Source organism: Narcine bancroftii, chromosome 2 (assembly GCF_036971445.1).
Source record: "Narcine bancroftii isolate sNarBan1 chromosome 2, sNarBan1.hap1, whole genome shotgun sequence".
Taxonomy (NCBI): Eukaryota; Metazoa; Chordata; class Chondrichthyes; order Torpediniformes; family Narcinidae; genus Narcine; species Narcine bancroftii.
In genome coordinates, this window is record NC_091470.1 from 172,766,368 (window position 1) to 172,835,430 (window position 69,063).

The 69,063-nt window shown below is 42.5% G+C and overlaps 2 protein-coding genes across 8 annotated transcripts; one reads left to right on the top strand and one right to left on the bottom strand.

The window, feature by feature from the left end:
• The first annotated feature begins 2,470 nt into the window (after positions 1-2,470).
• Positions 2,471-31,214, top strand: c2h1orf50 (chromosome 2 C1orf50 homolog). Of its 2 annotated transcripts, XM_069919117.1 has the most exons (6): positions 2,471-2,704; positions 7,760-7,813; positions 9,462-9,577; positions 23,826-23,912; positions 27,107-27,238; positions 28,094-31,214. In XM_069919117.1, exons 1-6 carry the CDS (start codon positions 2,668-2,670, stop codon positions 28,310-28,312), a joined length of 645 nt encoding a protein of 214 aa, XP_069775218.1. In that variant the 5' UTR covers positions 2,471-2,667; the 3' UTR covers positions 28,313-31,214. The 2 variants fall into 2 exon arrangements, with proteins under 2 accessions (XP_069775218.1, XP_069775219.1); XM_069919118.1 differs by lacking the exon at positions 7,760-7,813.
• A 12,959-nt stretch (positions 31,215-44,173) lies between these two features.
• ap5b1 (adaptor related protein complex 5 subunit beta 1) lies at positions 44,174-58,185 on the bottom strand. Of its 6 annotated transcripts, none has more exons than XM_069919120.1 (4): positions 58,125-58,185; positions 52,707-52,962; positions 51,448-51,609; positions 44,174-47,286 (listed from the first exon to the last, which is right to left on the bottom strand). In XM_069919120.1, the coding sequence occupies exons 3-4, from the start codon at positions 51,595-51,597 to the stop codon at positions 44,665-44,667; spliced, it is 2,772 nt and encodes a 923-aa protein (XP_069775221.1). In that variant the 5' UTR covers positions 51,598-51,609; positions 52,707-52,962; positions 58,125-58,185; the 3' UTR covers positions 44,174-44,664. The 6 variants fall into 6 exon arrangements, with proteins under 6 accessions (XP_069775221.1, XP_069775224.1, XP_069775220.1 ...); XM_069919123.1 differs by lacking the exon at positions 58,125-58,185 and adding an exon at positions 57,503-58,116; XM_069919119.1 differs by lacking the exon at positions 58,125-58,185 and adding an exon at positions 56,604-56,911.
• Between the last annotated feature and the right edge of the window lie 10,878 nt (positions 58,186-69,063).

Sequence of the window (69,063 nt, forward strand, 5' to 3'; positions counted from 1 at the left end):
TATGCTATTTTGTTATTTTCAATTAAAAGTTTACCTAAGGGAGAAATTAGGATCTGACATGACTTTAAAGAATCTTTAAAATATGGAGTAAATTATAATGGATGGAATATTTTTTTAAATATTTCAATAGAATATATCTTGTTACAAGAACAAACACCTAAAGTAGGTTTGTTTAATTCAAAAGAAAGATGGGAACAAGACTTAGATATAATAATAGATCAACAGGTTTGGCAAGATTTATGTAAAGAAGTTATGTCTAATATTATCAATGTAAGATATAGATTACTTCACTCTAATTTTTTACATCAATTATATATTACAGCTCAGAAATGAGTAAATGGAGATTAAATTTATCAGATCAATGTTTTAGATGAGATCAAGTGGGAACTTTTCTTGATTCTACGTGGTCTTATTCGAAAGTTAATCCTATTTAGGTTTCTATTATTAAGTTTTTACAATGAGTTACTGGTGTGACTTTTCTGTTAAATATTTGGCAGGACTTCTATCAGATCACTCACCATTAATTTTAACTATTGTGATCATGGAAAAACAAGAAAATATGCATAGGTGGCATCTCAATGCCATACTGTTGAGAAGGAAAGATTTTTGTGAATTCATTAAGAGACAGATAGAACTGTTTTCTGAAACTAATCTCCCTTCCACCAATAATAGCTTTTTAATATGGGACACACTTAAAGGACGAGGACAAATTATTTCTTATACAAAAAAAATCTCAAAAGAGAATAAAATATAGAATGGGATGGTCTAGAGAAAGAATAACAAAACTGGAAAGAGAATATCAAAGAACAGGGTTACAAGAAAAATATAGACTATTGGAGAATAAAAAACAGATATAACATTACAATATTACATGGAGAATGGAAAAAATCTATATTTAAAACTAAAGAAAAACACAATGAATTAGGAGAATGGCCACACAAAGTCTTACCTCGGCAAGTAAAGGCAGAGGAGTCATCAAGGATGATAAATGGAATCAAAACAGAGGCAGACCGATTTAGATGCCCCTTTCATAAGAGAAGAAGGCTTTGGTCACTTTACAAGCTAACAAGTCCCCAGGGGAGGATGGATTCCCACCCAAGTTCTATAGACAATTTAAAGATTTGTTGATGCCTCTTATGATGGATGTATTGGACTGGGCAGTGGACATCCAGACTCTCCCATCCTTTATCCAAACATCTAAAATCCGGAAACCTCCAAAAACTGGCACTGGGAGAGAGGGAGAGAGAGAGAGGGAAGGAAAGAAAGAGAGAGAGAGAGAGAGAGAGAGAGAGAGAGAGAGAGAGAGAGAGAGAGAGAGAGAGAGAGAGAGAGCGAGCAGCACGACTAGGTTGGGTGGGTGGGGGAGAGGTGACAGCGCAACTAGGTTGGGTGGGGGGAAAGAAACGGCAGCACGATTTGGACAGGTGTGGTGAGAGAGACGGCAGCATGACTCAGGTGGGTGGGGGAGAGAGACAGCAGTGCGAGTCAGATGGGCGGGGGGAGAGAGATGGCAGCACAACCCGGGTGGGCGAGGGGGACAGAGACACCAGCACGTTAGGAAGGGGGTGGATACAGCAGCACAATTCAGGTGGGCTTAAAACTGTGGCAGCTGGGTTTCGTTCTGAAATCCAGAAAAATCCAAAATTCAGAACACACTGTCCCCCAAGGGTTCCGGATAAAGGATCGTGTACCTGTGCAATAATTACAGTGCTACTAAAGAAAAATAGAGACCCATTCAAAACCTCATCCTATAGACTGAGATCATGTTTGAATGCTAACTATAAGATATTGGCAAAGGTGCTAGCCAATAGATTGGGAGAGAATCTGCCAATATTAATACAGACAGACCAGATACATATAGCAAATTCAAAGCTGAATCCAAGTATAACGGTCTCCTTGAGCACAGAAAAAAAAGCATTCAATTGCTTAGAATTACCTTTCTTATTTAAAACAATGGAGAAATCTGGCATAGGTAGAATATTTATAAATTGGATAAAAACTCTTCACCATAAACCGCAAGCCGAAATTAACTAATAGATGTCAGCAGATTTCAGGTTAAACAGGTGTAAGTGGACAGGGTTGTCTCCTGTCCCCAGTGCTTTTTATCCTAGCGATTGTACTGCTGGCATGTGTGCGTGTCAGTGTGTGCGCGTGTGTGTATATGGGTGAGAGTGTGTGTGTGAGTGGGTCAGTGTGAGTGTGTGTGTATGGGTGAGTGTGTGGGGGGTGGGTGAGTGTGTTTGGGGGTGGGTGAGTGTGTCAGTGAGTGTGTTTGGGGGTGGGTGAGTGTGTCAGTGAGTGTGTGTGGGGGTGGGTGAGTGTATGTCGGTCTCGAGCAGCGGCAGCTCTCCCTCCCCCAGATGGTCCCCGCGTGCCACCCCCCCCCTTTCCCGCTGCCCAGTGACCGGGCTCCGAGCCACCGAAGCACGCTCCAGCTACCAGTGACGTGTTGCCCCGCCCCCCCGCTCGCCCCGCCCCCCCTCACTCATACGCGTGCATGCCTGTTCGCTGACCCGCGGTCACTGGAGCTGGACCCCCCTCCCCCTGGAAATTCTCCGGCAGCTGGCGGGGAGGCGGCTTTGCCGAGGACCGTTTCGCGGGCAGAGAGAAGGGAACTGCAGCCGGGAATCGGTGCGGAGCCGGGGGAAGGGAGGAAGCGCAGGCGCCATGAGTCGCGCCGAACGCGAGCCCGAGCGAGCGGCTGGTAAGAGTTCGCGGGACTGCGCCCTCCCTGCGACCCTCTGAGCCCTGGCTGGGACCCGGTTGCCCCCCCCCCCTTCCCCATACGAACCCTCCCGCATGTCAACACCAAGTTGCTGGGGCACAATGCACCCAATTGAAACAAAGAACTAAAAGCATTAGAATGCGCGGGAGGCCGTTCAGCCCCTTGTGTCTGCTACTATCCACTGAGATCAGCTACCTGGACCATTCCCCCTCCCCCATGTTCCTTCATTCCTTTAAATAGTATCAGCGTCTTGGAGGAATGACTGGGGAAGTTAAACCGAAGGCTGCAGGTGGCCCACAAATGGAGCAGAGTTGGGTCTCACTGATGCTAGAGGAATGCAGTAGGTCAGGTGGAACGAGGGGCATGGGAGGCTCTGTCTCTGTCCCTGGATGGAGTTGGGGGGGGAGAGGGGAGGGTGTTGCAGCAGGACATGCCTTAGAGCACACATGTCAAACTCTGGCCCGCAGGAAAAAATTTGGCCCGCAATATAATTATATTTGGCCCGCAAGATCATTTCAAAAATGTATTAGAGGTGGCCCGCTGGCCGCCGTGCCAGTATAGCGCATGCACAGTAATACAACAAATCCCAGAATGCATTGGCGTCAGCCCGCTAATCGCCCCCACCTCCTCTGTTTACGTTGCAGGGTCTCACCGTGGACTCTGGTTTTGGGGCCTGGCCGGTGTCAGGGGAAGCCAAGGCCGCTTCCCAGCGCCCGGAACCGGAGGCCTCAGGCCTGACTTCGCCAGGACCGTTGCCCACTCCCCCTCCCTGCCGCAGGCCGATCCGCGATTCACGGTGACGGGGTCGCTGATCCGCCGAGATGCCGCCCTGCAGCGAGAGCCGATGCCCCCGCACTGTCGTTGTCCAACCCGATCGCCCGCAAACCCCACCCTCCCGCACACAGGCCTGAGTAAGGATTATGAACTTTAATCTCAGGATAAAATGATCTTCCAATAGTTTCATGTCACAGTGATAAATATATTCCTGGTTAAAAATGGTCCTGCACCTGGATACAAGCTCATTAGGCATAAAACTTGAAAAGTGTGCAAATCAAAGGATATCTGTACCAATGGAAAAAGGGCATGGCAAATAACCCTGCTAGAGTTCATGCCCACAATCAGTCACCCATTTGATTGTTTCAGGAATCATGTTATTCTCCCACATTCTCAATAGCCCTCAGATTTTACTATTCGACAGCACACTAGCAACATTTGACAAATCCTCTGTAGAGAAATATTATTTATTGAATATTTTATTTCTCATTTGTTAATGCTTCTGGAAAGAGTTTATCCAAAACTATTATTAAACATTTATTTTAATAAGAAAAAGTTTAACATTACATATGTTGAAAGAAGAGAAAACATGCAGATGTTGTTGAAAATTTTCAATAAATATTTAGTTCGGCCCTCGATTTAGTCCAAGTTTTTAATTTTGGCCCTCTGTGAATTAGAGTTTGACACCCCTGCCTTAGAGGATGGGCCACCCTTTGCCCCCTGCCTGCCTCCGCATTCGACACAGGATCCACTGACACTTTCGCCAACTTCAGGGCGATCCCTCCCTGAAAAATATCTTCCCCTCTCAACCCTGATCTATTTGTTTCCTCGAGATTTCAGCATCTTGCAGTCTTTCCGTTTCTCTATTAAACCATCAGCAAACCTGCCTATAATAACTTGGTCCCCTTACCATTAATGTAGGTTGTGAATAACAAAGAATGCAGCATTCATTCCTGAGTCACCCATATTGACATTTTTTCGACATGAAAATGAGCTGTTTATTTCTGCTCTCTGTTTGTTGTCCAAGAATTAGACTTCGATCTCGACAAAGCTCCAAAGGTCAGACTCTGAACAACAGTTACACAGCCAACCTCACATAGGGCACTGTGCTTGTGTTAAATGGGCATATTTTCCCCACAGGATATGGTGATTATGTGTACCAGTTCAGACAAATATGGCAGTGACGTGAGGGGAACACGAAAGTCTGCCAACACTGTGATTGTCATAAAATCACACAGACATACTGGAGGAACTCGGCCAGTCTCGGAGTGTCCAGAGGTGGTAAAGATCCATGATTGAAAGTTCGGGTCTGAGCCCGTCTCCAAGATATCAGTGAAAATCAGGAAGTTGTCCCCCCTCTCATTCTTCAGTCTGACATGGCTGATTCAGTGTGCTTCATATAGCAAAGCTAAAGATTTGTTGAGGTGCTGCTTACATTTTGCTCATTCCTTGATGAAGGGCTCAAGCCCAAAGTGTTGGTTATGTACCTTTATTTTTGCTTTATAAAGGACACTGTTTGACTTGCTGAGTTTCTCCATCAGTGTGTTTTTATTTCAATCGTGGCATCTGCAGACTTTTATGTTTTCCTCAGAGCTGGTGGGGTGTGGGTTGGACGCCTTGATTAGGGCAGCTGGTCTTGTGCCTGAGGCCAAAACCTGATGAGAGAGAGAGAGCTGTTTGTAGAGTTTCAGGAAAGATGGGTAGCTACCCTGGGCCCCAGTCAGCAATGCCCTCTACTACTCCACAGATCCAAACAATATCCAGGTGAATTTTGCTTTCCAAATAGATCCTCCAACTGATGCCCCATGGGTTCCAGTCTTCAACTGTTGCCCTGACTGTTAATTTTCAAAGTGTGAATGCATCAAGTAATTCCCAGCAAGCGTGATGTCTGCAAGTGTACCATCCAGTCATAAGATTAACTTTGATGGTCAATGGAAGAAGGCAAGACTAATTGTAACTTGCGTTGCTACCCAGAAGAGATCAGCTAATTAACATTGGGCTGGTGCTGGATGAACTCCGGATCATTCCGGAGGCAGAGGCAGTGATAGACAGAAGCTAAAGCGGGACAGTCATGCCCAAAGGGCAGGAGGCAGGTAACTGGGTGACTGTCAGGAGAGGGAAGGGGAATAGGCAGACAGCGCAGAGCACCCCTGTGGCTGTTCCACTCAACAATAAATCTACTGTTTCGGAATCCTTTCAGGGTGGGAACAATTTACCAAGGACAAGTCGTAGTGGACAGGTCTCTGGCACAGAGTCTAGCCCTTCAGCTAAGAAGGGAAAGGGAAGAGAAAAGGAGAGCTATAGTGATTGGGAAATTGATGTGAAGAGATAGGCGGTTTGGTGAACAGGGTCGAGATACCCAGATCGTATATTACCTCCCAGGTGTGAGGATCAGGGATGTCTCTGATCGAGTCCACAACATTCTCAAGAGACAGAGTAAGTAGATGTCGTGGTCCATGTTACTACCAATCACATGGATAGCAGTAGGGATGAGGTTTTGAAGATGGAATATAGGGGGTTGGAAAGGAGGCTGAAAAGCAGGACCTCAAGGGTGGTTAATCTCAGGATTGCTGCCTGTGCCATGTGCCAGAGAGGGTAGGAATAGGAAGTTGTGGGAGATGAACGTGTGGCTAAAGGGTTGGGCCAGGGGCTCAGATTTGTGGAGCATTGGGATCACTTCTGGGCAAAAAAGGACCTGAACTGGAGAGGGGCCAATTTCCTGGAGGGCAGGATTAATAGAGCTGTTGTGAAGGGATTAAACTAATTTGAATGGGGAATGGAAACCAGAATGGGAGGGCAGAGAACAGAGCAGAAGGTGGAAAGGTGGATGCAATGTGTTGTGTGTTTGTCAGGAAGGACAGGCGGGAAGAAGTTGAAATGTAGTCAGCGGGAGGGTTTGTAATGTGTCATTTCAATTAGGAATTTAAAAAGTGAACTGCGATCACGGATCAGTACATGGAATTACAATGTTGTGGCCGCAATAGAGACATGGCTGATGCAAGCACAGGATTGGCTGATGCTGGTACTGGGGTTTAGATGTTTTAAAAAAGTTAGGAAAGAGGGGAGGGGAGTAGCATTACTGGTCAGGGATAGTATCACTGGTGCAGAAAGGGCAGACGTTGTGGAGGAAATGTCAATGAGTCAGTATGGGTGGAAGTCAGAAATAGGAAGGAGTAATCACTGTACTGGGAGTAGTCCATAGGCCTCAAAATAGCCCTCAGGTCAATGAGGAGTAGATTAGTCAGATTTTGTTACGGAGCAGAAATAACAGTTGTTGTTATGGGAGACTTCATTTTCCCAAATATTGTCTGACACCTCCTTACTGCAAGAGAGATAGATGGGGCAGAATTTGTTGCTAGGGTCCAAGAAGGATTGCTGACACAGTATGTGGACCAGCCGACTAGAGGAGAGGCCATACTGGATCTCGTACAGGATAATGAACCTGTTCAGGTGGCAGACCTCTTGGTGGGGGAGCGTTTCAATGAGAGTGACCACAACTCCCTGAGGTTTAGCATCACCATGGATAAGATTAAAAGTAGACAAAATGGTAAAATGTTCAATTGGGGAATGGAATTAGTTCCTGACTCATCCCGTCCCGTTACGATGGGATGAGGCAGAAACGAGGGAGAGTAAATTGGGAACAGATGTTCATGGGAGAAAGCACAGAAGTAATGAGGAGGATGTTTAAGGTCCAATTGCGTGGGATTCTGGACGGGTTTGTCCCACTGAGACAGGGAAAAGATGGTAGGAAAAGGTTGACAAAACAGGGAGGCAATTAGTTAAGAGGAAGAAGGAAGCTTACGTTAGATTTAGGAAGGCTCATGAAAATTATATGGTAGCCAGGAAGGAACTTAAGAAAAGACTTAAAGGAAGCTAGAAGGGGGCAAGAAAGATTAAGGAGAAACGCAAGGTATTCTATGGTTACATGAAGGATGATGAGAATGAAGGTTGGGCCACTTAAGGATAAAGGAGGCAACATGTGTCTGGAGGTGCAGGAGGTTGAGGATGTCCGAAATGAATACTTTACTTCAGTATTCACCAGATAAAAGGACCTTTGTCAAGGTGAGGTCACAATAGAACAAGCTTATGTGCCAGACCAGGTATAGGATACGAAAGAGGAAGTGTTGAATCTTTTTAAAACATTAGGATTGGTAAGTCCTCTGTACCAGATGAGATATACATACCCCAGGTCACTATGGGAAGGGAAAGAAGAAATTGCTGGGATGTTGTTGATTATCTTTGTATCCTCCTTGGCCTTAGGGAAGGTGCCGGAAGATTGGAGAATGGCAAATGTGGTCCCCTTGTTTATAAAAGGTAATAGAAAGAATCCAAGGAATTCTACACCCAGTGAGTCACACACCAGTGGCGGGCAAAATGTTAATGAGGATTCATAAGCACAGGATTTACGATCATTTGGAGAAGTAAAAACTTCTCGTGGAGAGTCAGCATGGCTTTGTGAAGGGATAGCTGTGCTTCCTGAACCTAATAGAGATTTTTGAGGAAGCAATAAAAGAAATTGATGAAGGTAGGGCAGTAGATGTGGTGTATGTGGATATTAGTAAGGCATTTGACAAGGTCCATCATTGGAGACTTGCTCACAAAGACATGAGGCATGGGATCCACGGAGCCTTGGTTGTGTGGTTACAGAATTGGCTTCCCTGTACAGTTCAAAGCAGATAGTAGATATCCTTGTAATTTTTTAAAAAATGACCTGGATGAAGATGCATAGGGATTGGTCAGTAAGTCTGTGGATGATACAAAGATTGGAGGTGTTGTGGATAGTGTTGAGTGTTATTGTAGGTTACAACAGGATATAAACAAGATGCAGAGTTGGGCAGAAAAGTGGCAGATGGAGTTCAACCCAGATAAGTGTGAGGTGATGCATTTTAGAAGATCAAACTTGAAGGATGAGTACAGGGTTGATGGTCAGATACAGTGTGGGTCCATGGGGTCCAAATCCATAAATCTCTTAAGGTTGCCGCGCAGGTGGATATGATAGTTAAGAAGGTCTGGTACGGTGGGCTTCATTAATCAGGCAGTTGAGTTCAGGAGTTGTGAGGTAATGTTGCAGCTTTAAAATCTCTGGTGAGACCACACTTAAAATATTGTGTTCAGTTCTAGTCACCTCATTGCAGGAAAGATGTGGAGGCCATGGAGAGGGTGCAGAGGAGATTTACCAGGATGTTGCCTGGATTGGAAAATATGTCTTGTGACGCAAGTTAGCAGAGCTGGGGCTTTTCTCTTAATGATAGAGCTAGGAGCGAAGAAGGGTGAGAGGAGATTTTATAGAGCTCAACAAGATTATGAGAGGCATGGATAGGATAGACAGCACCTTTTTCCCAGGTTGGAGTAGCAAATATAAGACTACATCTGTACAAAGAGAAGTGAGGAAAGTTTAGGGAGACATCAGGGGTATTTTATTTTACACACAGAGAGTTGTGGGTGCCTGGAATTCCTTGCCAGGAGTCGTGTGGGAGGCTGTAACAATAGGGCCATTTAAGAGATTCTTAGACAGGCTTATGTATGAAGGAAAAGTAGATGGTCATGAGGTAGAGTGGGTGTAGAGCTCGTCGAAAGAACCAAAGACTTGTTGATCCAAACCAAGGCTTTTATTAGCAAAAGACAGGAGCTCTTCACAGGTGGCCGACCAGTCTGGAATGATCCGACCAGGCTAGGGACACAACCCTTTAAGGCCCAGGCAGTAGGTATGGCTAAGCTCTCAGCCATTCGCTGTAAGCACAGTCATTACATACTCTAGATACTGTAACTATATACATTGGTGATAGGTCTGTACTATCACAGTGGGCTTAGTTTATTTTTTGTTAGGTACATTTGGGTTGGCACAACATCGTGGGCCGAGGGGCTTGTACTGTGCTGTAATGTTTTATGGTACTCTATGTGGCTTGGTTCTAATGGAGTTGGTAAAGATGTGTCTCCCCATTGATTCTTATTTTGTTTACAGTGGCACTGGTGGAAAGTAATACGAACCCCGCAGGAGTGCAGCTGGTCAGTACCTACCGGACCATTCAGCTCGGCGACCCTCTTGACCTTGTAGCTCTAGCAGAACAAATCCAAAAGGTAGGGATTATACTGAAATACACAGCCCTGCGTCCATCCAGACCACTGTCCACTGCTGGACTGCAATAGCACAGATAGTTGTGGATTTATTACCCCAGTAGAGTTTCAGGCAGAGACCATGGCAGTTAGGGCCAATGGGCTCCTCAACTCTGGACTTACCATGGGGAGTCACGTGATGGAGTAGTGGCTGGTAGGGTAAAACCAGCCCTCTCCAGAAAAAAAGAAAAAAAAATCAAGAAAAGACAAACTTTAACAAATATAAAGTATAAGAAATAGAAGATAAAGTTGCAGAGAAGAGAAAAAAAATGGCAACCAAGAAGGAAAAAGTACAAACAATGGGGGAAAAAAGAAGAAAGGTCACCGGAAAAGAAAGAAGGCCTGACCTGCACAAAGGAACAGGGAGCCCGATCTCCGAGGTTGGTGCCGCCCCCACAGAGTTGCGACCCCCTGACTAGTTGACTGGAAAAATGGCTCTCTGAGCCAAACAAAAGTGCGCAACTGCGCATGCGCGAGGAGTCGCCCGTGCACAGTGCACAATCAAAGGTAAAAGGAAACACCAACGGGAGGGGGGCTCAGCCGAGGAGCAGGCAACCACGGTGCGACCAGCTGAGGGATGCCCGACACCAGGGATCTCAGCTGGAAGATGAGGAAGGCGGCAGGAGAGGGAGTGAGGAACCAGGCGAGGAAGTAAGTCGACAGGGTGAACGGCAAGACGAGCAGCAGCAGGAGGCCAGACAGATGAGCAGCCCAGGTGGGGAGGATCAACAACAAGAGGCCCAGTAGGAAGAGGCCCAACAAAGTGATACAAGCAACTCATCAGGAGAATCTGAAGAGACACAGATACATAGAAGAGAAGAAGACACAAACACAGGTATAGACACAGAAAAAGAGGAAGAAGAAGACCAAGATCTTCACAGAAAAAGAGAAGCTAAAACAGATGGACAGAATATAGATAAAGCTTTTTTTGAAGAACAAATGAGACCATTAGAAGAATGGTTATCATTAGAATTTAGTGCAATTAAAAGAAAAATGAAAAGAACAGAAGATAAAATGCAAAGTTTAGAACGGGTATGACAGAAATAGGAAAAAGAGTAGAAAATTTGGAAGAACGAGAAACGGCTGTAGAAATGGAAGTAAATGACTTAAGAGGAAAATTGGAAGAAAGGGACAAAAAAATTAAAGAGACACAAGAGTTGTTATCTCAGAAAACTGAAATGTTGGAAAATTATAGTAGGTGAAACAACATAAAAATAGTGGGCCTGAAGGATGATGAAGAAGGCAAAGACATGAAGGAATTTATAAAAGAATGGATCCCGAAAGACCTGGGAATGACAGAAATGAAGGAAGGAATGGAAATAGAAGGGGCACACAGAACACTAGCTCAGAAACCAGACACATCAAAAACCAAGATCCATCTTAGTAAAATATTTGAAATATACGACAAGAGAAAATATACTGGAGCAGGCAAGGAATAAAATTAGAGAAGATAATAAACCATTGGAATACAAGGGTCAAAAATTTTTTTTTGCCCAGACATAAGTTTTGAACTCTTAAAGAGGAGGAAGGAGTTAAATACAGCAAAATCAATTCTATGGAAAAAAGGTTATAAATTCATGTTAAGACATCCAGCCATGCTTAAAATATTTATACCTGGGGAGCAAAACAGGTTGTTCTCACATCCGGAGGAAGCACAAGAATTCGCAGAGTGTTTGCAGGGTAGAAGTAGAGGTGAAGAGATGTAATAAGAATGAAGAAAGGTGATAAAGTATATATAAAGAGTAAAAACAATGAATATGAAAAGAACTAAAGAGGGAGAAGAGAGGTGAAGTAAGGGGGGAAATAAATGGGAGAGCTTTGTTATATGTGTAAAGTAAAAAGTTTTTTGGGAGGGTGGGGAGAGAATAACCGTCACTGCGAAATCAGTTGACGCTTGTGAGCAAGATCGCAATCCAAATGGAAAGGGGAATTGTGGTTGCCCAGCAAAGGATAAAGGGCAACTTAGAGAGGGGGGGGCATTTGGGGTTAAGGTAATATTGGGTGTGGGAATTGTTGGAGTATTTTATGTTTTAAATGTGTTATACATTGAGTTTAAAAAGGGAAAACTAAGAGATGAAAATGGGGGAAAAGGGGGATGGAGGTGGTGAGGAAGCGGAAAAGCGGTGTAAACAAGATATCAGATGGCCACGTTGAACTATATGACTATAAACATTAATGGAATCCGTAACCAAATTAAAAGGAAGAGGCTATTAAATTTACTGAAAAAATAGATATAGCATTTGTGCAGGAAACGCATCTAACTGAAGTGGAACATAACAAATTAAAGAGAGACTGGGTAGGACACGTAGCGGCAGCATCCTATAATTCAAAAGCTAGAGGTGTAGCCATATGAGTTAACAAAAATGTACCAATCAAAATAGAGGAGGAAATAATCGATCCAGCAGGGAGGTATGTAATGATAAAGTGTCAGATATACTCAGAATCTTGGAATTTGCTCAATATATATGCACCTAATGAGGAGGATCAAAAGTTTATGCAGGATACTTTTTTGAAGATTGCAGATACACAAGTAAATATATTGATAGGAGGGGATTTTAACCTTAATTTGGATCCAATGTTGGATAAAACTGGACGAAAGACCAGCAAAAAGAATAATTTATGCCAAATTTATGGATAAATCAATGCAGGAAATTGAACTTATGGATATATGGAGGAGGCAACACCCAAGACAGAAGGAATATTCATATTATTCGAGTAGCCATAAAACATACTCAAGGATTGATATCTTTTTGTTGTCAGCCCATATTCAAGGGAGAGTTAGGAAAACTGAGTATAAAGCTAGACCTGTCATTCACCCCTGTTATTAACAATAGTGGGAAGACATCCCACCAAGAACATATAGATGGAGGTTAAACTCCATACTACTTAAAAGGCAGGAATTTAGAGAGTTTATTGAACGCCAAATTAAAACATATTTTGAAATAAACACGGAATCAGTGAAAGACAAATTCATATTATGGGACGCAATGAAAGCCTTCATTAGAGGGCAGATAATAAATTATGTAGGTAATATGAAAAAAGACTACAATCGGGAAATAGAGCAGTTGGAAAGGGAGATAGTAAATACAGAAAAGGAACTAGTAAAAAGATGATTTAACAAAAAAGAGAGAATTAGCAGACAAAAAATAAAATACGAAACATCACAAACATACAAGGTGGATAAGAACATAATGAAAACAAAGCAAAAGTATTATGAACTGGGAGAAAAAACACATAAAATATTAGCCTGGCAACTTAAAACAGAACAAGCTAAAAGAATTGTATTGGCATCAAGGAAAAAGGACAAACAAATTACATATAACCCATATAGATTAATGAAAACGAAGGAATTTTATGAGCAATTATACCAAACTGAGAACGAGGGGAAAGATGATAAAATGGAGGAGTGTTTAGCAAAAATTGAACTGCTGAAATTGCAAGAAGAGGATCAAAACAAACTGATAAAACTATTTGAAGTAGAGGAAGTACACGATATATTAAAAAAGCTGCCGAACAATAAAACACTAGGAGAGGATGGATTTCCAATAGAATTTTATAAAATATTTAAAGAGTTATTAATTCCTCCTCTCCTGGAAGTAATGAACCCGACAGAAGAAACACAAAACTTGCCAGATTCATGTAAGACAACAATAATTACAGTAATACCAAAGACGGGGAAGGATCCATTAACACCAGCACCATATAGACCAATATCGCTACTTAACTCAGATTATAATATAATAGCAAAATTATTAGTAAACAGATTGGCCGATTGTGTACGAAAATTAGTAAAACAAGATCAAACTGGAATTATTAAGAAAAGACGAACAGCGGATAATGTCTGTAAACTTATTGATCTAATTCATGCAGTTTAAGGAAATAAGAAACCAACAGTGGCTGTTGCTTTAGACACAGAAAAAGCCTTTGACAGAGTAGAGTGGAACTATTTATTTAAATTATTACAGAGGTTCAATCTACCAGAAAAATATATTAATTGGATTAAAGCATTGTATGATTGATTTGGCAAAGGTAACAGTAAATGGATATGTATCGAGCCAATTTAAATTAAGTAGGTCAACTAGGCAGGGATATCCATTATCCCCCTCATTGTTCGCCTTAGCAATAGAACCATTGGCAGAACTGATAAGAACAGAAAATAAAATAAAAGGGATAAAAATAAAGGAGGAGTATAAAATCAGCTTATTTGCAGATGACATCATAGTATACCTAACAGAACCAGAAATATCAATAAAAGAACTACATAAGAAATTGAAGGAATATGGAGAAATATCGGGGTATAAGATCAATGCAAATAAAAGTGAAGTGATGCCAATGAGTAACGCGGATTATTCAGAATTTAAAAAAGAATCACCATTTAAATGGCAAGCACAAGCAATCTGATACCTCGGTATCAGGTAAGATAATAACCTAACCCATTTGTACAGACTAAATTATCAGCCACTAATAAAGAAATTGCAGACAGACTTAGAACATTGGAAAGAATTACTGCTAACATTGATAGGGAGGGTAAATTGCATTAAAATGAATGTGTTCCCAAGGATACAATACTTATTTCAATCGTTACCAATTCCCTTAACAGAGAAATTCTGTAATGAACTAAAGAGAATAATAAGGAAATTCTTGTGGAAAGGGTGTAAACTGAGGGTAACATTAGATAAATTAACAGAGAGGTATAACCAAGGTGGTTTGCAATTACCAAACTTTAAAAATTATTATAGAGCCGCACAATTAAGGTATTTATCAGACTTTTACCAGTCTGGAATAAGATAGAACTAGATAAAATAGGGGAGAAGGTACCGGAATATATACTTTATTAGTGGGATGAAAAGTTGGTGCAATATAAAAGCTCACCAGTATTGCATCATTTACTTAATACATGGAAGAAGATCCACTTAGAAAGGAAAAAAAACAAATTACCAAATACCAAAATTGTTATTGACACAAAACCCATTAATCCCTTTTACAATAGATAATGGGTCAGAACAGATGATGCATTTTTCTTGTTTATTTTTCATTGTGCGAAGACATTGTTTTATGGCTTTATTGTATTGTATATGTTGAATATTTATTGGTTTTGGAGGGGGGAGGGAGGGGAGGTGGGAAAAAAGGGAGAAAATGCCTCTGTGTATATTTAATGAGAAACATTTGTATATATTTTGGTTGATATGGTTTACAGTGTGAAAAATTTTTAAAAATATTTAAAAAACCAACTCTGGACTTAGAGCCCAGCCCTTCTCCCTGCTTTGAGTCAACTTTTACACATGCACAGTTCCATAGATGTTGGTGTCACAGATTAACAATAGAAACCAAGCCCAAGAACACCTACTACAATGAGGTTTCTCTTCTCAGAGCCCCCCAGTGAGTTTGCTTAGCTAGGCAGATGGCTCTTAGAACCTGACCAATCTATATTCCAAATTTCCTTGTGATACCTATTTGTTCCATCGGTTATCCGTTGATGCACAAAGAAATCCCATTTCCCCTTTAACTTTTCCTGTACGCTATTCTCACATTCCCATCGACTCCCCCAGATTCACCTATCCAGCTACACTAGGGAGCATCTGCACTGGCCAGTTAATCTGCTGAGCCACAAACTGCACCCAAGCTCTAAAATTGGGAAGCTCCAGGTCTACTCGCTACCCTGCAGAACCAAGTTATCACCTTGTATGATATCCTGTCCTACTCTGGTGGCTCAGGAGACTGTGGATGCTGGAACTAGAGTAAAAAACAATCTACTGGAGGAACTTAACGGGTCAAGCGGGACCTGCAGAAGAAAAAGAACGGTTGATATTTAAGGTCATAGCCCTTCATCAAGATGTATCCCTGGCTCTCATTCTTGAGCCCTGATTCCTCTCTGCACCACATGCATTAAGAGGTGCCAAACTCACTGCCTCAGACACCAGTGACTGCAAATGAAATAGATTGAAACTACTCAGGACGTGAGAGAGTCCAGGGCCAGAGGCACAACATCAGTGTAAAAGGATGTCCCTTTTGGACAGAGATGAGGAGAAATTCCTTCAGCCAGAGGGTGGTGAATCTGTGGAATTCATTGTCACAGATGTCTGTGGAGGGCAAGTCATTGGGCATATTTAAAACTGGTTGATAGGTGCTTGATTAGTATTAAAGGTTATGGTGAGAAAGCAGTAAAATGGGGCGATTTGAATGCCAAAACAGACGTGATAGGTCGTATGACTAATCAATCGTATGACCAATCAAGTTCTTCAGGGATCTCAGTGACTAATGGAGATCCATAGGGATCTGTTCTGGGACCCCTGCTCTTTGTGGTTTTTATAAATACCCTGGACGAAGGAGAAGAGGGATGGGTCAGTAAGTTTGCAGATGATACAAAGGCTGGTTAGCCTTGAAGGCTGTCGTAGGTTACAGCAGGACAGAGATAGGATGGAGAGTTGGGCAGAAATGTGGCAGATGGAGTTAAATCCAGTTAAGTGTGAGTTGCTACATTTTGGCAGGTCAAACTTGAAGGCAGAGTATAGGGTTAATGGTTGGATACTTAAGAGTGTGGTCCTTGGGGTCCAAATCCATAGATATCTTAAGATCGACACACAAGTTGATGGGATAGTTGATATGCTGGGCTTCATTAGTCAGGGAGTTGAGTTCAGGAGTCGTGAGTTAATGTTGCAGCTTTGTAAATCTCTGGTGAGTCCTCATCTAGAGTGTTGTCTTCAGTTCCGATCACTTCATTACAGGAAAGATATGGAAGCTATGGTAAGGGTGCAGAAAATATTTTCCAAGATGTTGCCTGGATTGAAAAATGCATCTTATGAGCTGGGACTTTTCTCTTTGGAGTGAAGAAGGATGAGAGGTGACAATAAAGGTCGACAAGATTCTGAGGAGCAATAGATAAGGTGAAAGCCAGCACCTTTTTCCCAGGGTGGGAGTAGAAAACATGAGAGAATATCTTTACAAAATGAAGGGAGGAAAATTCAGGGGAGACATTAGGGATGGTTTTTTTTAAACACAGAATTGTTGATGCATGGAATGCATTGCCGGGGGTGGCAGTGGAGATTGGAATAATAGAGGCATTTAAGAGACAGGCACAAGGATGGAAGAAAAATAGAGGGTCATGATGTAGAGAGTTTTTTTTGGGTAGGTGTATGTGGGTCAGCACAACATCGTGGGCTTGTGCTGTGCTGTAATGTTCTATGTATGGCCCAATACTGACCCTTATGGCATGAAATACAACCAAGGGGAGGCACCCTAATCTATAACTGAATATTAGTGTCCTGGGGAATCAGAAGAGAAGATGTTGGATGGTTTTTATGGATCAAGGCCTGGCATGGCTGAAATATGGGACAGATCAAGGCAACCATAGAATTATCAATAATAAACAGTGTAAGATCTTTCTTTAATATCTCACTGTTTCCCTATGATGATCAACGGCCTTTCATAAGCGACAGCAAAAATTGCCACCTCCTCCTGGGTCACTCCTATTCTTCCCTCCCCTCAATAAGGTGTGGCCTCGTTCACATTTGCCACTGCAGGTTGTATCTTTTTAATCCGGCGACGTTGTGACCTGGCCATTGCCAGACCACAGAAAACAGAATGTAAACATATCAACTGTAGAACAAAGGTTAAAACAGGAAATAATACTGTGGGGCAGCACGGCTGGCGTCGCAACACCTTTATACAGCACCAGTGGTCAGGACCGGGGTTCGAGTCTGTAAGGAGTTTGTACTGACAGTGGCCAATTCAAATGTGCCAGAACATTGGAGTTGCCGGACCACAGAGCATCAGATAAGAGAGGTACACCTGTATCTTTGAAGAATGTTCCAGATCTTGGGTGTGGTGATCCAGCAACTTACTATCAGAATGCAGGCATGTTCTGCAAACGTCAGTCAGGCAAATGACAACATCACGATTAAACAGCCAGTGAGAACTAAATTGTGATAAGAGAAGTTAGTGGCTGAACTCTTGTGGGTGTGGAATTTCACAAGTTGTTATATTCCCTCAAGCCTGGTGTGACAGGTTATAGGAAATCCCTTGCTATTATACATTTCAATGTCACATCGCTGAAGAAATGAGTATCATATATTTTTTTATTTACAAAGCTCACAAAACGTTGGGGACAAGCAGGACTTTAGTATTTGTTAGTGTGGATGGAGGACATTTGGCCTATTGACCCAACTCCCTGCAAGACCATCTGGTCCATCCCATTCCCCAGCTCTTTCCCCACACCCCAGCAAATGTTTCTTCCTCAAGCACCTTGATGCACAATCAATTACACAAAGAATGAAGTTGCCGAGGCTGAAGGCTCTTATTTGCAAGAGATGGACAGCGTCCCTGTGCTGGTCGCTCACACCGACCCAGACTCGAACTGGGGGCAGGCTTGTGGCATGACAACATTTATGGGGAAGAAAGGGGAGGAGTCACGAGCTGGCCAGTGAGAGCAGGGTCAACCAGGAAATAGGTACAATAGTGGTTTCACCACACACCTGACCAGTTTCCCCCTGAAAGCACTAGGTATCCTCCACATCAGTGACTTGGAATTTACGCTTGCAGATGACACAAAAATTGGTGGAATCGTGGAGAGAGAAGAAGATTTTGTAATCATACAGTGGGTCACACATCAACTGGAAAGTTGGTTGGAACAGTGGCAGATGGAGTTTAACCCAGACAAATCTTGGAGATCCATTTAACCATATAACAACTTCAGCACAGAAACAGGTCAGTTCAGCCCTCCTAGTCCATGACAAACACCTTCTCTCACCTAGTCCCATTGACCCATAACCTTCCATACCTCTCTGGTCTATATACCTATTCAACTTTTCCTTAAATATTAAAATCGAGCCGCATCTACCACTTTGGCCGGGAGCTCATTCCACATTCCCACCACCCTCTGAGTGAAGAAATTCCTCCTCATGTTCTTTCAGGACAAATTGAGTAAATGACAGGAACGTGAAGGGTGTTAACATACCCTATCGGGTCTATAGGGTGCATGGCCATAGTTCTCTGAAAGTGGTGACACAGGTGTAGTGAAAAAGGTGGTTGGTATTCTTGCCCTCATTGATGAGTTCAGAAAGACATGTTGCAATTGTACATGGTTGGACTGTACTTGGGGGTTAGCTGACAGTCTGGTCACCATGCCACAGGTGACAACAGTGACAGTGCAGGAATGGAGACCTGGATAGGCTGGGTTATTTCTCACCCATATGTAGGAGGCTGAGGGGTAACTTTCAGGAGGTTTACAAAATTATTAAGGGCATGGATAGGGTAGGTAGTCTTATATTCCAGGTCAGGGGATTTTCAAATTGATACGCACCAGTTTCAGAATCAGAATTTATTGTCATGAACGTCACAGAATTTGTTGTTTTGTGGCAGCTCTACAGGGCAAACGTTCATATAAACCACCCTACAAAATAAGTCAAAATAGTGTAGGAAAAATAAAAAGTCAAAGTGAGGCAGTGTCTGGGGTTCATTGATTATTCGGGAATCTGATGGCAGCGGACAAGAAGCTGTCTTTGTGCCACTGAGTGATCATCTTCAGGCTCCTGTAGCTTTTTCCCGATGGTAGCAGAGTGAAGAGGGCCTGGCCTGGGTGGTGGGGGTCCTGGAGGATAGAGGGTGCTTTCTTTAAGACACCGCCTCTTGTTGATGTCCTCGATAGAGTGAAGTCTGGTGCCTGTGTTGTCGCAGGTTGAGTTAACAACCCTCTGGAGTTTATTCTTGTCCTGAGCAGTAGCACAGGCAGTGATGCAACAGACAGAATGGCCACGGCCAAAGGAGGTAATGGAGGCAGCATTTAAAAGCCATTTGAATCTTGATAAAGGGTCCTGATCTAAAACATTGACTAACCACCTGCCCATGTATGGTTCACATGGGTGAGAGGGAGGCAGTCAGCTTGATCAGTGAGCGGCTGGGCTGTGTGAGATGGCACTGGGCAAAGCACAGGTTGCTGCCCAGAGGAGTGGACAGGTGGAGTGTGGCAGAGGTTGGTCAGCATGGACAGGAATGGAGTTATGACACAGTTAGCGTAGCAGTTAGCGCCACGCTGTTACAGTGCCAGGTTCTCCCCAGGGACTCCGGTTTCCTCCCACCCTTTAAAAAACCTACCGGGGGTTGTAGGTGTGATTGGGCGGCATGGTCTGGTGGACCGAAAGGGCCTGTTACCATGCTGTATGTCTAAAAGTTGGTAGCAGAAAGGTGGTTAGCGTGAGAGAAGGACTAATTCATGGCTGGCGCAGACTGGTAGGAGGAGATGGCAGCTTGGTGTTAGTGAGGTGGGCTGGGCGGGTGAGGGGAGGGGGCTGGGCAGGTAGCTGGTTGAGCTTCTCAGCATTTTACTCGAGCCCTTCCACCCTTATCCACATACAGTGTTACCTCTTGCCTGTGATCCTCCCCCTGCTTCCACCCCCCCCCTCCCCCCCCCCCAATTTTATTCTGCTTTTTGCTCATACCTTGACAAAGGACTCAGGCCAGAATCGATGGTTATGTGTCTTTATCTTTGCCACAAAAAGAATGCTGCATGACTTGCTGAGTTTCTCCAGCATTTTTGTGTCAACTACAATCACAGCATGTGCAGATTTTCTTGTTTAACTCCAGACAGGAAGACGTGTGATTTGTGTGGTGTACAGATGGGCACCTAACTACTTGGCAGGCTGGGTGTGTGTGAGGTAGGCTGGGGCAGAAATGTTGACTGGGATGTCAGGAGTGATGCAGACTTCTGATTGGAGTGGAGCAGATGAAAGATAGATTGGTTCAGATTGGTGTGAGGCAGACAGCCCAGTTCTGTGTGGTGTACAGTAAAGCAGGTTTGTTCAGGATGGATTGGGATAGGCAGCTGTGTGCAAATAGGTGGGCTCCGAGCATCTTATCAGGAAAAGAAGTCTTCCTTGACCAAACTTTGCCTGCAGAGCATTGGGAGACCACAATTTGTCTTCAAGAGACTAACGTACTTGGTTAACCATGCAAGTAAAAGCACAGTCCTAGCCTGTAGCTTCTTGTGGTTTTCAAAGTGCATTTCCGTTAGAGCTGAGGGGATTGTATCAGTCTGGCTGAGCGGATGTTGAACTGAAACATTCTCCTAAAGAGAAGTGTAACTACTTTTCTTGCATGTAAATCAAGTCTGATAGTCGAGGAGGGAAATAAATAGAACAAAACCTCCTTTCTCATGAGTTCAGGCTGCTGTTCTTTGTTCTTGCGGCCTCCTTCAGGAAACAGCTATCGGCCACCACAAGACTTGCTGCACCAGCTTCAGCTGCTCCCCCTCCACCATCAGACTCAACAATAAACTCAATCAGGGACTCATTTAAGGACTCTTGCACTTTACTGATTTTTTTCTCTCTCTGTATTGTGCAGTTAGTTTGTCCACGTGTACATTTTTAAAATTTAAATTAGATTTTTAAAAATTTAGACATAAAGCATGGTAACAGACCATTCGGGCCCACGAGTCCCTGCCACCCAATTTAGACCCAAACTACACCCCCGGTACATTTCAAACAGTGGGAGGAGATCGGAACCCCAGGAAAAACCCTCAAAGGCAGAGGGAAAACCTACAAACTCCTTACAGGAGTTTCGAACCCCTGGTCTCGATTGCTGGCGCTGTGAAGGCATTGAGCTAACCGCTATGCCAACCGTGCCATATGTTGAGTCAGATTTTTTTTTTGCTCTGTCAATAAGTGGTAATTCTGTCTTGCCAGCAGGAAAAGGAAACTCACATTTGTATGCGATGTCATGTATGTACTCGGACAATAAATGTGAACATAATCTAATGTTGCTCAGTGCATCACATTACTCTCTACACTAAAAGGCCTCAGTACCAGCAAGTTGGATGCGAAGATGTGCTCAAGATGTCTCAAAGGGCTCTGAGAAAATTAACCAACTGTTAAAACTGAGGAGCCATCAACTTCATGTTTTTGCCAGAATACTGTGAACACTTTGTGCTCTTCAAATGTTCTATTCAACTTTAACATTCACCAGATGTGGTCACAATTAATATGTTACTTGCAAGGCAGTGCCTGTGGAAATGTCACTCTCTCTCTCTCTGTATTCCAACCTTCAAACTGGATCAGAGATTCAAGCCCTAGAAAACAGCTGCCAAGCCCTTTGGCCCACAATGTTGTGCCAACCCATATATTCCTTTAAAAAAATACTAAACCCTCCCTGCCTCGTCACCCTCTGTTTTTCTTCCATCCTTGTGCCTGTCTCTTAAATGCCCCATTGTTTCAGCCTCCACCACCATCCCTGACAAGGCATTCCAAACCCTCACATCTCTCTGCATAAAAAAAAGTACCCCTGATGTCTCCCCTAAATTTCCCTCCCTTCACTTTGTACAGATGTCCTCTGGTGTTTGCTGTTCCTGCCCTGGGAAACAGGCACTGGCCGTCCACCCTGTCATAATCTTGTAGATCATCTATGTTAATCTCTTTTAATTTAATTCAATCAGCCTTTATAAGTAATGAGTAAGGTAGCAAGAAAGAATTTTGGACATATGTAAATTATACAATATGATTGATAATAAAATTGTCATTATCTATGTCTCGTTACTGCCACGTGTACCATCTGCAAAATGGACGGCAGTTAACCTCTAATTGATATTTATGCCATTAAAATCTCACAGATCCGTGATCTCTTCCACCAAGAGAAACAGCAGCAGGTGCGCAGTAATGCCTCTACCCACTTTCCCCTCCACTCGAAAATGTGTCCCTCAACATCGCTGGGTCTAAATCTTGGAACCTCATTGAAGTAAATCCACCAAAAGGGTGACAGCTGTTCAAGAAAGTGGCTCATCGCTCCAATCAAGAGCAATTAGTCCTGGTCTTACTGATGAGGCCCATATTACAAAATTAAGAAAAAATTCCCCACCAAGCAGTGCATTTGTATATTGTCACATCAGGGCAGTGGCGCCAGAACACATCTTCCATCTGGACACCCTCCAACTGGATGGCATTAACATTAACTTCTCTGGTTTCTGTTAAACCCCCCCCCCCCCATTCCTTCTCACCTGTTGCCTTTCCCCCATCTCTGTTGCTCTCTCTTTCACAGAGCCAAAATCAATTCTCACCTTTCTTCTTATCCAAATAACCCCTTTTGACTGTCGATCTGGACACCTCCCCCTCCCATTCTTCAGTCTTCATTCAGATGCCTTCCTGTTTTTTGCTTATTCCTTGAAGCAGGTCTTGTAGCTCTCCCAACTGGAGGGAGAACATATGCTTTAATTAGCTTATAACTGAGGGTAGGGTCTGACAGTGATCTTCAGAGGGGCTCAGGGTTTAGGCGGGAAATCAGGGTTATATATGCTTAGATGGGGGCAGGGCCGACCATCAGTAAAACACACCACCAGTGAATCTCAATTCACTGCAGGCCTGAAATGTTGGCGATATAGCTTCACCTCCTCTGGACGCTGCGAGACTGGCTGAGTTCCTCCAGCGTTTCTGCGTGATTTCACTACAATGGCAGCGGCTAAGGACTTTTGTGTTTCACTCCAGTATTTTCTATGTCAGTTTCCTGTAAATTACACAAGTTTGTGACTTGGAAGTGAATTCTAGTACATGGGAAAAAAACATTTCACTAGCATTCAAATTACCTAAAATGTGAAACTTGGGTGATACGTAGAAGACTCCCTCAATCTGCAGCCGTCTCCCCATAAAAATCTGTAATGTTGCTGAAAGTTTTATATTTTGTTTTAGTTGAGCAAAAGGCTATGAATGAATGTGGAACTAAAGTGGGTTGGTGACGTTGGATCTGCCGCGCTGTACCTCTGTGCTGGCACAGGCTGGTGTACCTTTTTGTGTGAGCATAATAAGGGTTATCTGTGGATTACTGCAGCATTGCCACAGTTCACCAACCTGCCTGGTAAGTCAACAAGGAACAGAGCAAGCGCCCATTTGACAGAATTGGTGCCTGCAGCTCCAGCCCATTTAGGCAGGATACTGACCTCTGGTTCCGTCTCTATGCAGTTGACACATTCTCCAGGTGGTTCAGTTTCCTCGCACACCCCAAAGACAGGTTGGTAGCTTAATTGTGTACTTTGAGAACTGGAGGTGGGTGGTAGAATCTTGGGGGTGTTGCTGGGAATGTGGGGAGCATTAAATGGAATTGGGGTCGAGCTCGTGTGGCTGGGAGCCTGGACCTGGTTGACAATAGGGGCTGTTTCCATCCTGTACAATTTCTGTGAAGTCAGGCCTACTTTGTGATTTTTTTCACTCCTGTAAATTTGAAACTTGTTTTATTCCAGGGAGATGACTTTGTTCGTGCTAACGCTACTAATAAGCTGACCGTGATAGCTGAGCAAATCCAATACCTCCAAGAGAAAGCTCGAAAGGTACAAAAGGTCTTAAAACTCTGCACAGCCATCCCTCTGGTTCCTTATTCTGGATCTGCCCTGCTCTGAAGTGCCAAAAAGGCTGACCTGGTTGTCAGATCATATACCAGCTTTCCCAAGACCAAAATTAAAGGGAAAATCACTGATCGCTGCCAATCTGGGTACTTCAGTGTTACAAACTCTACAGGCTTTGTGAATTTGGAGAAAGACTACAACAACACACAAAATGCTGGAGCAACTCAGCAGGTCAGGCAACAGAACAGAGAACATGACAGGCCATTCAGCCCGTGATGATGTGCTGACAGATAAACCAACCAACAAAATATCAACCCTCCCTACCCTATAACCCTCTATTTTTTCCATCCATGTGCCTGTCTAAGAGTCTCTTAAATGCCCCTATTGTTCCAGCCTCCACCTCCAACCCTGGCAATTCATTCCAGACACCCACAACTCATTGTGTAAAAATAAAATGTACCCCTGACATCTCACCTAATTTTTGCTCCCTTCACTTTGTACTGATGTGTCCTCTGGTGTTTGCTAATCCTGCCTTGGGAAAAAGGTGCTGACTGTCTACCTTACCTATACCTCTCATAATCTGGTAGACCTCTATTAAATCTCCTCTCATCCTTCTTCACTCCAAAGAGAAAACCCCCAGCTCTGCTAACCTTGCCTCATAAGACATTTATAGACAACATGACCTGAACTCAATCCACTAACTAATGAAGCCCAGCATTCCATATTATTCCAACAACCTGTGGACAACCTTGAGAGATCTATGAATTTGGACCCCAAGGCCATCAGTTCTTTCACACTGTTAAATATCCTATCATTAACCACATGCTCTACCTTCATTTAACCTTCCAAAATGCCTCTTCTCACACTTATCCGGATTGAACTCCATCTACCATTTTTCCACCCAGCTTTGCATCCTATCTATAGATCTACGACAACCTTCAACACCTCCAACCTTCATATCTTCCACAAACGTATTGACCCATCTTTCTACTCCTTTGAAAAGGTCAAAAAATCACTAAGAGCAGGGGTCCCAGAATAGACCCCTGTGTAACTCCACCAATCACCAACTTCCAGGCAGAACATTTCCTGTCCACTACTACTCTCAAACCATTTCTAATTCTACACAACCAAGGCTCCATGGATCCCATGCCTCATGACTTTCTGAACCAGTCTCCCATGGGGGACCTTGTCAAATGCCTTACTAAGATCCATATACACCACATCTACTGCCCAACCTTCATTCATCTCTTTTGTTACCTCCTCAAAAAACTCCATTTGGCTCATGAGGCACAACCTTCCCCTCACGAAGCCACGCTGATGATCCTGAGAAGACTGTACTTCTCCAAATGCTCATAAACCCTGTTCTTCATAATCCTCTCCAATAGTTTTCCCACCACTGATGCAAGACTCACTGGTCTATAATTCCCTGGATTCTCCCTATTACTTTTTGTTTTAATAAACACATCTGCCATTCTCCAATCCTCCGGGGCCTCCCCAAGAGGGGACTTCCCAATAGTCAACATTTTGGACCAAAACCTGATCGTTTACAGCCTGCAATGAGATTCGTGTAGGTCAGTTCTGGTCACCTAATTACAGAAAGGATGTAGAAGCTTTAGAGAAGATACAGAGGAGATTTACCAGGATGGTGCCTGGATTGGAGAACGTGTCTTATGGGGTAAGGTTAACAGAGCTGGGGCTTTTCTCCTTGGAACAAAGGAGGATGAGGTGACAGCGTGAGATCCCGTCTAAGTTGTATGTCATCCTCACTTGGCATGGATAAACATTTGCTGCATTTTCAATGGGTCACAATCCAATCAAAAAGCATCCTGACCATCACCAGGACTGTTGTTAAATAAAACTCAAAAGAATTATTGAAGACCCCCTCCATCCAGTACAAAATATCTTTGACCCACTAGCATCAAAGAGGTGCAGGAGCATTGAAATCAGGACGGCCTGGCTGGGAAATAGCTTCTTCCCATAGACTGTGTCCTGTAACTGAGTAAATTGGCCCAAAATAATTATACAGTAAAACCCCTAGTGTCCAGCACCTATGGGGATTGATTAATGCTGTATTTTCCGGTTGCTTGAGACTTACGTTAATACACCTGCATTAAGAATAAACAATTTAAAAGACAAAACTACAATATTTACACTGAACAAACTTACTTGCATTTTACTCAGTCACATTCTTTGAAAACATAGAACTGTTGCTACATCTGCAGGTTCCTCCCCCTCCACAGAGCCGACCAAAAGATGAACAATAATCCCCCTCCCCCAAGTTTACAGATAAAGCCTCTGACTGGGGAAACTCTTACTAAGCAGGGATAAGGAGATACTTTAAGAGAGTCGCCCCAACGGCGAGAGGCATCAACCAGCTCCTCAGCCTGGGCGACACCATTGCTGTTTTACACAACTTATTCAAACAGCTACGAGCAAAGAACGACCAAGGCCCTCCGCTGGCTGAATATTTACTCCCAGAGGTTTACTTGTTACTTCAGGGAACATTTACTTCTACAATTTTAAATTTAAATATTTTGCCAATTATTTTATTGTTATTTATTTTAATTTTTAAAATGTATTTTCCTCAATTTTTTTTTTTTCCTGGTTGCTTGAATCAGGGGTTTTACTGTATTTTTATTTTAAATTATATTTTTCTGTACAAGTGATTATTACGTGCTGTAAATTATGTTTGTTAGTGAACCATGGATGGATAAATGCCGTTTTGACTGATTGTAAAAATACCGTAATCAGAAAATAATGAACTTGAACTTGGTGCAGTTGAAGGGTGTGTCTCCCTCATGGTCACGATGGCAAGCCAACTTGGGAGTTTAACACAATCTTCACACAATTCTTTCAACCCCTGCCTTAATGGGTAATGAGCAAATAAATTGCATGATTCAAATCACCTGACAGATGGGGGAAGAAACAAGAACGATAAACCTCAAAGTTGCAATTTGCAAATATTGTTTTTCTCCATTTTGTCAATTAAAAATTAAATAAATTCAATTAGCATTAATGGGGTAAAATTATGTTCCTTTGGAGCCCAAATCCATTATGGTCATAATCACCTGCCACATCCGGGTTCTTTGGCTCATCACATCTCTGCTGACTTAAATGTGGTGGCTAGAATCTAGTCTTTTGGCTTGTCCTGTTGTGTATATCCCTGGATTTTTCCTCAGGCTCTGGAAGAGGCCAAGAGAGATGTCGATCTTCATCACGTTGCCTGTAACATTGTGAAGAAGCCTGGAACGTCCTATTTCATGTATAAACGTGATTCTGGCCAGCGATATTTCTCCATCCTTTCTCCAAAGGTCAGCGAGTTTAAATATCCAAATATCCTCAGATTGAAAGGAACCTCTGATTAATTTTTTTTGTATAATCACTGAGGCACAACAACAGGGAAGGTTGTGGGGGTGGATCAGCCACAGGACTCTGGCCCCTCATGAGATCATTCTCCAGTAATACCCAGTCTCCCAAGTCAGAGCTACACTGTTGAAGAGTTGCCTTCAGTTGTCCAGCCGAACCCTACCCATCCTTTCTGCTAGGGGTAAAACATCCCATGCACTACCTGAGCAATAGCAGGATCTTCTCCCCTTTGTTCTGGATGATATTTATGCCCCAGCCAACAAATTACTTCATCAATGCCTCATTACAGTTTCATGGAGCTTGCTGCAATGGCAAACCGTTTTTCATCATTAATTATGCTTAGAATTATTGAATTTGCCCGAGAGTTACTTTGGGATCTCCAGGAGTGGTGAAGTTCTCTGGAGACACCCTATCTCCTTTCTACACTCTGTCTTGAAGGGTTCGAACCCAAAATATTGACAATTATATTTCTCCTACTTACGCTGTTTACATTTAAACATGCAGCACAGTAACAGACAATTTCAGCCCACAAGTCCATGCCGCTCAATTTACACCCAGTTATCCTACACCGCAGTACATTTTGAACAGTGGGAGGAAACCACAGCCCCTGGGGAAAACCCACACAGATATGGGGAGAACATACAAACTCCTTTCAGATTCTAACCCGGTTCTGATTACTGGGGCTGTAAAGGCATTGTGCTAACCGCTAAGCCAACCGTGCCGCTCCAGAAATGTATTTTTTGGTGAAATTCTACATTGGCCTGTTTTCTAAACCTGTTATTTTTGGCTCTTCGTCATAGGAGTGGGGGCCAAGCTGCCCACATGAATTCCTTGGAGCCTACAAGCTGCAACATGACATGTCATGGACACCATACAAAGAAATCAACAGAAGAGATGCAGAAATCAGTCTTATGGATAAGCTTATGACCAAGCACCAGGCAAATCCAGACCACATAGCAGAACTTGCAGGGACTGACCCTGTGTTATCACTTAATACCTCCCTCCAAGAACAATCTTGAACATTTTACAGAGCCTGATAATGAGCTTTGGTTGAGAAGTATTATGCTTACTGATGAACACAGGGCTAACTTAGTGCTTTAAAATATTGTTTCGATCATGTTCCTTGCAAATCTTGGTTCTTTTTTTAATGTTCACTACACCAGAGTCAAGAAATGACTGTTTGTGACATGTCCATATATCAATCTTAATACCAATGGTATTTTCCAAATTTAAATGAGCCATAGACCACAAAATAGCCTCTATCTTATCTTACGAACAGTGAGCAGCAGGCCAGCCCAAAGGATTTCCCTGTCTATAATTTCCATACTTGGAATCAACAAAGAATTTGGCTCCCTCGATATTTACATAGAACCCTTCAGCACAGTCCAGGTCCTTCGACCCTTGATGTTGTGCTGAACCGATTATCCAGAATTTTTTTTGATCCGTAAGTGACATTTGGTTGGATCCGAAAAAAAATTTTTGGATAATTGAGGATTTCAGAAAAATCAGAAATCCTCAATTATCCGATAAAACATCATTTCGTCTCCGAAATATTTCGGAGAAATAAGGATATCCGAAACGATCAAAAATCCACAGTTATTCAAATTTTTCTTCAGACCCAAACTTGCATCTCAAGTTGAAACATTTTTGGAATTTTGGAGAAACCTCAAAGTAGAATTTAGAGATTTGGTGTTGGATTTGTCTTATTTTGTTCAGGTTGTTTTATTTTGTGAGGATTAAACATTATTTTAATACTTTAAAAGTCTTCCCTTGTTGTTTAAACACTAATTACAAGTCATTTGCTGTTGCTTCTGGGCTATTTTTTTAAAAAATGACCAGTTCTCTGAAAATATCATTTATCCGAAATAGGCCGGGTCCCAACCGTTTTGGATAATTTTTTAAAAAGTACTAAACCCTCCCTTTCACGCAAGCCTCTATTTCCCTAATGTTTCAGCCTCCATCACCACCCCTGGCAAGGCCCCTACAACTCTCTGTGTAAAAAAAAACATATCACTGATGTCTCCCTTAACCTTCCCTCCCTTCAACCTCTGGCGTTTGCTATTCGTGCTCTGGGGAAAAGGCGCTGCCTGTCCACCTTATCTATGCCTCTCAGAATCTTGTAGGCCTCTGTTAAATCTCCTCTCATCCTGTTTCGCTCCAAAAAGTCTAGCTCTGCTAGCCTTGCCTCATAAGACTTACTTTCCAATCCTGGGGAACATTCTAGTAAATCTCTTCTGCACCCTCTCCAAATTCTTCCTGTAAAGAAGTGACCAAAACTGAACACAATAAGTGTGGGCTCACCAGAGATTTTCAGAGTTGCATCATGACCTCTTGATGCCTTCAAAGCTATCCTATCAACAGATTTCAAGATGCTTCACTAACCCCTATGTGGAATCATTTAGCCTCACCGCACTGTGAGGGTTTCCTTTGTTTTACTCATTTGCCTCCATCTTCTAACTTCTTCTCTTTCCCAGTTCTGAGAAAACGTCCCAGACATGAAGTATTAACTCTGCTTCCCTTCTCGAAGATGCAGACTGACCTGCTGAGAATCTTCCAGCACACTTTGCTTTTATTTCAGCTTTAAGGAAGCTGCAGAATCTGAAAAAAGTGTTTGATTGGGGTTGACAAATTGCTCCTGTGAACTATGTCAAATTGCTCCTGTGAACCCGAGGAATGCTGTCTCTCTGGGACATCCTGAATAGTAGTGGGGTAAAAACATAATGGTGGAGAAACTGAGCAATGCACTTTATATAGCGAAGAAAAAGGTGCATAACCCAAGCTCCCTGCAAAATGTAGGCAGGCACCCGAATTGGGCTCATACTTTGATGAAGGGCTCAAGCCTGAAATATTAGTTATGTAGCTCTATCTTTGCTAAAGCACACTGTCTGACCTTCTGAGCTTCCCAGCATTGTATTTTTACTTCACCGAAGGTGTCTGCAGACCTTCGAGTCTTGCATCCGATCGGGAGTGGACCTTGTTTGAGTAACATATTTAACAATCCAACTAGGTTCTGGCTAGTTTTCTGAATTGCTTACATACATCTAGAATAGCTGGAATTATTTAGTGCACATGCACCAAAGTGGAAATGCTCTATAATATACTTTCATTGGAGAGGACCATTCAGACTTGTTGCACTATGGATAAACTGTATTCTACCCCTGTTGTTTTCAATGGTCGTACATGGCCATTGATTTACAGAAGTCCTTGTGCCAACAAAGATAAACCTGGTTAGAAAGCGGTAATGAACAAAGAAACTCGTGTTTGTTACTAATGAAAGTGATGTGGCGTTAACAATGGACATAAACAGCAATGGAGCTGCATTGCGTAAAGATTGCTTTTCTGAAAGATGGCAGAGCTATATTCAATGCAAAATGTTTGTGCTGGTCTTAAGTTAACAATAGCACCAAATCTGCCTTTGATTTAGCTCAAAAGTGGAGATGCACAAAATGCCCGGCTGATACATTAGTTTGTGTTTTCTTGAGGTTGTAGCTAATGACAATAAAACAAAGAGCAGAGCTACAGAAACTTTATTCTGCATCCTGACTGCACGTGTGAAGCTGACAATTGATCCTTGAAATGGCAAGTTCTGCGCTTTGTACGTCTCCAAAGGGAATCATTGTTATTTATGATAGTTCTTGGAGAGTTTCGTGACCAAGTTTCATCTGACACCCACCAAACATCTCTTCTGACAATTGGTGTCTCCTGTTTATGAATCATAAAAGGATGTTGGTGGCCAACAGTTAAGATAATTGTTCCTCTAATATAGGGATTCCCACCCATCAAGCTCCTGAGACCCCCATCACGGATTCGAGCCCCGGCCACCTGCCCATCAAGCTCCCGATGGCTTGAAAACAATGTAGTAACAGTTGAGATGTAAATTTACCTTTCATATTGCTAAATAAATTGATTTATGAAAAGTTTTATCTGTGTATATAGAGTTAGATTAGTTGCTGTGTGTGTGTGAGAGAAACCAAGAGGGTGGCAGCCCAAAAATGTTTGGGATCTAATTTTTTAGATGAACTATACATTTTGAGAAATAACTGTACAGATAACTCAATATGGTCATTATATCCAACATCCTTATTATTTTCATAATTTAAACTTCCTTCAATAAGGACATTGACACTATATCTACCAGAGAACAAAAGTTCAACCTGACAACTTCAATAATTGATCATTTTCATAATGTGTAGTTAGGAAACCACAAACATACTTTCAAGCTGAATTTCTCTTGAGCATGTTCAATTTTTTATGCAAAAATTAGCCAAATTAGTTGTTCTTCAATAGTGACTACTAATTTGAGGAGTCACGTGATGGAGTAGTGGCCGGTAGGGGAATACCAGCCTTCTCCAGAAAAGAAGAAATAAAGTGAAAAAAATACAAAGTTCAAGAAATAAAAAATATAATAAAAGATAAAGTTGTAGAGAAAAGAAAGAAAATGGCACCCAAGAAGGAAAAAGTAAAAACAATGGGAGAAAAAAGAAAAGACACCGGAAGAGAAAGGAGAAACCTTACCTGCGTGAAGAAACAGGGAGCCGTCATGGAGAAGAGAGCCCATTCTCCGAGGTTGGTGGTGGGGTTGCAGAGTTGCAACCCCACGACCACTGGACTGCAAAAATGGCTCTCTGAGCCAAACAAAAGTGGGCTTACTAAGGAGGAGAACACCGATGGGAGGGGGGCTCAGCCAAGGAGCAGGCAACCACAGCGCAACCAGCTGAGGGATCCCCGACACCAGGGCTCTCAGCTGGAAGAAGAGGAAAGTGACAGGAAAGGGAGTGAAAGGAAAGAAGAGCAACATCAGGAGGCCCAACAGATGAGTAGCCCAGAAGAAGAGGACCAACAGCAAGAAGCCCAGCAAAGTGAGACAGGCAACTCATCAGGAAAGTCAGAAGAGACACAGATACAAGGAAGAGAAGAAGAAGACATAAACACAGCTACAGACACAGAAGAAGAGGAAGAGGAAGAAGAAGACCAAGATCTGCACAGAGAAATAGAAGGTAAAAATGATGGACAGAATATAGATAATGTTATTTTTCAAGAACAAATGAGAGCATTAAAAGAATGGTTGACATTAGAATTTAGTGAAATTAAAAGAAAAATGAAAAATACAGAAGATAAAGTGAATAGATTAGAGCTGGTCATGACAGAAATAGGGAAAAGATTAGAAAATGTGGAAGAACAAGAAATGTCTGTAGTAATGGAAGTGAATACATAACCAAATCAAACGGAAGAGGCTATTAAATTTACTGAAAAAAGAAAAAAAAACATAGCATTTGTGCAGGAAACGTATCTAACTGAAGTGGAACATAATAAATTAAGGAGAGACTGGGTAGGGCACGTAGCGGCAGCATCATATAATTCAAAAGTCAGAGGTGTAGCTATATTAATGAATAAAAATGTACAAATCAAAATAGATGAGGAAATAATAGATTCAGCAGGGAGGTATGTAATGATAAAGTGTGTCAGATATATTCAGAACTCTGGAATTTGCTCAATATATATGCACCCAATGAAGAGGATCAAAAGTTTATGCAAGATTTTTTTTGACGATTGTAGAATCGCAAGGGAATATATTGATAGGAGGGGATTTTAACCTAAACTTGGATCCAATGCTGGATAAAACTGGACAAAAGACTAGCAAAAAGAATAATTTATGCCAAATTTATGGTTAAATCAATGCAGGAAATGAAACTTATGGATATATGAAGGAGGAAGCACCCAAGAGAGAAGGAATACTCATATTATTCGAGTAGGCACAAAACATACTCAGGGATTGATATGTTTTTGTTGTCGGCCCATATTCAAGGGAGAGTTAGGAAAATGAGTATAAAGTTAGATTGCTATCTGATCATTCACCCCTGTTATTAGCAATAGAACTGGAGGACATCCCACCAAGAATATATAGGAGGTTAAACTCCATGATACTTAAAAGACAGGAATTTAGAGAGTTTATTGAACGCCAAATTAAAATATACTTTTAAATCAATACGGAATCAATGAAAGACAAATTTATATTATGGGATGCCATGAAAGCCTTCATTAGAGGACAGATAATGTTATGTAACTAAGATGAAAAAGGACTACAATCAGGAAATAGAAAAGTTGGAAAGGGAGATAGTAAGTACAGAAAAAGAACTAGCAACAAGGGATGATATAACAAAGAAGGGATTTGGCGGACAAAAAAATAAAATACGAAACATTACAAACATACAAGGTGGAGAAGAACATAATGAAAATAAAGCAAAAGTGTTATGAACTAGGAGAAAAAACACACAAAATATTAGCCTGGCAACTTAAAACTGAGCAAGCTAAAAGATTTGTATTGGCATCAAGGAAAAAGGACAAACAAATTACATATAATCCAATGGAGATTAATGAGAACTTTAAGGAATCTTATGAACAATTAAACCAGACTGAGAACGAGGGGAAAGATGATAAAATAGATGAGTTTTTAGCTAAAACTGAACTGCCAAAATTGTAAGAGGAACAAAACAAACTGATAAAACCATTTGAAATAGAGGAAGTACACGATATATTTAAAAAGCTGCCGAACAATAAAACGCCTGGAGAGGATGGATTCCCAATAGAATTCTATATAACATTTAAAGAGTTATTAATTCCTCCTCTCCTGGAAGTAATGAACCCGACAGAAGAAACACAAAACTTGCCAGATTCATGTAAGACAGCAATAATTACAGTAATACCAAAGATGGGGAAGGATCAACTATCACCAGCATCATATAGACCAATATCTCTACTTAATTCAGATTATAAGATTATAGAAAAATTATTAGCAAACAGATTGGTCGACTGTGTACCAAAAATAGTAAAACAAGATCAATCTGGATTCATTAAGAAAAGACGAACAGCGGATAATATCAGTAAATGTATTAATTTAATTCATGCAGTTCAAGGAAATAAGATGCCAACAGTGGTTGTTGCTTTTGACACAGAAAAAGCCTTTGACAGGGTAGAATGGAATTATTTATTCAAAGTATTACAGAGGTTCAATCTTCCAGAAAAAATATATTAATTGGATTAAAGTATTATATAATGGACCATTAGCGAAGGTAACAGTAAATGGATATGTATCGAACCAATTTAAATTAAGTAGGTCAACTAGGCAGGGATGTCCATTATCTCCCTCACTGTTCATTTTAGCAATAGAACCATTGGCAGAACTGATAAGAACAGAAAATAAAATAAAAGGGATAAAAATAAAGAAAGAGTATAAAATCAGTTTATTTGCAGATGACATCATAGTATACTTAACAGAACCAGAAATATCAATAAAAGAACTACGGGGGCTGGGCTCCTGTCCTAGAGAGGAACAGGGGCAGGGGGAGAGGAGGCGAGCGCGGTGGGCGCTCTTCTGGCTGCGCGCTGCCGGGTTGTTTTACGAATTAAAATCTAAAGGCATCTGCCCGAAAAAAAATTTAATAAAAGAACTACATAAGAAATTGAAAGAGTATGAAGAAATATCAGGGTACAAGATCAATGCAAATAAAAGTGAAGCGATCCCAATGAGTAATGCAGATTATACAGAATTTAAAAAAGAATCACCATTTAAATGGCAAACACAAGCAGTCCAATACCTAGGTATTAGGTTAGATAATAATTTAAGCCACTTGTACAAATTAAATTATCAATCACTAATAAAGAAATTGCAGGAAGACTTAGAACATTGGAAAGAATTACTGCTAACGTTGATAGGGAGGGTAAATAGCATTAAAATGAATGTCTTCCCAAGGATACAATACTTATTTCAATCATTACCAATTCCCTTAACAGAGAAATTCTTTCATGAACGAAAGAGAATAATAAGGAAATTTTTATGAAAAGTGGAGAAATTGAGGATAGCGCTAGATAAATTAACAGAGAGGTACAACCAAGGTGGTTTGCAGTTACCAAACTTTAAAAATTATTATAGAGCAGCACAATTAAGGTATTTATCAGATTTTTACCAGACAAAGGAAAAACCAGATTGGACTAAGATAGAGCTAGATGAAATAGGGGAGAAGTTACTGGAACATATACTTTATAAGTGGGATGAAAATCTGGTACAATATAAAAGGTCACCAGTACTGCATCATTTACTCAACATATGGAAGATTCTCTTAGAAAGGAAAAAAAAGAAATTACCAAATACCAAAATTATTATTGACGCAAAATCAGCTAATCCCTTTTACAATAGATAAGCTTTCCTTTAGAGAATGGGAAAGAAAAGGAATTAAAAGAATAGAAAATTGTTTTTTGGGAAATAATTTATTAACATTTGAACAGTTGAAGTACAAATATGGAATAACTCATGGTACAATGTTTGCATATCATCAACTAAAAGCTTATTTAAAGGATAAATTGGGAAACAGCTTGAGATTATCTGAAGAAACGTAGAAGATAGGAGCAGGAGTGAATCATTCGGCCCTTCGAGCCTGCTCCACCATTCAATGAGATCATGGCTGATCTTAAAGTTCAATACCCCATCCCCGCCTTCTCTCCGTAACCCCTAATTAAAAGATTTATAACGAACATGTACATCAAGCTGCAAGATAAGGAAAATGATGAAATTAGCTATAAATCCAAACAAAAGTGGGAAAAGAATCTAAACACAAAGATAAAAAATGAAACATGGGAAAAGTTATGTCCTGGAACTATGAAGAATAAACACGAGGTTACGCATGATACAGTATAATTGGTTACACAGGTTATATATCACGCCCCAAAAGTTAAAAAAAATGGGATCCAACATTATCAGATAGATGTTTTCGCTGTAAGAAGGAAACAGGAACAACAGTACATGTAATTTGGGCTTGTGAGAAAGTTAAGAAGTTTTGGGAAGATCTAAATCAGGTATTAAATAAAATCACAAAAAGCAACATACCAAAAAATCCAGAGATCTTTCTTCTAAGTAATACAAGAAGTAAAGAATTAGGCCTCAAACTGAATGAAGCGCAAAAAAGATTTATTATGATAGCCTTAGCTGTAGCAAAAAAATGTATAATGTCAACTTGGAAATCAGAAGAGAGCCTGAGAATACAGCAATGGTACATGGAAATGAATAAATGTATTCCATTGGAAAAAATAACATATAATTTAAAAAATAAAGTCACATTATTTGAACAAATTTGGGAATCGTACATGGAACACAACAGAGAGTGCCTACCGCGGACCTCCACCCCCTAAAATTATAAGACAAAATGACTTGATCCAGTGTGTAAAAGTAGATGACCTATTTGTATTGTTTATTTTTCATTGTGTAATGACATTGTTTAATGGTTTTATTGTATTGTATATGTTGAAAGTTTATTGGTTTTGGAGGTGGGTGGGAAGGTAGGGGGGCAAAAAAGGGAAGAAAATGCCACTATGTATATTTAAGGGGGAAATGTTTGTATGTATTTTGGTTGATATGGTTCACAGTGTGAAAAATTTAAAAAAATATATTAAAGAAAAAATAGTGACTATTAATTTTAAATGTATTTCAAAGCATGGAAATAGAACCAAACAGGATTAGTTACAGCAAAGGAATGAAAATTGTTCAAAAGTAAAAGGCCAAACATGAATTTGTGAAGCAAATATGACAGGAGCCTTTAATTATTGTGCAGCAGCGCTGAAAGTAGTCTGATTGGTCCATGTGCATTTGGAGGGTGAGGTAGAGATAGAGGTGATATGATTAGCATAGCAGTTAATGCAATGCTGTTACAGCGCCAGTGATCGAGACTGGGGTTCAAAGCCCATGCTATTGTAAGGAAATTGTACGTTCTCCCCGTGTCTGCATGGGTTTTCCCCGTGGGCTCTGGTTTCCTCCCACCGTTTGAAAAATACTAGGGGTTGTAGGTTAATTGGGTGTAATTGGGCAGCATGGGCCTGTTACTGTGCTGTATATCTAAAATTTTAAAATAGCAATGATACTCACCAACTTGACTGCTTCACAGGGAAGGGGGCCCCACAAAGTTTGAGCAGAGTTTTAAAGGGGGGTCACAGCCAAAAATAGGTTGAGAATGGCAGCCTTTGATCAACAGGGTTGCTGTTATGGGAAACGTCAATTACCCAAATATCGACTGGTACCTTCGTACTGCAAGAGGAATAGATGGATGGGGCAGAATTTGTCAGATGTGTCAAGGAAGGATTCCTGTCACAGAATGTGGGCCAGCCGACGAGAGGAGAGACCATACTGGGCCAAATACTGGGTAATGAACCTGGTTGGGTGACAGATCTCTCGGTAGGGGTGCATTTCAGTGAAAGTAAATCCCTTAGTTTTAGTACAGCTTTTAAAGCAGACAAAATGGGACGGCATTTAATTGAGGAAAGGCTAATTATGAGATTATGCAGGAACTTGGGAGAGTAAATTGGGAACAGATGTTTGCAGGGAAAAAGCACTGAAGGAAGGTAGAGGATGTTTGGGGCTCTGAATATGTTTGTTGCCCTGAGACAGGAAAAAGATGGGTAGGATAAGAGAACCCTGGTTGACAAAAGTGGTGAGGTGGTTAGTTTAAAGAAGGAAGTTAGAATCAGAATAGGAATTTATTGTCACGAACAAGTCATAAAATAGAATGTTTTGCAGCAACATAGAGCAAACATTCATGTTATAACCATCTTACAACATTACTATATATAAAAAATAACAGTGCATGAAAAGTAAGGCAGTGTCCATGGTTCATTGATTATTCAGGAATCTGATGGCAGTGGGGAAAAAGCTGTCCTTCTGCCATTGAGAGCTCGTCTTTAGGCTCCTCTACCTTTTCCCTGATGGTAGCTGAGTGAAGAGGCCATGGACTGGGTGGTGGGGGTCAAGACACTGCCTCATGTAGATGTCCTCAATGAGACCATAGAGAAGGTTTAGGAAGCAAAATTATATGGTAGACTGAAAGGAACTTTAAAAAGGGCTAGGAGAGCAAGAAGGGGGCACAAGAAGGTCTTGGCAAGTAGGATTAATGAAAACCCTAAGGCATTCTATGCATACATGCACAGACTGAAGGTAGGGCTGTTTGAGAATAAAGGAGGCAATTTCTTTCTGGAGACAGAGGAAATCCTAAATCAGGGGTCCCCAGACCTTTTGGACTGTCGACACTTTCAGGGACTACGAGGTCCCTCATCAACCTCCAGGCATGGAATCCCTGCGCTGGACAGGGGGAGTGGTGCGCTGGATGAGGGGTGTATGGGAGTGGGGGAGGGGGCAGCAGTGGGGTGGGGGGGGGGGGGGGTATGGGGGTTGCTGGATGAGAGGGAACTGTGTAGGGTGGCTAGATATCTGGTTTTAGGCCAGACAGACTAGTTTTTAAGTCCCCTGTCCTTCGTCCAGCACCACCTTGAGCCAGACATCAATTTGTCCTCAATTTAGGGGTGCAAGCCCTACATCCCAAAATGAAGGACAAATTAAAGGGCAGAAAGGGCACTTGTTAAATGGAGTGTCCCGGGGTCCGCAGGACGGGCGCGGCAGGCTGGAGCATGCGCGATGAGGGGGAAATGTGATGGCGATGCTTGAAGTGCCACCTGGCCCTCTCACGATAAGGGGGAATCGTGATGGCAGAACACGAACATTGATAGCAGGTTAGCCTCCTCCCCCCCACCATCCTGGATGAGGGGGTGGGGGGGGGGGGGGGTGTGGAGACACCATTAAATCAACCCCCCCAGAGTTTTTGATTTCCTTTCGATCCCTTGGCATTTACCAATCCCTTGGATGGTCCCATCGACCCCTGGGGGTCAATATCAACCACACCTATCCTAAATGAATACTTTGCTTGAGTTCACCAGGGAAAGGGACCTTTGTCAATATACACAGCACAAGAAATAAAATAGATAACCTTGTAGTACAGCCATAGATTGGAAAGTATGATGGGGCCATCTCAGAGCTGTGGCTAAAGGATGTATGTCATTGGGAGCTGAGTGTCCAAGGATACACAGTGCATTGAAAGAATAGGCAGGTAAGCAAAGGGTTGAGTTAAGAAATGGCAAGAGTAAAAATACATCATTGGTTGTTATACACAGACCTCCAAGCAGTAGCCAGGCTGTGGACAAAAAATTACAACAGCAAATAGAAAAGGCATATCAGAAGGGCAATGTTATGGTAGTCATGAGGGTTTTTAACAACCAAATAGGTTGGGAAAACTGGGTTGCGACTGGATCTACAGAGAGAATTTGTAGAATGCCAAGAAGATGGCTTCTTGTCGCTAAGTCAACCAGGGAAATGGCAATTCTGGTTTAGGTAACGAACCAGAGTTGATAAGTGAGCTGAAGGTAAGGGAACTCTAAGGAGGCAGTGATCTTCCTATAATAGAATTGGCCCTGCAGTTTGAGAGGGAGAAACTAAAATCAGAGATGTCAGGACACCAATGGAATAAAGGAGATGACAGAGGTACAAGAGAGGAACTGGAAAAGTTCACTGGAAAGGCACGCCAGCAGGGAGAAGGAGGGCAGAACAGCAATTGAGAAGAGTTTCTGTGAGAAATAAGGAAAGTGCATGGAAGGTATATTCCAAAAAAGAAATATTTGAATGGAAAAATGACAAGTGAAGTCAAAGCCAAAGAAATGAGTTAAAAGGAAGCAAAATGAATGGGATGATACCAGGAAGTTTTTAAAGGCATACAGAAGGCAGCTAAGAAGACCATTGGGAAGGAAAAGATTAAATGCAGATAATATCACAAAAGATACAAAAAGCTTTTTATAATTATATTAAGAAAAAAAAAGAGAAGTGTAGATATAGCATTAATAGAAAATGACATTGGAAAAATTATAATGGGAGACAAGGAGATGAGGAACCCAGTCTTCACCATAGAAGACTTAAGCACTTTATTAATTTTCATTTTGTTCTCTCTGTATTGCACAGTTCATTTACATTCATTATCTGTTTACAGTTCTTTATTTGTCTACATGTTTATGCTGTGTACAGTATTTTTTTTTTGCACTATCATTTAGTGGTAATTCCAGTCTACCATATAATTCTCGTGAGCTGTTCTTATCTTTTGCTTCCTAAACCTTCTCTCTGGTCTCATTGAGGACATCTCCACGAGGCAGCATCTTAAATATAAGGAACACCCCCCCCCCTCAGAGTTGTATGTGATGTCATGTATCTACTCTGACAATAAATCTGAAGACATTAAGAGTATACCGGACTTTCAAGGGTGTTAGGGAAGAGAGGTGAGTGTAATCCATTTACCATGGTGAAGGTGATTGGGAACCTGAAAGGTCTAAGGGTAGATAAGTCTCCTGGACCAGGTTCTGAAAGAAGTTACAGAAATTGTGGAGGCACTGGTAACAATCTTCCAAGAATCAATGGATTCTGGAATCAATGATTCAGAAGAATGGAAGATCGCAAAGATCACTCTACTATTTAAAAAGGGAGGGAGGGAGGCAGCAGAAAGGAAATTATAGACCTGTTAGCCTGCCATCAGTGGTTGGGAGGTGGCTAGCTTTGATTGTCAAGGAAGAGGTTATGGAAGACCTGCAGGTTCGTAGCAAGATAGGCCAAAATCATCATGGCTTCCTTAAGGGAAAATCTTCCCTGACAACTACTTAATCTTTTTGAGGAAACCACAAGCAGGCGAGGCATGGAGTAGATGTTGTATACTGGTAGTCCTCGACTTCTGACCTACACGAGTTATGTCCACCCACACATATGACCAAATTTTTAAAAAAATCTTTATTAAAACTACGGTACAAGATCACATTATATATTAAAAGTACTATACACAGTGGTCCCCACTCCCCGTTCCCCATGGCAGTTCGAAGTCCCCGTATCCCGTCGGCAGTCCAAGGTCCCCGTTTCCCCGATAGCCCTGTTCTCCAACTAATGATCAAACCCAAGTTACAACCAATCCTCCCATCCCAATTGCGGTCATAATTCAGGGACTACCTGTATTTGGACTATCAAAGGGCTTTGAAGAGGTGCCACACATGAGGCTGCTTCATAAAATCAGAGCCCATGGAATTACTTAGGGGAGCCCCTGGTGTAAAGGTTAAAATCTTGTGTTTTTGATTCTTAGTTAATTTTGTGCCTTTCCCTTTAAAAAATATTGTTTGTTGTCAATATATTTTCTTTGAATTTGTCTTATATTGTTTTATTCTATTTCTTTTTATATGTTTTAAAGTTGAATATCATTATATTATTATATATGCTTTCTTTATTCATTGTTACAAAAATCTTAATGTGAAGTTATTCAAAATGTTTATCCATTTTATCACCAAATTAAAGCTACATAAAGCTGCATCTACAAAGTTTGGTTTAATGGGTTAATAAGATAGCAATTTGGAATATTATCTTCATGTTTCCTTGAAGATGACATGGTTGGAAATTAGGATATATTAGAACCTGGAAAGTGTCATCTATGCCCAGTGACCACAGTCTCGACTACATGAGTGCCTAGGTACCCTGGCCCTCGCTAAACCCAGACCCCACGGCCCCACTGACTGTAAATACATGTTTGTTCAGCGCAGGGCTCACTGGCCACCTCTACAGCAGCCCTACAAAGGGTCACACTGTGTCCTCAGACACAACTCCACCTGTGTTTTGGACATTGGCGGCAGGGAAGAAACTTTCACACTTGACTGGTCGAAACTGGTCTACTTGAACTTTGACCAGCCCATCATTCACCTGACCCAATGGTGCAGGGGTCAGCCTCCTAAAAACAGTGCCCAACCACCAGTTTGGGAGGGTGGGGGCTGTGTAGCAGACCGTCAGGAAATGACCGCCGAACGCAGCGACCGGCATAGCATCATGTGGGCTGAAATTCCCATCTCCGTAGGCCACCAGCAGAGGGGTGAAACTGGCCAATCACCACCGATGGATGGTAGGGGGCCCAATTGGGGCCTGAGCATCCAAGGTAACCAATCGGCAGCCAACCCACTCAAGCCATGCCCCAGTGGTGACTTGGCCAAGCTGACTATAAAAGGCAGAGCTGCCACTGAACATCTGAAATTGAAAAGGGATTGGGTTGGAATTGTTGTGGTTTCTTTGTTTAACTTGAAGGCAAGAGGAATGGCAATTTTGATTGGAAAAATAATTTACCAATTAAAATTCATAATGTTGTGACTGATCCGGTTGGGAGATATAAATTGTCAAATATATTCGGAATTTTGGACACTTTTACATTTGTATGCCCCTAATATAGATGATGACATTTATTCAAGAAACCTTTCTTAACTTAGCAGAAACGCATGAAAATATTTTAACTGGAGATTTTAATTTTTGTTTAGATCCACTATTGGATAGATCAACAAGAGGAGTGACAAAAACCACAGCAGCTAAAGCAATGTCAGTTTTGATGAAGGATTTAAATTTAATAGTTGCATGGAGGAGATATCCTAGAGAAAAGGATCATTCTTTTTATTAAAAAAGGCATGATTCTTATTCTAGAATTGAATTATTTTTTTTATTTCAGCACAGATGCAGGATAGAATTTTGGAAATGGAATATAATGCAAGAATTTTGTCTGATCATTCATCTTTATTAATTACCATTGTAATGCCTGATAGAGATTGAATACATCCTAAAGAGGGATTATAAATAATTTTTGAACTTTGTTGTATTTAACTGAATATTTAAATAAAATATTCAAGATAGTGAAGTCTCTGTCACAATCACCCTCCCCGACATCTTTCCTGACTTCTCCCATTTCCATTGCTAGGTCTTTTAAAACTTCCTTTATTCTACTTTCTGAAACCTCCATCATTTCTTTAATGCCCTTCATGAAAGGATCCAATCCTTGTCATTTTTCTTCTATCAGTGGTGTCAGGCTTCACGAGTTGCTTCCCACACTGCTGCTTCTCGATGCCCCCACCACTGGCTCAGAGTCATCTGCACTTCCATTGCACCATCATGGGATTCACCCCGTTTTACAGGTAGGGTCACCTTTACGGTGCTGCCTGCACCTTTTCTCTGCGCTCTTTGGTCTTTCGGCGCAAGATCGATGTTGCCCTCACCTCCACCCCTCCATTGCTCCCGGAGCCATCGCCGCCTTCAGCCTTTCTTTCTCTCCGCCCACCCCGCTCACCTTGCAGCACAGGCATCATCTCCTCCGCGGCAGTGCCTGCGCTTTTTTCTGAGCCCGTCAGCACATGTAACCTAGCACGCTCAGGATTTTGGGCAGATGATCTATGTGGGCCACCCACTTGTGGGGTGGGTCGTGACTGTCCTTTCCTTCTCCACCCCTGGATACGTCTGGCAGACCCCGCCATTTTCACTGTTATGAGGCCACCACTCTTGATCATCGCAGGGCACTGGAGTCGGGATATCTTTGAAGGTAGTCTTCCTTAATCCTTCTTCCATTTGTTTAATGTTTATTTGCTTCTTCTGGTACAGTAAAACCTTGTTAGAACTAGTTGGGGTCCAAGATTTTATACCGCATTAAGCCGAGTCGTGGAACAGATGTATGTATCTCTAGCTCTTTGTCTGAAAGGCAATTTCCCTCACTTTGCAGCTAATCTGATTAATTTAGTGCATGATTAATTTAGAGATGAGTAACTTCTCATTTGATTGCTTCAAGTTTAGTAGAGTGGGAGCGAGGGGAATATTACCGAGACTAGCCTCGCTCAGTGGAGTGTTATTTGCGAATACCAACATGTAAATCTCCATCAAACCTCGAGTGTCTTTAGCCCGTTGCAGATTAACACTTTCAGAATTTGCAAAGTTTGGGGCCCACAGACACTATAGGCAATTCCGCGGATCAATGAATTGCATTCTAACGAAATTTCGGTGTACTTTTGAAATCTTTCTTGGCTTTTTTTGCTTGGATTCCCTGGAGCTCAGGTTTTTTTTGCTCCAACTCCCTCCTCAACATGACTCTCCAGTGACTGAAAATAATTAATGGAATGGAACTGATGGGAGTGCTCATAGAACCACATGGCCTCCTGCCAAGTTGTGACAAAATATCAAATCGTCATCAATGTCAGGGAAGTATTGACCCACATAAAAATAATTTATTTTGTTCCTTTCAATATAATATTGAATCAGATAAAAACTGAAAAAGGCCCCATATATTTGCCACAATGAATGTTCGCACCTTGGTTCCTCTATCCTCATCTTTCAAGTGATTCCTTTACTATCATTCATTTCCTGGCACCCTTTAGTTTTTGGAAGAGATTGCTAAAGACAAAGATCTGAAAATTAGGCATTGAAACTTAAAAATGCACCCTGAGTTTGGATTAACAAAGGAATTGAAATTCCTCATCTGAGTATAAGTATTTTTGGTCGGACTAGCCATAGTGAAAGACATGTCTCTAGATAATAAGCAAAATCTTGTGATTGGAAATGTCTCACATGCAGTGACTCAGGATGGAGCTTTCACACTGCAAAATTCCAGTCATTTTTGTATTCTGTGAAGGGTTCCACTCAAGGTTTACTACGAGCAATTTTAACAATTACATTTTTCCAGAGGTGCTATTTTTCAGAGGTAATGTCCTCAAGGTAAGAATTAATGAATGGTAAGAGTTTCCAGTTATCTGTGACTATGTCAACTTTCACAATATCATCCATTTGCTCCAATTTGAATAAAATATTGATACAAGGTGGGAGGAACAGGAAAACTTTGTAAGATTCTGGGATCAAATGCCGCGAAACCACATATTTCTGAAAATGCAAGCTTATGAGTTCACAAAGAGGTCTCTGGGCCGTTTTGAAGCAGAAACGACTGAGGACAGACTGGCTGGATTCAGTTTGGATCAAGGATGCCCACAGCTTGTTAAATAGGCTAGACTTGACTTCTGATGGCCAACTAAGAGGCACAGGGAGGGGCAGGAACAGCTGCGAGAAGCTGATGTTGACAGGCTCAAGCTGATTGCAATAGGTGTCACCTTCTTCTGTGGTAAACATGGCAGTTGTGTGCATGGTGAAAGGGAAAGGTAACTGTGGCTTGAACACAAGAGATAAAATGTGAGGCACTTGGTTGAAGAGGAGACAGGGTACGTGGAGATCACTCAAAGGCTCATAGTGAGAGTTCTGCAGATCAAAATGTAGAAGTATAGTAAAGATTTTGTGATAATGAGGATCAACATTTTCTGCAAAACACAAATGAAATTTCAATGTAATCGTAGAAGCAAATCCAGGATCATTGAACTGATCCAAGTATTTTTCCAAGTAGTCTGCTTCAAGGTTATTACTGATTTTTTCAGTAGGGCTGACAGGAGAATCCTCTATCTCAGCTGGAATTAGTTGCAGTACTGGATGCTTCAGTGGAAGAATGGAGAATGAGGAATTGACACTTTCTGACATTAGAGAAAGCGAGTTTGCCTTTGTCCGACTGCAGTTGCCCGACCCCACGGCCACAATCCCTGCCAACTTTTCAACAGAGAGACAGGTGAGCAATGCGTAATAGAAATGAGCATGACCCTGAATGTCAATATCCTGGAACCAGAGGTGAATATGCTGCAAGAGGTCTGCAAGATCCCTGAAGATGGGCTCCTGATTCTGGCAATGCAAGAGGTTCCTGCACACAGCCAGGACTGCATTCCCCATTCGCCAGTCACCCATCCTACACAAGTCAGAACCTCGAATGACACTCAGCAAGAATTGAACGGTTGCCTTCTGCGAGAGGGTGCCTTCTTTCGCCATTCTAGCTAGGACTTTAAGGTGCCACATGAGATTAGGAGGGTTCAATTGCTCCAATGGTAGCTCCACTATCAGCTTCTGCAAGGCCCCTGCTAGAGAAAGGGGCCATTTAGAATCTTCCAGCAGATTTTGAGTGCTACTTAGAAGATTTACCATATGAGGAGCTAAGCTGCAATGTTTTTTGTACAATTGGACCAAATGGATGGTCAACTCTGTCATGTACAATTCATGGGCATAGAAGTGACTCACAAAAATATATACAGCTTGGAAAAATGTTACTATCCTCTCCCTGTTTCCATTGATATCCACCAATTTGTATAAAGACATTAGGTAATCAAAGATCTCAGAGACCCCTCTTTCATCCACAGCATTCTCAAGGCACACGAGACTCAATAAGTTGAGACGAGCTAGCATTATACTGCTGTCGTTGAACAGGGTGGGGAACAGGCAATTTGCCATTTTGGAGGTGAACAGAACTGGAAGATTCTCTTCCAGGTTTGAGTTAATAGGGCAGTTTTCAGGAAAGTGAAGTAGACAGTCCAAGTAGAAGAGTTTAAGCGGAACACAGATCAATGGGTGCTGGGCAACGACAACCAGACGTTTCAATAAGAGGTTCTCATCTTCATTGGTGAAAAGGCTGTCAGTGAAAGTTGCCTTCATGTACAGCATGGTGTGCAGCAAGGATATATCCACTGTCCCAAACAGACGCAATATCTGAGACCTAAAAATCACTGGAGAAAGTGAGTGCACCATAAGAACAACCTGGCTCAAGTCTCGAAACAAAACAGCTTGAGCTACTGGAGTAAGAAGGAAGGACTCCTCCAATAGTAATGATACACAAGACTTCAACTCCTTTGTTTCATCCGCAGAAGGCAGCAATGAGAAATTGTGTGTTGCAATTGCAGTCCCCAAATCCCGCTGTTCCTCCAACACCTTCCATTTGATCTCCTCATTCCGTTCCAACATCTCACGGATGGCACCTTCAGAAGCGCTATGTGCCTGTGAGACACTGTGAATTGCATTTTTCAATACCTGGCTGAACAGCAGAGTGTAGGCCTGGTGCAGAGGAGTCACCTCCTTTCTCAGGAGAGTGGACAGAAGTTCCAGTTTTCCAGACAGGAGGCCAGGATAGCACATCTCAAATTCTCGAAGGCAGTTGCATGCCACAGCCCTGAGGGGCCGAAAGCACATGCCATTTTTGTGATCGTTCGTACCGCACACCAAATCAAGCAGCTGCTTCACCAAGTTCTTCAATATCTTCTCATGACTTACCAGATGATCAGTGGCAATAACTATAGCGGTTACTGAGAGGAGTAGGTGGCACTTCAGATTTACCAACTTGGGCGCCAATGGTAGCTGCAGATAGATGTTGAAGACAGACTCCACTGCCCTTTCTGCTGACACTGAGGTGATGAACAAAATTGGAAATTCCTGAAGAATGCCTAGAATCTGCACCTGAAATGCAAATAAACACAACTATCTTAGAAAGTCCAGGTCTTAATGCAGGTAGAGCAAAAGTCATGAGGCTGTCACTGGGACGGGAAGACATGAGTTATAAAGGAAGGCTGGGACTTTAGTTCTGAGAAAAAAGAGATTGAGGGGTGACCTTACAGAAAATCATGAGGGACATAGGTAAGATGAATGGGTTGTATTTTTTTTAAACTAGGGTAGGAGTACAAAACCGGAGGGCCAGGGCACAAAAACTCAGCAAATTAAACAGCAATTTTGTGCACTGCACTAGATGCCAGCAGCTACAGACTTTCTTGTTTTCCTCTGTAAAATCTGGAAGGTACAGGCTTAAGAATTTAAAATTTAGACATGCAGCATATTAACAGGCCATTTCAGCCCAAGAGTCTGTGCCACCCAATTTACACCCCATTAACCTACACGCCCGGTACGTTTCGAACAGGAGGAGGAAACCAGAGCCCCCGGAGAAAACCCACACTGACGCGGGGAGAACGTACAAACTCCTTATAGACGGTGCGGGATGATTCAAACCCTGGTCTGATCCCAATCGCTGGTACTGTAAAGGCATTGCACTAATCGCTACTCCAACCATGCTGCCAAAGAGTTTTAAAAAAATACCTGAGGGGCAACTTTTTCCAAAGGGTGGTGGGTAGATAAGAGCATAAGACATAGGAGCAGAAATAGTCCATTCAGCCCATTGAGTCAGCCCCACCATTTAATCATGAGCTGATCCATTTTCCCATAGCCTCACTGCCCAGCCTTCTCTCCATAACATTTGATGCCCTGGTAATCAAGAACCTATCAATCTCTGCCTTGGCCTTCACAACAGTCTGTGACAACAAATCCAGATTTACCATCCTCTAGCTAAAGAAATTTCCCCGCATCTCCATTCTAAGTGGATGCCCTTCCATCCTAAAGTTGTGTCCTCACGTCCTAGACCCTCCCACCAGGGGAAACAACCTTTTTACATCTACTCTGTCCATGTCTTTCAACATTTGAGCTGCCAAAGGACCCGAGTCGGGCCAAAGGACCTGCTTTCATGCCGCATGTCTTGATGACTTAAATAATTAGGAAGAATAAAGGCCTCTATTGCAAGTTTTTGCGGAGCACTACAGGGTGCTAACGAGACCTCACCTGGAACACTTTTTGTCTCCATATATTTGGAAGGATATAACTGCACTTAGTTGATTCCTGGAATTAAGTGATTAATGCATGAATTTTGAGCAGGTAGGGCCATGTTCATTGGTAAAGAAGACAAAAGGCAATCTTATTGAAATATAATAATCTTAGGATGATTGACAGGATGGATGCTGAAAAGATTATTTTTGTGAATGTATCCAGAACCAGGAGGCATAGTTGTAGAACTGAGGTTCTCAACCTTTTTCTTTCCACTCATACCACTAAGTAATCCCTATGCCATTGGTCCTGTGATTAGTAAGGGATGGCTTAAGGTGGTAAGTGGGTAGAAAGAAAAAGTTTGAAAACCATTGTTTTAATCGTACCTAATTGATGCGCAGGGTTTCAGAACTCCAAAGGAAATGGGCCAATGACAATTTTTCTCAAGCAAAATATTTCTGTGACAATTGGGTCTACAGCAGTGACTCTCAACCTTCCCTTCCCACTCACATCCCAGCTTACGCAATCCCTTACTAATCACAGAGCACCGATGGCATAGAGATTACTTAAAGTGGGATGCGAGTGGAAAGAAAAAGGTTGAGAACCACTGTTTTAGAACAAGGGTGGCCCTTTTCAGAGGAGGAGGGGCATGAACCTCCAGAATTCTCGACTTCAGAGGACTCTGGAGGAGGGATTTGTTTAATATATTCAAGATGGCCACTGACAAATGTTAAACTGAAATTAAATCAGTGGTTATGGGGGTGGGTAACCCCAGGAAATTGATGATGTGGCCGATATTGTATCATCTATGCACTGAATGACAGAAGTTGAAAGAGTTATAGGGCCACTTGTTTCTTGTACACATATGGTCTGTTATATCGATCCTAAAGTTCTGATGTTCTTTTAAAATACAGTTGCAAATTCTTATCCAGAACTGTTATAAATGAAGTGCAACTAAATGCTCAAGACCTTAGAAATAAGAGGCAACCAGAACAAAATTAACAGCGACACGGATCCATTCCAGTTTGTCCATTGTAGAAACAAGTCTTCGTCAGATGCCTCTACAAAAAGCTCTGGAACACCTGGACAGCAAAGATGCATACTCCTTATCGACCACAGTTCAGCATTTAACACCATCATCTCCTCAAAACTGATCAGCAAACTACAAGACCTTGGAGTTAACCCCCCACTGCGAAATTGGATCATGGATTTCCTCACCTCCAGACCACAATCAGTGAAGATTGGTAAGAACTCCTCCACAATCTCCATCAGTACCGGAGGATGATAGGGTTGTGTTCTTAGCCCCCTGCTCTACTCACTTTACACCTACATTTGTGTCGTTCAGTATGACAATAACAGCATCTATAAATTTGCCGATGATCCCATGGAAGAGGATTCTGATCATCTCATTATAGGAAGGATATTGAAGCTCTGGAGAGGGTGCAGAGGAGATTTACCAGGATGCTTCCTGGATTGGGAAACAAGTTTTATGAGGCAAGGTTAGCAGAGCCGGGACTTTTCACTTTGGAGCATAGAAGGATGAGAGGAGACTTAATAAGAGATCTACCATCAGGAAAGAGGTATCGGTGCCACAAGACACACACCACTGGTTCAGGAACAGCTGCTACCTCTCTACCATCAGTCTCCTCAATGACAAACTCAATCTGAGACTCATTTAAGGACTCTTAATTGTGCACTTGATTGATTTTCTTTGCACAGTTTGATTACATTTTTAACTGTTGACAGTTCTTTTATTTGTTTACACCATGAACAGCTTTTTTTTTTGCACTACTAATAAGGGGTAATTCTGCCCTGCCCGCAGGAAAAGGGAATCTCAGGGTTGTATGTGATGTCATGTATGTACTCTTGACAATACATCTGAAATCTGAAATAGATGAAGTAACTATGGAATCAGCGGTTGGATGTTTAAAAACCTTCTATTCCAAAAGGCCAGATTGTGAAATGAAGCTGTGACAAGTGATCGTTTTCCTGAAATAAATTTCTGGAGGATATTCATGTGTGAGATGTTGAAAGGCATTTTGATTTCAACATAATTAGCAAGCTAGAACAAGATAACAGATTATGATTGGAAAAAGTGAATACACAAAGCAAACTTGGATTTTTAAAAAAAACTACCAAGGGTAGATGAAGTTTGCAATAGGGCAACAATTTCTAGATGATGCATTCTTCGTATTTTGTCTCAGTGAAGGACAGCAACGAAAAGACGTGTTTATTTTTTATATTGCAACCTTTCACTTTTCCAGGATTGAAATGTTCCATGATCTTACAGTAATTGCAAGCCCAGGAAAATCTGAATTTAAGCAGTCAGCACATTTGCTAACCTGAGAGAAAATATATAGTTTCATTTTGATTCCTAGGATGCATTGATTAACTTATAAAGATCCCCATTTTAAAAAATTATGAACAATCTCACAACTCATTGCAGAAGTTATGCAAGCCAATGAAGCTCTGCATTTAATCCCGCATCAGTGCAAACTTAGCAAGAGATATCAAAGAGGGAATAGATTTAAATTCACTTTCCCTATCTCCAAATATTGTTCAGCTAAAGATTGTCCAAGTAGAGAAAATCAGATGATGTCTCAGCCTGCCTAATCTCAATCTGTTAAGAGTCACCATTACCTGTACAAGCAAGGTATAATCAGTCTGTGAGTGCGTGTCAAGCTACAGTAATAACTTACATCTTATGAATTACATGAGAGTAATTGGCAGCAGTTTGCACAGTGGTTACAGCAATACTGTAACAATCCCAGAAACTGGAGTTAGAATCAAGTGCTGTCTATAAGTTTATATGCTCTCCCCATGTTAGCGTTGGTTTCCTCTGGGTGCTCCTGTTTCCTCCCAAAGTTTAAACATATGGGGATGTAGATTAATTGGGTGGCATGGACTCTTGGACAGAAAGGGCCTGTTACCATGCTATTTGTCTAAATTAAAAAATTTAATATGATCCATATTGGTTATTTATTTGCATTTGACACAGAAGTGCCTCAGGTATAGGAGAGATGTGCACAGCACCTTTATACTTTCGCTCATCTTCTCATCGGTAAGGATTCTCAGTAGATCTTGCATAAAGTTGTCAGCAGTTGTATTTGCAAGAAACTCTGATGGACTGGCATAGAACGTTGCTATTTTCTGGGTCCATTCATAATTAGATGACACTGCCATGGCACTGAACCACTGCAATAGAGAAGTTATAGATGAGCACATTTTCAACTCCCCTTCTCACTGTTCCAATATCAGATATTTAACAAGTCAGCAATGAAATTATCCCACACTGGGACAGAAGGATGGAGGGGGAAGGTGGGGTTAGGGATACGATCAGAAGTTAATAATCTACCAAAGTGATCAATACAGTACGATTGGGGAATATCACTCATTCTCAGCGTAGCTTCATGAAATAATGTTCATTCACTCCCCAATCATGGGAGATCTGCAACATAGCCCAGGGGCAAACACGTTTTAAAAACAGGAATAGAATACTTGTACTCTCCATCTCAAATTTTTTTTGCTCACTTACATACCACCTCAAGTAATCCCTTACTAACCACTGATCCCCTATGGCAGAGGATGCCATAGGTACCCTGTGGTTAGTAAAGGATTACCCTGAATGTCATTGTATAGGACGACCCCTGGTTGGTTTTGTACAAGGTGACCACCACCTCCTCCCCCCCCGCCAAATCTGGCACTTACCGCCGACGAGTGGATACTGTCAAAAGCAAATCACAATATTTTAATAACAAATGATTATTCAAAGATTTAAATTTTATTTGGACATTTTAGACCAGTCGGCACTGAACAGGCTCCTTAAAGCCGGCACAGGGCGACAGCAGTTGACCAGACGGAGGGACCTGTGAGATTTCGCAAATAATGAAGAGGGCATGCATGAGATTGCATCAGAGCTGGCAGGAAGATGGCAGCAGTGTTGCGACCAAGGCAAGAATTTTATACTCTTTGTATAGGACCACCCCTGATTTTAAGGTGAAAATTTTAAGTTTTGAGGAACATCCTATACGATATATGGGTACTGAAGGTGGTATGTGAGTGGAAATAAAAAGGTTGAGAACCACCGATCTAATCATTCAACAAGTTAGTTGATTTTTTTCGCGCAGCACCACCACTTTCTTGCACACCCAAAGTCCATTAATATCTAGGAAATCTATCGATACCTGTTGAATACATCCCAGTCACTAATCCTCCATAGACTAGCTAGGCAGTGAATTTCTTCTCGTCAGTCCTGAATGACTGACCCCTTATTTGGAGGTTATGACCCTTACCTAAGCAACCAAGCCAGTGGAAAAATTAACTTGCATCTTCCTTGTCGTCCTGCAAAGGAATTTTGCACATTTTGATGAGATCAACTCGTGCTTTGAAACTCAAGCTTTGTCTCTGGATGTAGGTAGACAGTGAAAACATGCAATCCCTGCAGCTTTCGTCCAATTCAAAACGGTGAGAGCAACATTGGTTTAGGACGAGGTGGCCAAACTTGCTCAACACCGGAGCCACATTCGATAAACTTCAGATGTTTGAGAGCTGCAAGACATGAAAAATATATTACATTCATGTGGCATCGGGAGCTCGGATGGAAGTGTGGCCAGGGCATTGGGAGTTTGAATGGGCGGGCGGCCTGGGCCTAGGTGAGAGTTCCTGGTCGCACATGGCTCTTTGACATATAATGTGCGGCTCATACAATTCCTATCTCAGCCAATATATTTCCACGATTTCCACATTATATGTGCCTGTGGCTCGTGAGCTACAGTTTGGCCACCCCTGGTTTAGGAATTACCTTCCAAAGGAGAAAAGAAACTCACCGTATTCTCATAAAATTAGGTCAAGCAGGTACTGAATGTTCAAGATCCAAGGATCTGATAATATGGTACTGAGAAAGGATTTAAAACAAAAGTACAATCGAAAGGTGCAGTTTGCTCACTGTATGATTCCTGCTATACAGGTGTGATAGTACAGATCTATCACCAATGTACATAGTGTATATAGTTACTGTATCTAGACTGTGCTTACAGCGATTGGCTGAGAGCTAAGCCACGCCTATTGTCTGGGCCTTAAAGGGTTGTGTCCCTAGCCAGGTCGGATCATTCCGGACTGGTCGGCCACCTGTGAAGAGCTCCTGTCTTTTGCTAATAAAACCCTTGGTTTGGATCAACAAGTCTTTGGTTCTTTCGACGAGCTCTACAACAGGCAAGCAATTTGTTCTTTGAAATGTTATCATTTTTCAGAGGAGCTATGGTAGTTGGGCAATACATGAGACAACCTTGAGTGAACAGAGGAATTTGCATGATGATGTTATTTTCTCAAAGAATTAGCATTGGTTTTGCTCCAGATGTGGGCACTGTCCACTTCTGATTGCACAGGACTTCAAGTTCCTTTACTAATGATGCCAAAAATGGAGCACATTGATCTTCAGCAGATTTTAAAAACTAAACGCAAATCTGAAATTAAAGCAGAAAATGTTGGAAGCTGTTGGCAGTCTAGTCAGCATCCACACAAAGAGAAGTATAATTACATTTTCAGATCGATACCCCTGGATAAGAATAGGCTTTGATCTGAAATGTTGGAAACAGAAGTTAAAGCTTAAAAATGGTTTTGATAAAGGCCCTTTAACATGAAATGTTAACTCTCTTTCTCTTCACCAGCAGTCTGAACTGCTTTCATTTCAAATCATTGCAAATACAAGATTATATGTAAAACTTCAGATTTATTGTCAGAGTACATACAACCTCCAATCTTGCAATCTACAGTACACACAAGGGCCTACCTAGATTGTGGGGTGAATTTCCAAAAATTACAGCTGACTTGTAGATAGGAGAGATAAAATTGGGGAAACCTGATGGTTACTTTTATTAATTCCAGGGTACTGTCTGATTTTCAAGTCCTTAAGAGGCTCATTTTGAGCTTTGACTGAGTGAGCAGTTACCTGATGTTCACACTTCAGTTCTGGAGGGAAATGGGGTTCAGTGAGTGAAGGAGGGAAGCTTAATCTACATAAACATTTCATTGTTTAACATTGAAGTCATAATTGTAATGTGTGAAATTACAATTCCAATCAAGGAGATGCTGTTAATTAGGAATTAAATTCTATGAAAAATGGGCACAAAGACTGTGAGATGTGCATCCAGCATCAGCTCTTGACAATCTGAGATAAGCAATTGGAGCTGGAGATGGATGAATTTCAGATCATTTGGAAGCCAAAGGGGGTGATAGACAGGAGTTACAGAGCTGCTATCACATCTTAGAGGCAGGAGGAGAATAGCTGGGTGACAGTCAGGAAAGGGAAAGGGAACAGGCAGGGAGTGCAGGGCACCCCTGTGGCCAATCCCCTGATAACAATTTGATACTGTTGGGGAGGACGACCTACCAGGGACAAGCCACAGCGATCAGGTCTCTGGCATGGAATCTGGTCCTGTGGCTAAGAAGGGAAGGGAGAAGAGGCGAGTTAATAGTGATGAGGGATTCCTTAGATAGGGGTACAGAAGAGGTTTTCGAGAGACATTGGGATGGTTCAGAAAGAGAAAAAGGTGTATAGCAGGTATAAGCAAACATGTAGCAAATGAGGCAGTTGAGTATTAAAAAATGCATGAAAAAGCTCAATAAAGAAATCAGGAAGGCTAGAAGACATGAGGTTGCTTTGGCAGACAATGTGAAGGAAAATCCTAAGGCTTTCTACAGGTATATGAAGAGCAAAATGATGTTGAGGGACAAAATTGGTCCTCCAAGTTCAGAGTGGTTGGCATGTATGGGGCCAAAAGAGATGAGGGAGATCTTAAATGTTTTTTTTTGCAACAGTGTTCACTCAGGAAACAGGCAGAGTCATGAGAAGTAAGGAAAACAAGCAGTGATGTCATGGAACCTAAACATATCAAAGAGAAGGAAGTGCTTGCTGTCTTGAAGCACATAAGGGGTGATAAATCCCGAGGGGCTGACGAGATATTCCCTCAGAGTTTGAGGGAGGAGACTTTTCCAAGGCGGTTACCAGGAAAGTTGATGAAGGCAAGGCTGTGGATTTTGTCTACTTGGGCTTTAGTGAGGCCTCTGATAAGGTTCCACATGGGAGGTTAGTCAGGAATGTTCAGAAGCTCAGTATTCATAGTCAGGCAGTAAACTGGATTCATCAATGGCTGGACAGGAGAAGCCACCGAGTAGTGGTGGATAATTGCTTCTTAGACTGGAGGCCTGTGACTAGTGATGTGCTTCGGGGATCAATGCTGGACCATCTTTGTTTGTTATCGAGATCAATAACCTGGATGATGATGTGGAAATTAGATCAACGTTTGCATATGACACTAAGATTGGAGGCATTGTGGACAGTGAAGGGTTTCAAAGCTTGTAGAGGGATCAGGACCAGCTGAAAAAATGGGATGAAAAATGGCAGATGGAACTTAATGCAGACAAGTGTGAAGTGTTGCATTTTGGATGGACAAGCCAAGAAGACTTGGTAAATGGTAGGGCACTGAGGAGTGCAGTAGAACAGATACAAAATTCCCTGAAAGTGGTGTCACAGGCAGATAGGGTTATAAAGAGAGGTTTTGGCACATAAACCAGTACTTGGTAAAGGGAGTTGGGATGTTATGGTAAAATTGTACAAGACATTGGTGAAGCCACATTTGGAGTACAGTGTGCAGTTTTGGTCACCTAACTGCAGGAAAGAGATCAATAAGATTGAAAGATGTTGCCTGGACTTCATGAACTGATGTTACAGGCAAAGGCTAAAAAGGTTAGGACTTTATTCCCTGGAGCGTAGAAGAATGAGGGGAGATTTGATAGAAATATTTAAAATTATGAGGGGTATAGGCAAAGTAAATGTAGGTAGGCTTTTTTTTTCCCACTGAGGGTTGGTGAGATACAAACCAGAGGACATGGATCAAAGGTGAAAGAGGAAAGGTTTAAGAGGAACATTTGGGGGAACTTATTCACACAGAGAATGGCAGGGATGTGGAACAAGGTGCCAGCTGAAGTGAATGCAGACTCAATTTTAGCATTTAAGAAGAATTTGGACATGTACATGGATGGGAGGGGTATGAATGGCTATGGGCTGGGTGCAGGTCAGTGCGACTAGGCGGAAAAATAGTTTGAATGGACTAGAAGGGCCTGTTTCTATGCTGCAATGTTATATGGTTCTAACCTGAGAAAGCACAGCGAAAAGGACGGCATTTCCATACCATTGTCAATTTGGATGGCATGGTAACACAACAATTGGTTCTGATCACACCCTCAGCGAGGTATTAGTACTCTCTCTGGCTTCTCGATGATGTTGATTTCTTCTCACATCTCAACGACATGTTCAGGAATTGCAGCAGAATCAGATGGCAGGCACACAAGAATGAATAGGGTACAGTGAAAACAAGCAGAAAAAGGAAATACATTCAAAGGGCAGCACAGCTAGTAGAGTCACTGCCGCAATGTGAGATCACATTGTCGATCACACTGTGTCTGTATGGAGTGTGCTTGTTCACAGTGAGTGCACATTTCCCCCACCTCCTCTTCCACCCCCCACCACCCCCCGCCCAAGTGCTCTGGCTTCCTCCCACAACCTAGAAACACACAGGTTTGTAGGTCCTAATGGCCACTCAGTGACATTTAAGCACACACCAATTCTGACTCAGTCACCTCTATACCTTAAGATGGCTATTTCATTCCTATTTCCAAGAGCAACCCATCAAAAGTCAAGAAGTGGATTATCCAATTAAGGAGTCCACATCAATATGAACATACATGGTACATTCTGCCACGTGCATACTGGAAGGAAACAGTCTGGGATCTATTTCCCTATGGGCTTCACCCCCACTCCATCCAATCACTTGAGATGAAAGTTCAGTCTTAACTATAGCTTCCAGGTCTGAGCACAGTATCTCCTTAGAAATGCAACTGACTGAGCACTAATCCAAAGAAGAAGGGGATTCATAATTGCAAAGCACTTTCAGTGAAGTGAGACACAAAAGTCTGTAGACATCATGATTGAAGTTAAAAACATAATGCTGAAGAAACTCAGCAGATCAAACAGTGTTCTTTAAATAGCAAAGATACATAACCAATTTGAAGTCTAATAGCCTGAATATACCTGAGGTTATCTGATCTCAGAAGCTAGGCAGGCTCAGGCCTGGTCAGTACTTGGGAGGGGTGGCAACCAAGGAACACCAGGTGCTGTAGGTTTCTGTGAGGGGCACTGGACAAAGTGGCAACTTTCTGCCTGCCTTACAGTAGACAAAAGTTAAAGGATTTCATGTATGTTACATTCTCAATGAACTCTTGTGACAATAACAGAACCTTTACCAACGTTTCAGACTTGAGCCCTTTATCAAGGTTTATTTTTTTCATCTTCAGTCCTAAAACTGTCCAGAACTTGACCTTCCTAATCACTGCAACAAAACTATCACCAACTGCAACCTCTCCTGAATTGCAACCTCTCATCCAAGGACCTCACATAACAACTAGGAATAATCCCACGGACCCTCTCCTGAGCTGCATCTAAGGCCCTGCTTCTGTTATCCCAGCCGGGGGGGGTCCTTCCCATGCCCTGGGATAGCCGTGGGGCGACATCGCCCAACTCCAGCCCATTCGCCCCCATTCCACAACCCCAAGGCAGCGCAGGCGGCCATCGAGCACAGCTGACTTCCCCTCCACGGCAACTGGGCCTCCCGCCGCCGCCACTTCCCCACCACCGACGAGGGCACCGAACAAACCTTCCTCACACCAGCGCGCAGCTACCTGCAGAACCCGATCACGTGATACCCGGTAAACCCAGCGGAAATGACGTCATGGACGCGGCCAAGTCCTCCCACGGTCCTCAGAGAAGGGATGGTGTCGTCTTAGCGTCCGGCCGAGTGTTTAGGTCAGATTGGTTTTTTTTCCCTCCGGTTACTTAGTTTGGGCACCCGCAACAAAGTCGCTAGTGCTGGAGCCACTCAGCCTGCAGGCCCCTCCCTGTCCAAATGAGAGCAGCCCCAACACCTCGCACTCTGCCTGGCCACCCTCCATCGGATAGCATTAACATCCCGTTAGCCTCCACCTCCCCTTGTCTCTCCCTCTGTCTCCCCTCCCCTTGTCTCCACCTCCCCTTGTCTCTCCCTCTGTCTCCACCTCCCCTTGTCTCTCCCTCTGTCTCCCCTCCCCTTGTCTCCACCTCCCCTTGTCTCTCCCTCTGTCTCCACCTCCCCTTGTCTCTCCCTCTGTCTCCACCTCCCCTTGTCACTCTCCCTCTGACTCCACCTCCTCACCCCTTTTCTCTCCCTCTGTCTCCATTCCTCCACCTCCCCTCCCCTTGTCTCTCTCCCTCTGACTCCATTGATCCAGCTCAAAATTCACAAGATTGATTTCCAGCTTTTCTCTCCACTCCTAACCATTGTCCATGCATCTTCCCTCCACCCCCTATCTTTTTATTGTGGCAGTTGGCAGGTTTTTACTCCTATCTTAACGAAAGACGCCCAAAACATTGGTTGTTACATCTTTGCCTTCTCTGCAAACTGCGGGACCTGCTGAGTTTCTTCAGCACTTTTGTGTATTTAAGGAACCCCCACAGGTCTTCAAGTAACCTCTTGGAAATGTGTGCTTTACTGCAAAGCAGTGGTTCTTTACGTTTTTTTTCCCACTCACATACCTCTATAAGTAATTCCTATGGTGCTCTGTTATTAGTAAGAGATTGCTTAAGGTGGTATGTGAGTGGGAAGGGAAGGTTGAGAATCACTGCTCGAGACCCAATTGTGACTGAAATATTTTGCTTCAGAAAAATTGTCAGTGGCACACTTCTTTTGGAGTTATGAAGCTGTGCACAAAATAAGTCAGTTAGGTACGAATAAAACAATGGTTTTCAACCTTTTTCTTTCCACCCACATACCACCTTAAGCAATCCCTTACTAATCACAGGGCACCTATGGCATAGGGAATACTGAAAGTGGTATATGAGTGGAAAGAAAAAGGTTGAGAACCACTGGGCTACATGATGTAAAGCTTAGAGAAAATTAGGTATAATATTAAAGATAAAAAGTTACAGTTTGTAAAGGTATGGGGCCCATTTATAGAATACTGTAGTGGCCCACGCACAGAAAGGTGGACCAGCGCACAAAATGTCCAACGAACATGATGACTGCGCAGACCTATGAGTGACACCGGCTGTCATATACGGCGGGAAGACAGTGAACTGTGGTAGGAATGCCAGCTAATCCCAGACTCGCACTTCAATGACGTGGTGCCCTGACATCAGCACCTGTGGCCCATATAAATGTGACAGCCATTGCAATAAACCAGTCTTGACTAAGGTTTTGGTGTGTGTGTCATTTTTTTCCACGCCCAAGTAACGCGAATGCTACATTGGTAACCCCAACGGGTTCAACCGGCAGTTCAACCCAAAGATGATGGACCAGATGGAGCCAGTGACCATCCAACAGGTTCAACTGGCAGTTCGACCCAAAGATGATGGACCAGGTGGAGCCAGTGACCATCAGGCTCGCAGCCGTACATGTTCGAGCAGGCTGAGGCTGAGTTCTAGCTTTGACACATCGTTGCCAACAACACCTGCTACTTCTACGTCATGAGCGCACTCGATCAAGCGGCAAGAGTAGTAGACAAATACGTGACCTTCAAAGAGCTGTTAACCTGCACTTTTGGGTTCTCCTGGCATGAATGTGCTGCCCAATTGCTGGATATGGACGGATTGGGGGACAGGGACTTATCTGCCCTAATGAGCGAGATTCTCACTTTGACTAAGGGCCACAAGCCTTGCCTGCTCTTCGAGCAGACCTTTCTGGAGCAACTGCCCGGGGATACCCGACTTTTGCTCACGGATGAGGATTTCAGTGACCCCAGAGAGTCGTGGCCCAGGCGGACATGGTCTGGAGCGTAAAGAAGGATACAAGTGCTGTCATAGACTGCGAGATCAAGACCAGCAGAGAGGCAAGTTAATACCCTGGAATAATTCTATCATCAGCGATGGGGCGCTGAGGCCTGTCGATGCTGCACAACCTGTGGATTTCTGGGATAAGCCCTGGCCAACTGTCATTGACAGCTGTGGCGGTTAGCCCACGTAATAGCTTCCTCCGTGTCTGGGACTCCTTGTCAGGTAGGCATTTCCTGGTCAACACTGGCGCTGAGATAAGCATACTGCTCCCGCAAGCCTCGACATCCGCCACGTCAAGTAGGGCCCAGCACTGAGGTCCATCTGAACTTTGGTACCCGCACCATCCCCCTTCGTTTCGGTTACAGCCGGTTTACATGGATATTCACCCTCGCGGCAGTGGTGCAACTGTTCCTGGGGGCCAACTTCCTTCGTGCCCACTGCCTGCTAATATATCTCAAGGGATGGCACTTGGTACACACCAGAACTTTTCAGACTCTACCTCTGGGGAAGCCAAACAAGCCCCCCCACCCCCCCAACCTTGACTTTATAATGCTTTCAGATAATGAATTCACCCACATCCTGGCGGAGTTCTCCAAATAGTGGCGCCACAGTTCTCCACAGCTGAGCCAAAGCATGGGGTAAGGCACCACATTGTGTCCGAGGGACCCCCCCGCTCCACGCCAGGGCACGCCTGCTCCTTCCCGAAAAGCTCAGCCTAGCATAGCAAAGAGAATTTTTTTTTAAAAGGAAGGAGCTATGGATTATGTAGCATTCCAACAGTCCCTGGGCCTCCCCCTTCCATAAAGTGCCAAAAATAGCAGGGGGGGATGAAGGCCATGTGGCGACTATCGCCACTTCAACGTGGCCATCACACCCGACAGAGATCCCGTGCCCCACATCCAAGACTGCCGCCAACCTGCAGGGAGCACGGGTGTTTTCCAAGGTGGACTTCATTTGGGGGTCCACTAAATCCCAGTTCATCCCCAGGATGTCCCCAAGACCACGATTATAAGCCCTTTTGGCCTGTTTGAACACATGCCCTTTGGTCTGATAAATGCAGCACAAACTTTCTAGAGGCTGATGGACGCAGTGGGCTGGGACCTCCCATTTGCATTCATCCTCATCGCAAACCGCAGCCACAAAGACTACGCCACCCATCTGAGACAACTGTGCACCCGGTTGAGTGAATTCAGTTTGACCATTTACCCCGCGAAGTGCCACTTTGGCCTGGACACTGTTGATTTCCTGGGACACAGAATAAATAAACACAGGGAAACACCCCTTCCTAAAAAGGTCAAGGCGGCCTGGCACTTCACTAAGCCACATACAGTAAAGGGGCTAAAGGAATTCGCCAGTATGATGAACTTTTACCACAGATTCATACCGGCAGCGGCCCGCATCATGCTAATGGTGAACAAGTCAAAGGACATTACCTGGGACTAGGTCTTCAAAGGCGTTCCAGAATGCCAAAGACTCTCTGGCTGATGACACCCTCCTGGAACACCGGCAGCACAGCAGTAGGAGGCCTACTGGAACAGATCATTGAAGACCAGTGGACAAACCCTGGCCTTTTTCAGCAGACACCTCTGCCCCCTCCCCCCCCCCCCCCCCCCCCCGAGCTCAAATACAGCACTTTCGACTGAGAGCTACTGGCGATGTACCTGGTGGTCAGGCATTTCCGTAACTTTTTGAAAGGTCAGCGATTTTAGGTCTTCACTGATCGCAAACCATTGACCTTTGCCTTCCATAAGGTATTGGACCCATGGTCAGCCAACAGCAGAGACCCTTGTCCTACATGTCCGAATGTACAATGCACGTACAGCGCATCGTGGGGAAAAGCAATTTGGTAGCTGACACTCTGTCACACCCCGTGATAGAGTCAGTCCACGCCCTGTCCCAGGGGGTTGACTACGTGGCCCTCACCAAAGCGCAGCAGTAGGATCCTGAGATCCCCGTGTTCAGCCATCTCTGGTCTCAGGTTGGAAGACGTCCCCATCAGCCCAGGTAATACTGTGCAACATCTCCACTGGCAGCCCTCGCCCCATCGTCCCAGCCGCATGGAGGTGCCAGGTTTTCGACGCCATACGCAACGACGATGGGGCAAGGGCTGCCAGTGGAGATGCCGCACAGCAATATGGGCCACAGTTAAGATGGTGGTGAGTAGGTTTGTCTGGCATGGCCTCTGTAACTAGATCAGCCAGTGGGCCAAGACCTGAAAGAACTGCCAGTCCTCAAAAGTGCAGCCTCATACAAAGGCACCCACACAGACTTTTGAACTAGTGTGGGGCAGGTTCAGCCAAGTACACATTGATATAGTGGGACTGCTACCAGTTTCCTGTGAGGCGAGATACCTCCTGACCATGGTCGACCACTCCACAAGGTGGCTTGAGGTGGTCCCATTGGTTGATACCACCACAGAAGCCTGCTCCAGGGGACTCATCAACACATGGGTGTCCGAGGAGTCATGTGATGGAGTAGTGGCTGGTAGGGGAACTCCAGCCGTCTCCAGAAAAGTAAAAAAAAGATAGAGAAAAAACAAAGGCACAAACATAGAAACCACAACAAAGTGAAAGTGAAAGTGTGGAGAAAATGGCAGTGAAGAAAGAAAAACCAAAGACAAGGGGAAGAAAAGAAGAAGGAAAGACATCGGAGGAGGAAGGGGAAGGCCTTACCAGTACGAGGAGGCCCGCCGTGGAGAGAGAAGCCCGCTCCCTGAGGTCAGTGGAAACCCTAAACTCGGGACTACAAAAATGGCTCACGGAGCCAAACAAAAGTGCGCAACCGTGCATGCGCGAGGATGCGCAAGACAAAAATAACAATCTCCACAGCTGAAACAGACAACTACAACACAACAGCAAGACTCTCAACAGTAAAATATAGAAAATAACGAGAACAAGAAGGAAGAGAATAAAAATAAGAAATCAAAGAAACAACAGATGACCAACCCAGAGGAAGAAGACCAACACCAAGACACTTTTAATAAAAATAAGAAGACCAAAAATACCCAACAAAATAAAACAAACAACCCAACAAGAAAACCAGAAGAGACAGAGGTAAAGGACACAGATCCTGGAGTGACTCAGAAGAAGAGGAGGAAGAACACAGAGAAATGGAAGATGAAGGGAAGGGCAAGTACATGGATATATTTTTTTTTAAAGAATATATGGAAACAGTAAAAGAATGGCAGTCACAAGAATTAAGTGAAATAAAAAGAATAAAAAGTACAGAAGAAAAAGTGAATAGATTAGAAATGATCATGACAGATATAGGAAAAAGAGTAGACAAGGTGGAAGAACGAGAAACAGCCATAGAAATGGAAGAAGATGACTTAAAAAAGAAATTAGAAGAATCTGATAAAAAAAAGTTAAAGAAACACAGGACCTGTTAGCTCAGAAGATAGATATAATGGAAAATTATAATAGAAGAAACAATATAAAGATAGTGGGCCTTAAGGAAGATGAAGAAGGCAAAAAATATGAAAGAATTTATAAAAGAATGGATCCCCAGGGTCCTGGGAAGACCAGAATTACAGGAAGAAATGGAAATAGAAAGGGCACACAGAACATTAGCCCCTAAACCACAACCACAACAAAAACCAAGATCCATTCTAGTTAAATTCCTAAGATATACAACAAGAGAAAATATATTGGAGAAGGCAATGAAAAAAATAAGAGAAGACAAAAAAACCACTGGAATGCAAGGGTCAAAATTTTTTTTTCTATCCAGATATAAGTTTTGAACTCCTGAAGAAGAGGAAGGAGTTCAATGCAGCAAAAACGACCCTATGGAAAAAAGGTTATAAATTTATGTTAAAATACCCAGCGGTACTTAAAATAGTTATTCCGGGGCAGCAAAGCAAACTATTCTTGGATCCGGAAGAAGCACGAAAATTTGCAGAACACCTACAAAACAGTCAGAGAGATGAAGAGATGTAAGAAGAATAAAAATGACAACAAACTATGTGTGTGTGTATGATATTTATATATATATATATATATGTGTATATATACCAACCAATTTTCCCTTGCAACCGCTGCAACCGTGTCTGCCTATCCTGCATCGGACTTGTCAGCCACAAACGAGCCTGCAGCTGACGTAGACATTACCCCTCCATAAATCTTCGTCTGCGAAGCCAAGCCAAAGAGAGAAGATATATATAAAAATAGAGTATATGTAAGAACTAAGAAGGGAAAGAAAGGGAAAAAAGGAAGTAAGGAGGGAATTAAGAGAGTGACCTTTGTTATTTATGAAGATTAAAATCTTTTCTGGGGAGGCTGGGTGGGGAGGAATAACAGTCACTGCGAAATCAGTTGACGCTTGCGAGCGGATTTGCAAATCCAAAAGGAGAGGGGAGATGTGGTTGCCCAACAAGGGACAAAGGGCAACTCAGAAAGGGGAGGGACTATTGGGGTTAAAGGAATTTTAGATATGAGAATAGTGGAAATATTTTATGTTTTAGAAATGTTGTCTTATAATGTGTTCAAAAAAAGAAAGCAGAAATGGATAAGAAGGGAAGGTGGTGATGAGGAAACGGAAAGGAAAGATAAACAAAGTATGAAATGACTATGTTGAACTATATAATTTTAAATATTAATGGAATACATAACCAAATCAAAAGGAAGAAACTGTTAAATTTACTGGAAAAAGAAAAAATTGATATAGCATTCGTACAAGAAACACATCTAACTGAAGTGGAACACAAGAAATTAAAGAGAGATTGGATAGGACATGTAACAGCAGCATCATATAATTCAAAAGCCAGGGGAGTAGCTATATTAATCAATAAAAATGTACCAATCAAAATAGAAGAGGAAATAATAGATCCAGCAGGGAGATATTTAATGATAAAATGTCAGATATATTCAGAATTTTGGAATTTACTCAATGTATATTCACCTAATGAAGAAGATCAAAAATTTATGCAAGATATCTTTTTGAAGATAGCAGACACGCAAGGGAACATACTAATAGGAGGGGATTTTAACCTTAATTTGGACTCAAACATGGATAAAACTGGAAAAAAAAACTAACAGAAAGAACAAAGTAACCAAATTTATAATTAAATCGATGCAAGAAATGCAACTTTTGGATATATGGAGGAAACAACACCGAAAGGAAAAGGAATATTCATATTATTCGGGTAGACATAAAACATACTCAAGGATAGACCTATTCCTGTTATCAGCCCACATTCAAGGGAGAGTTAGGAAAACGGAATATAAAGCTAGACTATTATCGGACCACTCACCCCTGTTATTGGCAATAGAGCTAGAGGACATCCCACCAAGAATGTATAGATGGAGATTAAACTCCATGCTACTTAAAAGACAGGATTTTAGAGAATTCATTGAACGACAAATTAAAATGTACTTTGAAATAAATATGGAATCAGTGAAAGATAAGTTTATACTATGGGACGCAATGAAAGCGTTCATCAGAGGGCAAATAATAAGTTATGTAACTAAGATGAAGAAGAACTACAATCGGGAAACAGAACAGTTGGAAAGGAAAATAACAAATACAGAAAAAGAATTAGCAATAAAGGAAGATACAACTAAAAGTAGAGAATTGGCAGATAAAAAAAAAATATGAAACACTACAAACATAAGGTGGAGAAGAACATACTGAAGACAAAACAGAAATATTATGAGCTAGGAGAAAAAACGCACAAAATTCTAGCGTGGCAGCTTAAGACAGAACAAACTAAAAGAATGGTATTGGCATTAAGGAAAAAGGACAAACAAATTACATATAATCCAACAGAGATCAATGAAAACTTCAGGGAATTCTACGAGCAACTATATCAAACTGAAAACGAAGGGAAAGAAGACAAAATGGATGAATTTCTAACTAAAATTGAACTACCGAAATTACAAACAGAGGAGCAAAATAAATTAATAAAACCATTTGAAATAGAAGAATTACAGGAGATATTAAAAAAAACTTTTGGCTTGGCTTCGCGGACAAAAAATTATGGAGGGGTAATGTCCATGTCAGCTGCAGGCTCGTTTGTGGCTGACAAGTCCGATGCAGGACAGGCAGACGCGGTTGCAGCGGTTGCAAGGGAAAATTGGTTGGTTGGGGTTGGGTGTTGGGTTTTTCCTCCTTTGTCTTTTGTCAGTGAGGTGGGCTCTGCGGTCTTCTTCAAAGGAGGTTGCTGCCCACCGAACAGTGAGGCGCCAAGATGCACGGTTTGAGGCGATATCAGCCCACTGGCGGTGGTCAATGTGGCAGGCACCAAGAGATTTCTTTAGGCAGTCCTTGTACCTCTTCTTTGGTGCACCTCTGTCATGGTGGCCAGTGGAGCGCTCGCCATATAACACGATCTTGGGAAGGCGATGGTCCTCCATTCTGGAGATGTGACCTACCCAGCGCAGTTGGATCTTCAGCAGCGTGGGTTCGATGCTATCGGCCTCTGCCATCTTGAGTACTTTGATGTTAGGGATGAAGTCGCTCCAATGAATGTTGAGGATAGAGCGGAGACAACGCTGGTGGAAGCGTTCTCGGAGCCGTTGGTGATGCCGGTAGAGGACCCATGATTCAGAACCGAACAGGAGTGTGGGTATGACAACGGCTCTGTATACGCTTATCTTTGTGAGGTTTTTCAGTTGGTTGTTTTTCCAGATTCATTTGTATAGTCTTCCAAAGGCACTATTTGCCTTAGCGAGTCTGTTGTCTATCTCGTTGTCGATCCTTGCATCCGATGAAATGGTGCAGCCGAGATAGGTAAACTGGTTGACCGTTTTGAGTTTTGTGTGCCCGATGGAGATGTGGGGGGGCTGGTAGTCATGGTGGGGAGCTGGCTGATGGAGGACCTCAGTTTTCTTCAGGCTGACTTCCAGGCCAAACATTTTGGCAGTTTCCGCAAAACAGGACGTCAAGCGCTGAAGAGCTGGCTCTGAATGGGCAACCAAAGCGGCATCGTCTGCAAAGAGTAGTTCACAGACAAGTTTCTCTTGTGTCTTGGTGTGAGCTTGCAGGCGCCTCAGATTGAAGAGACTGCCATCCGTGCGGTACCGGATGTAAACAGCGTCTTCATTGTTGAGGTCTTTCATGGCTTGGTTCAGCATCATGCTGAAGAAGATTGAAAAGAGGGTTGGTGCGAGAACACAGCCTTGCTTCACGCCATTGTTAATGGAGAAGGGTTCAGAGAGCTCATTGCTGTATCTGACCCGACCTTGTTGGTTTTCGTGCAGTTGGATAACCATGTTGAGGAACTTTGGGGGGCATCCGATGCGCTCTAGTATTTGCCAAAGCCCTTTCCTGCTCACGGTGTCGAAGGCTTTGGTGAGGTCAACAAAGGTGATGTAGAGTCCTTTGTTTTGTTCTCTGCACTTTTCTTGGAGCTGTCTGAGGGCAAAGACCATGTCAGTAGTTCCTCTGTTTGCGCGAAAGCCACACTGTGATTCTGGGAGAATATTCTCGGCGACACTAGGTATTATTCTATTTAGGAGAATCCTAGCGAAGATTTTGCCTGCAATGTAGAGCAGCGTGATTCCCCTGTAGTTTGAGCAGTCTAATTTCTCGCCTTTGTTTTTGTACAGGGTGATGATGGTGGCATCATGAAGGTCCTGAGGCAGTTTTCCTTGGTCCCAACAAAGCTTGAAAAACTCATGCAGTTTGACATGCAGAGTTTTGCCGCCAGCCTTCCAGACCTCTGGGGGGGATTCCATCCATATATGCTGCTTTGCCACTTTTCAGTTGTTCAGTTGTCTCATCCTGGGTGAGGACCTCATCCAGCTCTAGCCTTAGGGGCTGTTGAGGGAGCTGGAGCAGGGCGGAATCTTGGACTGAGCGGTTGGCACTGAAAAGAGATTGGAAGTGTTCTGACCATCGGTTGAGGATGGAGATCTTGTCGCTGAGGAGGACTTTGCCGTCTGAGCTGCGCAGCGGGCTTTGGATTAAAGCATTGTATAAGGGGCCATTGGCGAAAGTGACAGTAAATGAAAATATATCAAAGCAATTTAACTTATGCAGATCAACAAGGCAGGGATGCCCACTATCACCCTTATTGTTCACGTTAGCTATAGAACCACTAGCAGAATTGATAAGAACAGAAAATAAAATAAAAGGGATAAAAATAAAAGAGAAGGAATATAAAATCAGTTTATTTGCAGATGATGTTATAGTATACTTAACAGAACCAGAATTATCAATAAAAGAATTACGTAAGAAATTGAAGGAATATGGAGAAGTGTCGGGTTACAAGATTAACGCAAATAAAAGTGAAGCAATGCCAATGAATAATGCGGATTTCTCAAAATTTAAGAAGGAATCACCATTCAGATGGCAAATGCAAGCAATAAGATACCTAAGTATACAAATAAATAAAAACCTCGGCCATCTATATAAACTCAATTATTATCCACTAATGAAAAAATTACAGGACGATTTAGAGCATTGGAAAGATTTACCACTAACACTAATAGGAAGGATAAACTGTATTAAAATGAACATTTTCCCAAGGATACAATACCTATTTCAGGCATTGCCAATACACTTGATAGAGAAATTCTTCAAGGAGTTAAAGAAAATAGTAAGGAAATTTTTATGGAAAGGGGGGAAACCGAGGATAGCACTAGATAAATTAACAGAATGGTATAAACAAGGAGGCTTACAACTGCCAAACTTAAAAAATTATTATAGAGCCGCACAATTAAGATACCTATCAGATTTTTATCAAACAAGGGAAAAGCCAGATTGGACTAGATTAGAACTAGATAAAATAGGGGAGAAGATACCTGAACATATATTATATAAATGGGATGAAAAATTGGTACAACGTAGGA

Bases quoted from the DNA above. Each gene is read 5' to 3' on its own strand.
- c2h1orf50 (XM_069919117.1), top strand. From the start codon at position 2,668: ATGAGTCGCGCCGAACGCGAGCCCGAGCGAGCGGCTG. The intron at 7,814-9,461 runs GTAATAGAAAGA...TTTTGTTTACAG, and splicing joins GGTCCCCTTGTTTATAAAAG to TGGCACTGGTGGAAAGTAAT. The intron at 27,239-28,093 runs GTCAGCGAGTTT...TCTTCGTCATAG, and splicing joins TCTCCATCCTTTCTCCAAAG to GAGTGGGGGCCAAGCTGCCC.
- ap5b1 (XM_069919120.1), bottom strand. From the start codon at position 51,597: ATGGCAGTGTCATCTAATTATGAATGGACCCAGAAAATAGCAACGTTC. The intron at 47,287-51,447 runs GTGCTGTGCACA...TTTGCATTTCAG, and splicing joins AGATGAGCGAAAGTATAAAG to GTGCAGATTCTAGGCATTCT.